Here is a 72,089-nt window from a genome sequence, read left to right as displayed (position 1 = left end):
GATACTTGAAATCCTTCCTTCATTATCTCTCTTCCAACATCACTCAGTTAAGGCAGAACTCAAAATTAAGTTTTCTTAGTAACTATAAATTGGAATCTATATTCTATAGAATCTTTGTAGTATCTTCCGTCAGTGTCACTAGTACAAATATAAAAATATATTCAGCTTCATGAGTTTGTATCTTACTTCCCTAAAGGAATTTTAGATATAAATCCCAGGAATATGGGTTCAATAAGAGAGAGGGTGGGGTGCATATTTTTCTCCCAGCTCAATGAGTTATGTATATATCCCTATTCCCTCACAGAATGTGTCCAAGTAAGGAAACATGTTTTAGGTTTTTACTTGTTTGAAATAATGGAATTTTTCAGACAACACAATTTAATAACATTATTACAGGAATAACAAAAGGATACTTCATCACACCTAAAGTGCAACTAATCAATGCTTGTCACAAGGTATCTGAACACGAATCACATTGCATCCTCAAGAACTATATAGGCAGGGACAGTTCAGTTTGTAACACACTGTGATTGCACTGAAACGTGTTGTTACCAGGCATCAATGGAACAGAATAGATAGCCCAGAAATTAATCCATATATAAAGAGCCAACCAATTTTTGACAAAAGTGTTCAGACCATACGAAGTGGAGTAAGGATAGTCTCTGCAACCAATGTGCTGGAAAACTGGATTTATGTATATAGGAATTAGATTCATACCTCTTACCATATACAAAAATCAACTCAAGATGGATCACAGATCAAAATATAAGACCTGAGACTATGAAATTGCTGGAAGAAAACATAGGCGAAACACTTCAAGACATTGATATAGGGGTTGATTTCTTGGACAAGACACCCAGAACACAGGCAACAAAAGCAAAACTAAAAAAGTGGGATTACGACAAACTCAGAAGCTTTTGTACAACAAAGAAAACAGTCAATAGAGTCAGGAGACAGACAACAGAATGGGAAAAATGTTTGCAAACCACCTGTCTGACCAAGGATCAATATCCTGAAAGTATCAACAACTTAAAAAACTCAACAATAATAAAGCAACCAATCCAGTGGAGGAATGGGTAAAAGCTTTAATAGATAATTCTTGAAAGAAGGAATACACATTGCCAACAAATATATGGAAAAAATGCCCAACATCACTATTCATCAGGGAAATTCAAATCAAAACTACAATTAGATGTGGCCTCACCCCTGTCACAAGGGTTAAAATCTAAAAAAGAGTAACAAATGCTAACAAGGATGTTGACAAAGGGGAACACTATACACTGTTGGTAGAAATGCAATATAGCGCAGCAAAATCTGGAAAACTGTGCGGAGATTTCTTTAAAATATACAATTAATAGTCTTACCATATGATCCAGCAATCCCACTACTGGTTATATTCCCAGAAGATTGAGCACAATGTATCAGAGATATCTACACCACTGTGTTTATAGCAGCACTTATCACAATAGCCACTTTGGACAACCAAATGAATGTATAAAGAAAATGTGATGTGTGTGCATAATGGTATTATTCATCTATAAAAAAAGAATGAAGTTCTATCATTTATAGCAAATTAGATGTAACTGAAGGGCATTATATTGGGTGTAATAAGCTGGACTTAGAAAGGGAAATATTGAATGTTATCTCTTATATGTGGGAGCAAAAATTTTAAAAAAAAGCAAAGCAAAAAGTATAAAGAAAAAAAGAAAAATGTCTGTGTGTTATCAATATTGCTTCAAATATAGTATTGTAAAAATTTGTTTTATACCTTCGTGAAACCAATGATTAAAAATGTGATAAAACTGTAGTTTAAAAGATCTATGATTACTTTAAAATTTACTGTTTCTGGATGAACTAGTCATTTTTCCAACTATTGTTTAAATTTGTGGCCAATATTCCCACTAAACTAGAGTCTTCCTATTTGATGAAATATTAAACCTTTTTACTATAATGTAAATTTAAAATGTTATCTCAAAAACTGAAAAAAAAAGATAAAGAAAGGGGAAGCCATAAAAATGGGAGAGAGGGATGGTGAGGAAAGGAGGGAAGATGGGAGGGAATATCATATTCTTAGATATTTGTATCTGCAAAGCATAACAAATCTGTTAAAATCTATGTATGTAACATTAAAATTAAAAATATCTTCTTGATTAGGCTAATAGTCCTATATTTTAAAATTTATTTAATAACTCCTTGCTGTTGCCTAAATCATTCACATTACTCTGTTGAAAAAGTCATATCATATGAAATTCTAAGCCTTCTTTCTTTATTCTGCTCATAATTAAGGAGCATTTTAAGACAGGTTATAAAGTGCTTTATTCAAGTATTTAATCCATGATAATCCACTTAATTCTGTATCACACTGATATCTCTTTTTTATTTTTTATTATTTATTTTTTGAAATTTATTTTTAAGAAATACAAATTTTATAAGTACAACTTTAAGAATATAGCTATTCTTTCCACCATACCTGTCCACCATACCTGTCCTCCCACCTACACTCCCACTCATCCTTCTCCTCTCTCTCCCCTGAAGTCCCATTCTCCATTAATATTCATTTTCAATTAGCGTTGTACACAGAAGACCAACTCTATACTAAGTAAAGATTTCGACAATTTGCACACACACTCATACACACACAACCTGTTTCAGTACTAGTTTTATAGTTAACTCTCATAATACAGCTCATTGAAAACACAAGTCCTGCATGGGGATTTAGCGCACAGTGACTCCTACTATTAATTTAACAAGTACCACTCTTATGTATGACATCAGTGACCACTAGAAGCTCTTGATATGAGATTCCCTGGCTATAGGAAGCCTTTTGACTCCACAAACTCCATCAGTATTTGAACAAGGCCATAAGAAAGTGGAAGCTCTCTCCTCCCTTTAGACAAGAGTATATTAAGGAATATGTTTGTAAATGATGAAAGATTACCCTAGATTGTTAGTAAGAAACAGTCTTAACAGGATGCTGCCACAGGATTTCATTTTGACTGCGTAAGTTCTGTTTATTATCCATAAATGCGAGAGTAAATCAAAAGTTTATGGAAAATGAAATGAAAAGATAAGTTGTATTGTGGAACTTTTTTTTGAAATTATGCATATGAGTATTATTCAAATCTATGAAAGCAGGTTTTGTTTATATTCTTCAAATCAACTGAGTTACATATGAAATTCCTGCTGTCAAATAAAACTTAACTTTTTTATATTTACTTCTTTGTGTTCAAATTTGCTCCTCCTTTCTAAATACTTCATTCTTGTTTACGCTATTTTCCAATGTCTTCAAGTCAGTCTCTTTAAGCTCAGCTGTGATTTATCTACTAAGTCTCATACTTATTTGACTTTCTATATAATGGGTGCTTCTTATATAAAGTAAAATCTTATATAGCATTTAGCTTGTAAAAACAATGAATATGGATTTAAAAATATCCAGTATAAAAGAAACAAAAATAAAAATTATTTTGCTTTTGTACAGTTTACTTAAGTACTGTCAAATGGCATGACTGCTATTTCTTTGCCTTTTTTACTCTTCATCCATAAATCTAGTTTAACCCAAATTATCAAAAACAATATTGCCACTTACATTCACATAATTCTATAATTAATCTACATATAATTTTTTATGTTTCTTTTCATGTCATCAACTATAATTATGGGCACATCAACTTTTTTTATAAGGTTGATTTTACTAAATAAAAGACGATATGACAATTTTACATTTTATGATTTCATTCTGATGAATTCTTAGGGATATTCTGTATTAAAAGATGAATATGTGGAAGCATCTTTAAGCTTCAAATTAAAATATGTTCAACACTGGAAATATAAAAAAGTTATATATAAGATATATATATATATATGTAATTGTACATTGAGAATTCCATTAGAGAACAAAATGACCAACTTCTACCTCCTCAGAATATTTTTCTATTTCTTCCTCTATGTCTCTTAGTCTTCTTTCCAAGTTATTTATGTTCTCATCAGACAAGGCTCACAGAATGTGTTGTTTATGAGACATTTTGTAACATAATTTTTCATCCTGTAAATATTTTGTAGATACTTACTTTATTTATTTGAAAGACAAAGTTACAGAGAGAGGTAGAGACAGGAGGAGAAGTCTTCCATCCACTGGGTCACTCCCCAAATGGCTAGTAGCTTCTTCTGGGTCTCCTACGTCAGTGCAGGGGTCCCAGGACTTGGACCATCCTCTGCTACTTTCACGTGCACATTAGTACGGAGCTGGATTTGAAGTGGGGCAGCCAGGACTCAAACCAGAACCCATATGGGGGGCTGGTGCTGCAGGTGGGGGGCTTTAACCCACTGAGTCACAGCCCCAGACCCCCATAGCTGACTATTAACACTTCCATATGAGGCTATTATTTCATATAATTAAGTTATAATTGTGTGACATTATATCAATATAGAAAATTTATCTACCTGTTAGAATAGTTCCAACTTAACATTGTGATTAATATGCTAATATACTGAACACTTTGTGACCAAATCCTGAAGACTTAATTAATATCTCTTTGCTGGTATAACCGCTCTAACAAAATTAGCGTTGTGGTTGTGGCTTTTCATTATTGATTCTCTGCGTGAATGTTAACAACATGTTTAAGTATCTTACTATATACTGCCAAAAGTTCTCTAAAAAAGAACTACCAATAATTCATGTTTCTATCTACAGACAATTGCCTTTCTTTATCAGAACACTGTGAGCATCAAACTTTTATGTCTGTGTAACATTAAGGTAAAATAATAGATAACTATTTTGATTTCCAGTATTTCACTATTTGCCTATTAGAAAGGTTGAGTTTTAATCTTTCATTTTTTCTGCATTTATTAATTTATCTTGTCAATGTCCAAAACAAAGAAGATGTCTTTCCCCAGATAGAAGCTTTTTAAGATAATATAACAAAGTGAGCCTGTACAAAACTATCAGCAATAGGTAAAGGAGGCTAGCAAGATAATTCAGCATATGTGGACTGGTAAAAATAGCAGAGCCATGGCTAACACAGGCCCAATATTATTATGAGAGCTGTCATCTGAAACCAGACATATGGAAATGAGTGCAGTGGACTACAAGAAAAAAAAAGTTAAACTATTACTGGATTAAATGACATGAAGAAGGTAGAAGAATGTTCACCTAAATTATTTTTTTAAGGTTTATTTATTTTATTTGAAATTCAGATTTACAGAGAAATAAAAGAAGAGGAAGATAAAGAGAGATCGTCCATCTGCTGGTTCACTTCACAAATGGCAGCTAGTACTCAAACTGGCACCCATATGGGATGCCAGTGCGACAGGTGGAGGTTGAATCTACGATATATCAGAAGGGCTGTTCTTTCAATATGAATGTTAAGATTTTTGTTAGTCTAATTGTCATCTCTCTCTTAGCAATCATGAATTTGTCTATCTTTAATTCCCATTATATTTTCACTGAATACATTGCCCTTTAAGTGTGTTTGCCTATTTATTTTAGCTTTCTGTTGTTAATTTTAAAATTGCATGTTTTAATTTTATTTCAGTTGTATTTATGCATTGAGAATTTCCAATAAGTTTCTATTTGAATGTGATTATTCATAATCTTTGTTCCTTCTCTACTTTCTTATCTAATAGGAGGAAATAATAAAAAGCTCTGGGATATTTTTAATTTTGTTTATTTGTCTATTTGAGATACAGAGAAACTGAGACTGGTAGAGATAAATAAAAAGGACTCCCATCTTGTTCTCTCCCCAAATTCCTGCAATGCCCAAAACTGGGGCAGGCCAATCCTGAGATCCTGGAACTCAATCCAGTTCTCCCATGGGGTGCTAGAAATTCAATTACTTGTTTTTACTGCTATCACTCAGGAGCTACATCAGAGGGAGTTGCCATCAGGAGCCATATGTAGGCATTTGACCAATAACTGGTTACAAAATGAGGGCATATTAACGGCTAGTTCAAACATCAGCATGTTCTTCTTTTTAATAATATTCTCAAAATCTCATATTTCCCAAACTTTCAATGAGTTGATTCGCTTAATCTATAATATGTTTTTGGAAGATCAAATATTAATTTCCATTTTACCTTTCCTCTTTTCAATTAGTCTAATGACAGCATTATTTCCAAGAGTTACCAATCCTGTTATCTTCAGATTAAGCTCAACACTAGTTCAAATTATGCTTCATGCCTGACATTCATCTTAACCACAGATGTTTTTTGCCTTCTCAATAAAAGTTATTCCTTAGACACAGCTCTTTATTAGATTTTTATGTATGCTTGTGTTTTTCTTTGAGGTATTATAAAGAATAGGTTTGGAATAATAATCTTTGTGTGATAATTTACCACATTCTCTGATAATCTTAAAAAAGTAAATACTACATAACAGAGGAATATATCCCCAACTCAATACTGAAAGTGCATGATCTTGGACACAAGTCTCAACTGAAACATACTGACTTTAGAATTTATTCATTTGAAATGTGTTATCTAGACAACATATCTTGCTAAACCTAAGAAGTTTGTAACTCCTTCTGATTTTGGAAGGAAAGTTGGAAGTAATGCTGAAAAGACATTATTTTATTATATAGAAATGAATATTTCAATGTTTTCATTCCTACTGAAAACTTCACCTACAATAATGTCCACAGAGAATACTGAGAATGGATTCCCAGAAATGGAAACTTGAAGACTATAGAGTGATATGAGATACTTCAAGTGCTTAAATAAAAATGGAAAAGTCTGTCTAGGATAATAAAACCACTGAAAATATCCGTCAAAAAGGAAGATATATGAATGTTGGACCATAAAAATAATGAAATAATTTATTGCCCAATTTTGCATTATAAAAATATTTCTGTCCTGTAGTCTGACAGAAATGATCTCATATGAAATCTGGAAATATAATAAGATAAAAATTTTAGGAAGGATCTAAATGACATAATATTATTGCTGTATAAGCTTTTTGTATAAAGAATGGAAAAGTTTTAAATAGTTGGACTGTTGTAAAGTTTTTGTTATGGTTTCCAAAGAAGCAAATAGCTAATTAATTCATTGTAGTTGCAATGAACCAAAGCTGCATAATGTAGTTTTTCATATAACCACTAAAATAATAAATAGAATTGTTAAGGTAGAGGAAAATATGGGATGAAACATTCCCAATTTAAAATAAGAAGGAAGAAAATAATTTTTGTCTCTTTTTCATATCATTTTGCTGCTGACATTTTTCTTATATAACTCCATCATTAATTTTAAAATGTTTTAAAATCAAAGAAGAAACAACAATATCAAAGCATGTGTACTAATTACAAGCATAATCAAATGATGACAAAAGTAATCAAGGCTGAAATATTTGCAAAAAATTTTATGTGTGGCACTTTCTCTAATGTATTAGAATATACTCAATCTACTGTAAAGAATTAAACATTTAAAATAAGTATCATATTTCCATAAATAGTCAAAGGATGCATATAACAACTTAATTCTTCAGTATTCTGTAAGTATACTTAATAAAAACACTTTGCAAATTTTTAGCTATTTAGTATAATGTATTTCTGCTTAACTGTATGTGGATGAAAAATTACATATTTAATTATCTACTTCTGTAATTGATGGAGAAGACAAATCATCTGGTAATAACCAAAATCAATATAATTGGAAATGAAAGCAAAACCCTGTATCTTTTGCTCTTTAATTCCCTGAGTTTTCTATCTATTTTTTAATACAGTAGTTCTTGATATATTGTGTTTCTTGGACACTTACTCATAACAAAAACATATGAGAAAAATTAAATATTGATGTTCACAGTAGGATAGTTGCAATATTTCATAGTCTTTTACCAAATAAGCAATATTTCTACTTGCCAGGACATTCTCTGTTGCTGAAAGATTATTTTTCTTCCTACTCAATAGGACGTCTCAAAAGTCATTTTAAGCTATATTTAGTTGTTATGGAACTATTTACTTCTTTTTTATCAGAAGGAAATAGGAAATGCAATAGAATGGCTGACAGATTTGACTTTTCCCTGTGACTAATCTGATGATCTCATTGTTTTAAAGCAAGCTGTGTTGCATCTTGGCCTGTATTCTATTGCAAATGTTGGAATATTTTAGGGTTGAAAAAATGCTTACATCATTTAGTAATGGATTTATCATTCCACTGTAGCACAGAATTCAAAATACCATTAGCAAGCCCTTAGTATTGAAATTGGCAATAAATCAGCAAATAGATAAGATATTATATGACCCAAAATATATTCACCTTCCTTATGAAGAATATTTTCACTTGTTTTAGAATTCTAGTTTGGAACATTTTTTCTGCAATTCTCTAAGTAGTTTTGCTCCAGTATAAATGTTAATGACTTACAAGTAATTCCAATAAATACTTCAGCTCTCTTCCTGTCTGCTGACTACATTGGAGGGTAATATGACTGATGGATGTACATTTATTTTGTCACAGGCACCACTTTATTTTTCTTGTTGGTTGATATAACATTCCCAGGAAATTCTCCAAAGACCAAAAAATGGGATTTAGAAGATAAAGTTAAAAACAAATGAGTAAATAAAAAATTTAAAAAGTTAGAATGAGGTAAAAAGTTTTGGAAGGAAATAAATTTTTGAAATTTTTCCAGATGTTGGGGGTTTACTCATAAACAAAAGCAAATATTAATAAATCTTTTTGGACAAAATTGAGTTCTGTTCTCTGAAAGTCAATGGATAGGGATCCCTATCATTCTTGACAACTTAGAGCTTCCTGACTTGAGGAGTGAAACACATACACATTTTAAAGGATAAAATATGAATGTTATTTTATATAATAAATAATTATACTGGAAACAAAAGAAGAAGGTTTAGAGAAGCCAACAAAATTTCCAAACTTAGTAAGGCAGGTACCATGAAACGGCTTTACTGATATAGTCCTTGAAAAATAAATGAAATTTCACTGAAAGGGGAAATGTGGAGGTAGGTAGTGAAATTAGATGTGTAACAATTACATTAATTAATACAGTGTTACAGATGCTACTGTAAACCCTTGGTGTTGATTACAATAGACATAATTATCTCATTTCTAAGGTATGTAAGCAAAGACTTAGAATTAAATTGACTGTCTTAAGTCATTAAACTAATAAGTGGTAGATACAAGAGTCTAAATCAGAATAACACCTGCATTTTCTTTCTTTTTTTAGATTTATTTATTTATTTGAGAGGCATAGTTACATACACAGAGAGACAGAGGGAGAGGGAGAGGGAGGGGAGAGAAGAGTGAGAGGGGGAGGGGGAGAGAGATCTTCCATCTACTGGTTCACTCCCCAAATGGCCCAACGGCCAGGGATGTGCCAGGCCAAGGTCAGGAGTTGGGAGCTTTTTCCTGGTCTCTCATGCAGGTACAAGGGCTCAAGCACTTGGGCCATCTTCCACTGATTTCCCAGTCCATAAACCAAGAGCTGTATCGGAGGTGGAGCAGCCAGGACTTGAACTGGTACCTATAAGGGATGCCAGAGTTCCAGGCAGAGTCTTAACCTACTATGCCAAAGTGCCAGCTCCTAAATTTTCTTGTCAATGACAATGCTCCATTTCATAGATACCGAATTAGGGAACAGAAAGACATCATAGTGTTAAAAGATAGGGAAAAGATACATTCTTTAACACTCACATGAAATAAGAACAGGAGAAAATAGCTAAAACATATTATTCATAGCCCAAGTTGTCAGGTAAAACAAGACACCAAATTCAAATTTGGATAGTTAGTTAATGACTGAGGTCTTCCTGTTAATGAATAAGAAATGAATGAAGAAAAATGTTCAGATATCCAAATGATTACTAATATGTGACTTATATTCATTCTTTTCATTTTTACAAGATTTATTTATTTATTTGAGATGCGGAGTTTTAGACAGAGAGGAGAGGCAGAAAGAGAGAAAGGTCTTTCAGCCACTGGTTCACTCCCCAAATGGACACCGTGGCCCGAGCTGTTCAAACCTTAAGCCAGGAGCTTCATGTCCCCTACATGGTTGCAGGGGCTCAAGCATTTGGAACATATTCCACTGATTTTGCAGGCCTTAATCAGAGAGTAGTTCTATCAGAGGAGAAGAAGCTAAGACATGAACTGGTGCTCATATATAATGCCAATGCCACAGGTGGAGGCTTAGCCTACTACTCCACAGCTCCAGCCCATATATTAATTTTTAAGTCCTTCACTCATTTAGTCGTGTATTTTTATTTTTACAGAATGCTTACTATATGCCTTACACTGTACTACACATAAAATCCTCCTAAAAACTAGAGACAGGGGCCAGTGCCGCGACTCACTAGGCTAATCCTCCGCCTAACGGCACCGGCACACCGGGTTCTAGTCCTGGTCGGGGCGCCGGATTCTATCTCGGTTGCCCCTCTTCCAGGCCAGCTCTCTGCTGTGGCCAGGGAGTGCAGTGGAGGATGGCTCAGGTGCTTGGGCCCTGCACCCCATGGGAGACCAGGAAAAGCACCTGGCTCCTGGCTCCTGCCATCGGATCAGTGTGGTGCTCCGGCCGCAGCATGCCTGCCGCAGCTGCCATTGGAGGGTGAACCAACGGCAAAGGAAAACCTTTCTCTCTGTCTCTCTCTCTCACTGTCCACTCTGCCTGTCAAGGACTTGTATGCCAGCAAACAGGGAAACCTATCAGAAATGGATAGATTCCTGGACACATGCAACCATACCTAAATTGAACCAGGAAGACATCGAAAACCTAAACAGACCCATAACTGAGACAGAAATTGAAACAGTAATAAAGGCCCTCCCAACAAAGAAAAGCCCAGGACCAGATGGATTCACTGCTGAATTCTACCAGACATTTAAAGAAGAACTAACTCCAATTCTTCTCAAACTATTCAGAACAATCGAAGAAGAGGGAATCCTCCCAAATTCTTTCTATGAAGCCAGCATCACCTTAATTCCTAAGCCGGAAAAAGATGCAGCACTGAAAGAGAACTACAGACCAATATCCCTGATAACATAGATGCAAAAATCCTCAATAAAATTCTCACCAATAGAATGCAACAACACATCAGAAAGATCATCCACCCAGACCAAGTGGGATTTATCCCTGGTATGCAGGGATGGTTCGGTGTTCACAAATCAATCAATGTGATACACCACATTAACAGACTGCAGAAGAAAAACCATATGCTTATCTCAATAGACGTAGAGAAAGCACTTGATAAAATACAACACCCTTTCATGATGAAAACTCTAAGCAAAGTGGGTTTGGAAGGAACCTTCTTCAATACAATCAAAGCAATCTATGAAAAACCCACAGCCAACATCCTATTGAATGGGGAAAAGTTGGAAGCATTTCCACTGAGATCTGGTACCAGACAGGGATGCCCACTCTCACCATTGCTATTCAATATAGTTCTGGAGGTTCTACCGAGAGCTATTAGGCAAGAAAAAGAAATTAAAGGGATACAAATTGGGAAGGAAGAACTCAAACTATCCCTCTTTGCAGATGACATGATTCTTTATTTAGGGGCCCAAAGAACTCTACTAAGAGACTATTGGAACTCATAGAAGAGTTTGGCAAAGTAGCAGGGTATAAAATCAATGCACAAAAATCAACAGCCTTTGTATACACAGACAATGCCATGGCTGAGGAAGAACTTCTAAGATCAATCCCATTCACAATAGCTACAAAAACAATCAAATACCTTGGAATAAACTTAACCAAGGACGTTAAAGATCTCTACGATGAAAATTACAAAACCTTAAAGAAAGAAATAGAAGAGGATACCAAGAAATGGAAAAATCTTCCATGCTCATGGATTGGAAGAATCAATATCATCAAAATGTCCATTCTCCCAAAAGCAATTTATAGATTCAATGCAATACCAATCAAGATACCGAAGACCTTCTTCTCAGATCTGGAAAAATTGGTGCTGAAATTTATATGGAGGCACAAGAGACCTCGAATAGCTAAAGCAATCTTGTACAACAAGATACAATCTTGTACACAATACCAGATTTCAGGACATACTACAGGGCAGTTGTAATCAAAACAGCATGGTACTGGTACAGAAACAGATGGATAGACCAATGGAACAGAATTGAAACACCAGAAATCAACCCAAACATCTACAGCCAACTTATATTTGATCAAGGATCTAAAACCAATTCCTGGAGCAAGGACATTCTATTCAATAAGTGGTGCTGGGAAAACTGGATTTCCACGTGCAGAATCATGAAGCAAGACCCCTACCTTACGCCTTACACAAAAATCCACTCAACATGGATTAAAGACCTAAATCTACGACCTGACACCATCAAGTTATTAGAGAATATTGGAGAAACACTTCAAGATATTGGCACAGGCAAAGAATTCCTGGAAAAGACTCAGGAGGCACAGGCAGTCAAAGCCAAAATTAACATTTGGGATTGCATCAAATTGAGAAGTTTCTATACTGCAAAAGAAACAGTCAGGAGAGTGAAGAGACAACCGACAGAATGGGAAAAAATATTTGCAAACTATGCAACAGATAAAGGGTTAATAACAAGAATCTACAAAGAGATCAAGAAACTCCACAAAAACAAAACCAACAACCCACTTAAGAGATGGGCCAAGGACCTCAATAGACATTTTTCAAAAGAGGAAATCCAAATGGCCAACAAGCACATGAAAAAATGTTCAAGGTCATTAGTAATCAGGGAAATGCAAATCAAAACCACAATGAGGTTTCACCTCACCCCGGTTAGAATGGCTCACATGCAGAAATCTACCAACAACAGATGCTGGCGAGGATGTGGGGAAAAAGGGACACTAACCCACTTTTGGTGGGAATGCAAACTGGTCAAGCCACTATCGAAGTCAGTCTGGAGATTCCTCAGAAACCTGAAGATAACCCTACCGTTCGACCCAGCCATCCCACTCCTTGGAATTTACCCAAAGGAATTTAAATTGGCAAACAAAAAAGCAGTCTGCAGCCTAATGTTTATGGCAGCTCAATTCACAATAGCTAAGACCTGGAACCGACCTAAATGCCCATCAACGGTAGATTGGATAAAGAAATTATGGGATATGTACTCTTTAGAATACTATACCGCAGCAAGAAACAACGAAATCCAGTCATTTGCAACAAAATGGAGGAATCTGGAACACATCATGCTGAGTGAAATAAGCCAGTCCCAAAGGGACAAATACCATATGTTCTCCCTGATTGGTGACAACTGACTGAACACCAAAAAGGAAACCTCCTGAAGTGAAATGGACACTATGAGAAATGGTGACTTGATCAGCATAGCCCTGACTGTTAATGAACAACTTAATACATTATCCCTCTTAGTAGTTCTGTTCTACTTAATATGACTGGTTTAATTCTGTAATTAATACACAGTTATTCTTAAGTGTTAAAAATTAACTGAAATGCGATCCCTGTTAAACATAAGAGTGGGAATAAGAGAGGGAAGAGATGTATAATTTGGGACATGCTCAAGCTGACTTGCCCCAAATGGTAGAGTTAGAAACATACCAGGGGATTCCAATTCAATCCCATCAAGGTGGCATGTACCAATGCCATCTCACTAGTCCAAGTGATCAATTTCAGTTCACAATTGATCATAATGAAAGGACTAAGAGTCAAAGGGAGCACATAAACAAGTCTAGTACCTGCTAACACTAACCGATGGAATAAATAAAGGGGAGAGTGATCCAACATGGGAAGTGAGATACTCAGCAGACTCATAGAATGGCAGATGTCCTAAATAGCACTCTGGCCTCAGAATCAGCCCTAAAGGCATTGGGATCTGGCTGAAAAGCCCATGAGAGTATTTCAGCCATGGAAAGCCAAGACACTCTGGCAAAAGATCTCTGCGAGTGAGATCCCAGTGGAAAGAACAGGTCTTCAAAGAAGGAGGTACCTTTCTCTAAGGGAGGAGAGAACCTCCACTTTGACTATGACCTTGTCTAAACAAGATAAGAATCAGAGAACTCAGAGGGCTTCCATAGCCTTGGAAACTCATGACCAGAGCATAGGGAGACTACTGATGCCATAGACAGGAGTGTCAATTGGTAAAGTCAACAACAGGAGTCATTGTGCACTTACTCCTCATGTAGGATCTCTCTCCTTGATGTGCTGTGTATTGAGATTTAATGCTATAATGAGTACTCAAACAATATATTTCACTTTGTGTTTCTATGTGGGTGCAAACTGTTGAAATCTTTACTTAATGTATACTAAACTGATCCTCTGTAAAAAAAAAAAAAAAAAAAAAAAAAAAAGAAATTATCAACTCCCAACTTGACTCTCACTGGGATTAAACATGACAATAGGTCTGATCTGATTTCATCATCATTTAAAAAAAATCATCTATTATTTCTCACTTTATGTTTCTGTGTGAGAGCAAACTGTTGAAATCCTTACTTAATGTGTACTAAGCTGATCTTCTGTATATTAAGATAACCGAAAATGAATCTTGATGTGAATGGAAGGGGAGAGGGAGTGGGAAAGGGGAGGGTAGTGGGTGGGAGGGACGGTATGTGGGGGAAGCCATTGTAATCCATAAATCGTACTTTGGAAATTTATATTCATTAAATAAAAGTTAAAAAAAAAACTAGAGACAGGATCTATTATAAGTAATTTCCAGAAAATTTTAAAAACAGGCAAAAATCAAAGTCAATATGAAAGTAAAACTTTTTGATAAGATGTACTGTGATTCTAACAACAGTTTCTGATGTGAAATTATTTATAGCTTATTAAGCAATAATACGTGTGTATTTATGATTACAAATAAACACACATATATAAATGTACAATGACATGTGTCTACGTATATTACATTTTTATAGTATATAATATCAGAAATATACATGCATATATATAATTTAAGAAAATAAATTGCGCAATTTATTACATGTATTGTCTTTTTATGTGACTACCCTCCTTAATCTGTCTTACTTTTATCATACTTTAATCCCCAAATCATTTTTTTTTGACAGGCAGAGTGGACAGTGAGAGAAAGAGAGAGACAGAGAGAAATGTCTTCCTTTGCCATTGGTTCACCCTCCAATGGCCACCGTGGCCAGCGCGCTGCGGCCAGTCCACCACACTGATCTGAATCCAGGAGCCAGGTGCTTCTCCTGGTCTCTCATGGGGTGCAGGGCCCAAGCACTTGGGCCATCCTCCACTGCACTCCCTGGCCACAGCAGAGAGCTGGCCTGGAAGAGGGGCAACCGCAACAGAATCCGGTGCCCCTACTGGGACTAGAACCTGGTGTGCCAGCGCCGCAAGGCGGAGGATTAGCCTATTGAGCCACGGCAAACCTTTCCCCAAATCTTTGATTCATTCAATAATAGACTTGTTCTTACAATAATGAATTTTTCATAATTATATATGCAATATAAACCTGTCAGCAATAGAGTGCAAAGTATGTCATAAGAATATACTGTGAAACACAAGGGTGAAGCCACAAAATTTGTTTTTCAAATTTCTGAAAGCTGTGAATCACAGATCAAAATGTGCAAAGATTTAGTTTCTTCTGAGCCTGTTTTTCTAATGTGTCCTCTCACGGCCATTTCTTTTCTCTCTCTCTCTTTTTTTTTTTTTTTTTTTTGACAGGCAGAGTGGACAGTGAGAGAGAGAGACAGAGAGAAAGGTCTTCCTTTTGCCATTGGTTCACCCTCCAATGGCCGCCACGGCAGGCGCACTGCAGCCGGCGCACTGCGCTGATCTGAAGGCAGGAGCCAGGTGCTTCTCCTGGTCTCCCATGGGGTGCAGGGCCCAAGCACTTGGGCCATCCTCCACTGCCTTCCCGGGCCACAGCAGAGAGCTGGCCTGGAAGAGGGGCAACCGGGACAGAATATGGCACCCCGACTGGGACTAGAACCCAGTGTGCCAGTGCTGCTAGGCAGAGGATTAGCCTAGTGAGCCGCGGCGCCGGCTTCTCTATCTTTTTTAAAAAAGATTTATTTATTTATTTGAAAGGCAGAGTTATAGAGAGGCAGAAGCAGAGGCAGAGAGAGAGAGAGAGAGAGAGAGAGAGAGAAAGGTCTTCCATCTGCTGGTTCACTCCCCAAATGACCACAATGTCCAGAGCTGTGCCCATCGAAAGCCAGAAACCAGGAGCTTCTTCCAGGTCTCCCACGTGGGTTCAGGGTCCCAAGGATTTGGGCCACATTCTACTGGTTTCCCAAGCCATAGCAGAGAGGTGGATCAGAAGTGGAGCAGCCGGGTTTGAACAGGTACCTATATGGGATGCCAGGCACCAGAAGTGGCGACTTTAACTGCTACACCACAGCACAAGCCTCCTGGCCATTTCTGTACATAGAACTCTGGCAGTATTTCTTCTTATTATTAGTGCACCACTCATATTGGATTAGGGCTATTATACCCTTACAAGTGTGTTTAATCTTAATTTTTCTCTTTAAAAATAATATTTCTAAATATAGTGAAGTTTGGGATAGGGCTTTGACATATTAATTTAGGAGGAATGCAGTTCAATGCATAACATATATAAGCATATTTACCTATTGAAATGTAGATCATCAATTATCTTTTAAATCAAATACAACATATTATATCATGCTTTTTTTTCCCCCAAAATGCTTTGTATCACATAAGAGTCAATTGACATTGATACAGTTACTCTTTTGCAATGAGTATTTAATATTTTACTTTATGGATAATCTACAATTTAGTCAATCTTCTCCCTAGGGATGGAGTACATTATGTTGGTCATTTTTATGCCATCATAGCTTTCCTTCTCTGTGTGCCTTTGCTCATAAAATTTATGCGAACACTATAGACACTTCATAACAAATTCTCAAAAATAGAGTTGCAGAATACAGGTTTTAGAAAAAGTTCTCAATTTCAAAAGACAGTAAGTTGGCATTTTCACTAAATATCCAATAATAATTCTTTTATTTTGAATCCATAGAAACAGGATATTCAGGACTTTACTTATTTTTCAAATCATTCTTACAGCCTTGTTACTTCACTACAACTTTAATGTTTTTCTCAATACTATATGAATTTGAGCAATTGTTATAGATTTTTCATTAGCATATATGGAAATAGAAATATGTATCTTTTGTTTGCATATTATGTCCTTTTCTTGTCAATTTTTAATAATATTTGAAGATTGTACATAATTCTTAATTGAATCCTAAATATACTCCTAAAATTTTTACCTGGAAGCTATTCCCATAGATTAGCTGAAAATGCCAGCTTATAATTTGGTGGATATTCTTTGATGCAAGAGGATATCTTGTTAGAGTTTGGCACAGGTGACGTCCATTGATGAGAAAACAGAAAGCTGTAAAACAATTACTATTTGTGTAAGGATGGAATGATTGAGAGATTGAGAGACCTCTATGTCATGACTTCTTTTTTTTAACCCTGAAAGCCATTTTCTAAATTATATTACATGGGAAACTAAAGAGTTGGGCTGTAAAGTTTTGTCATTCTGACTCTTAGTAAACAAAATCTTGGCAGCAACAGAAAGCATAACAAATTAACCAATAGACCAAAAAGGAAAGTCCTGGAGATAGTGATAAATAATTGGCAAAGATTCAAAGCTGCTTTTTACCTGGGAAATACTCAGTTCAGTTAAAGAATGCAAATATTCTCAACCCTGCTACAAATGATAGAGAGACTAGTGGCACACATGTTGAACTTGACATAGAAATTTAGAAGCTTGTAAACATCAAGACAAGGAAAATCTCACCATCCAGGCATTTAGTATATTTTAAAATATTATGGAATGAAAAGCAAGAGAGTTAAGTGGAAATAATTTGGTGTAGAGAACTAAAAATTTTGGACCATATTAGGAAATACAAACAAATTTTTGCCATCTTCCAAATAAAAAATCTAGAAGTAATCAGTAATAGAAGAGTGCCATTCAAACCATAAGATGATTGAATTTTCCAAATCTGCAATCCAGTCATCCCCTTGAATGACTACTGAGTGATTTATTTGATGATTAATCCTCCCTCACCCATATCTATAAGCATAAGTATAGCCCAATGTATGCTCAAATGGAAGTACAGCACAATAAGATTACATAATTTAAAGGGTTTAGTGGTCTGTCTTTACACAATGCTGGCACAAATAAGTTGCTAGAAATTTGAAGACTCATAAAATATGAACAATAAATGTAAGATAGTAGAAGATTCATGGTAAATCATGAGTTAAAGTGAGTAAAATCTAACTTTGGAATAACTTCAGAATAACTGAATTATTTTTGAGAAAATGGAGGCATTTGGAAATATATATCTCTATATCATTGCATATATATGCATATATATTTATATATTTATTTTATTAATTAATTAATTTATATATACATATAATACATATATTATTTATATAAATATATATTATATAAATATTACTATAATATATAATACTATACAATATATAATATAATATTACTATAAAATAGTAATAGAATAAATAGTAATAGAATAGTAATAGAATAAATATATATATATATTTATATATATAAATATATTATATATATATATATAGAGAGAGAGAGAGAAAGCAATGAATAAGTGAGACAAAAACTGGCAAGTATAAAAACAGATGGAGATTCCAGATTTTAAATATATAATATTTGACTTTAGTAATAAAACTAATTTAATTTATGGATCGACTGATAGGTAGATTTGTAAAACTATTCATTGTGTAGATTACCTCTTGATTCTGTTGATTACTTCCTTTGCTATATAGATACTTCTCTATTAAATACAATACCATTTTTTATTTTCTTCCTTGTGCTTTGGGGGACTTTTCTGAAATAAGTTGGTCTTAATGTCTTAAACTGCTTCCTATGTTTTCTCCATATCATTTCATATTTGAGATATAGAGAGATATCTCATTCTTTAGTTCTAACTGCAGAAACTCCTGTACTTGCCCAGTACATCATCAGTGTATGGGATTTTCTCTATAATATATCATACATTAGGCCATAAGGGAAGTCAGCATATTAAAAGCAAAAAAAAATTGAAATCATACCATGCATATTTTCTGACCACGTGGAACCAAACAGGAAATCAATAACTAAAGAATCTCTAGAATGTATATAAACACATGTAGACTAAACAATATGCTCCTGAATGAAAATGTGTCATATAAGAAATCAAAACATAAATCAAAAAAACTTTCTGGAAACAAATGAAGATGAAAATACACCATATCAAAACTTATGGGATCCAACAAAAGCAGCACGAAGAGAGATGTTTATAACAATTCATGCCTGCTTGAATAAATTGGAAAGGCATCAAATACATAAACTATAAATACATATCAAGGACTTAGAAAAATAACAACAGAGCCGGCGCCATGGCTCAATAGGCTAATCCTCCACCTTGCGGCGCCGGCACACCGGGTTCTAGTCCCGGTTGGGGCGCCGGATTCTGTCCCGGTTGCCCCTCTTCCAGGCCAGCTCTCTGCTATGGCCAGGGAGTGCAGTGGAGGATGGCCCAGGTGCTTGGGCCCTGCACCCCATGGGAGACCAGGAAAAGCACCTGGCTCCTGGCTCCTGCCAGGATCAGCGCGGTGCGCCGGCTGCAGCGGCGGCCATTGGAGGGTGAACCAGCGGCAAAGGAAGACCTTTCTCTCTCTGTCTCTCTCTCTCACTGTCCACTCTGCCTGTCAAAAAAAAAAAAAAAAAAAAAAAAAAAAAAAAAAAAAGAAAAATAACAACAAATGAAAACCTAAAATTAGTAGAAGGATAGAAATAATTAAACTTGGAGAAAAAATTAATAAAATTGAAACCAATAAAAAGAAGAAAAAAAAAGCAATACAGAAGATCAGAAAAATGAAGAGCTGTTTTTTGAAAAAATAAACAATATTGATACACTATTAGACCAATTAAGCAAAAAAAAAAAAAAAAAGAGGGTGAAGGCACAAGCCAATAAAATCAGAGGTGAAAAAGGAAATATACTAATGGATACCACGTAAATAAAAAATAATCATCAATAATTACTATAAAGAGATGTATGTGAACAAATTCAGAAACCAAAAAGAAATGGATAGACTCCTGGATACATAAAATCTAGCAAAATTAAATCATGAACACGTAGAAAACATAGACAAATAACCAACAGGAGTCTGAATAGGTAATAAAGGTCCTTCTAACAAAGCAAAGCTCAGGACTGGATAACTTCACTGTTGAATTGTAAAAGATATTTAAAGAAGAATTAATTACAATTCTTTTCAAGCTATTCAAAACAATTGAAATGAAGGCATCTTCCAAACTCGTTCTATGAAGCTAACATCACTTTAATTCTAAACCAGAAAAATATACAATAGAAAAAGAGAACAATAAACCAATATCCCTGATGAACATAAATGCAAAAGTCATCAAAAAATACTACCTGATTGAATCCAGCAACACATCAGAAAGATCATTCATCAGGATTAAGTTGGAATTATTCCTGGTATGCCAGGATAGCTCAACATTGACAAATCAATAAATGTGATACATCAAGTTCACAAACTGAAGAACAAAATCCATATTACTATCTCAATAGATACAGAGAAGGCATTTGATAAAAAGCAGAATCTTTCATGATGAAAACCTTAAGTAAACTGGGTATAGAAGGAACTCCTCAGCACAATCAAAGCAAGGTATGAGAAAAACACAGCCATAAACTTATTGATTATGGAAAAGTTGGAAACTTTCCCACTAAGACCAAGAACCAGACATTAATGCCCACTGTCACCATTGCTAGTCAATCTATTCAATGTAGCCTTGCAAATTTTAGCCAGAGACATTAGGCAAGAAAAAGGAATAGGAATCAGAGGGCTAGAAATTGGGAAGAGGAAGTCAAACTATCCCTATTTGTAGAAGAAATGATTCTATATATAGTGGGTCCAAAAGACTCCACTAAGTGATTATTTTAACTCATAAGAGTTTGGTAAAGTGGCAAGATATAAAATTCACATACAAAAATTGATGGCTTTTGTATACACAGACACTGCCAAGGCAAAGAACGAAATTTTAAGATCAACCCTATTCATAACAGCTATAAAAAATAAAGTACTTGGGAATAAGTTTAATCAGGAAGGTCAAATATCTCTATGATTAAAATTACAACATTTAAAGGAAGAAATAGAAGAAGATACAAAACAATGAAAAATTTTCCATGTTCATTAATTGGAAGAATAGATATCATCAAGATGTCCACACTACCATACAGATTATACATACCATTACAGATTCTATGTGATTGCAATCAAAATACCAATAGTGTGCTTCTGAGATCTAGAAAAAAAGATGGAAAAATTCTTATGGAACCACAAAAGACTCTGAAGTGCTATCGCAATCTTATACAACAAAAAGAAAGCCAGTGATATCATATAACCAGTTTTCATGACATACTGAAATGCATCTATAATCAAAACAGGATGGTATTGGTACAAAAGCAGCCATGTAGACCAATTAAACAGAATAGAAACTCCAGAAATCAATTCATGCATCTACAACCAACTTATCTTTGACAAAGGAGCTAAAATTAATCCTTGGAGCAAGGACAATCTCTTCAACAAATGGTGCAAGGAAAACTGGATCCCTGCATGCAGAAGTGTGAAACAAAACCCCTACCTTATACCTTGTACAAAAATCCACTCAGAATGGATGCAAGACATAAATCTACAACCTGATACCATCAAATTACTAGAGAATATTGGAGAAACTCTGCAAGACATCAGCATAGGAAAAGAACTCTGGAAAGACCCCAGAAGCACAGAAAACAAAACCAAAATCAATAAATGGGAATACAGTAAAAAAGGGAGTGCAGATAATTTCCTGAGATTCTGATTTCAAGTTTGTTTTGTTTCTTTATAACCAGAATTAAAACTTATAGGTCATATAATCATTCCATGCTTATTTTTCGGAACCAATTCCAAAATATTTACTATAAAGGGTACATCATCTACATCCCCACTAACAGTGTACAAAGCTTCCAATTTCTCCATGTTCTGACAATTGCTGTTTTTTTCCTCAGAATGAGCATCCTAACATATATGACTTTAATACTTCTTTACTAATAAATTTTAAAAAGAACAGAACAAAAATTTAGAAAATATATAAAAATTTGAACAAGACCCAAAATTACTGAGCTGGCATATTTAAAATAAGTAACAAAACACAAAAAATAATTAACAATATGTCCAAGTACTCATAAAAAATTTACCATGCCAACCATATTTTGACCAGTAAAGAATTTATCAATAATTTTCTTTTTGTAAAGCTTTATTTTATTTATTGGACAGGCAGAGTTAAAGAGAGAGGTAGAGACAGAGAGAGAAGTCTTCCATCCTGTGGCTCATTCCCTAGATGACTGCAATGGCCAGAGCTGTCCATTCCGAAGCCAGAAGCAAGGAGATTCTTCTGGGTCTCCCATGCAGGTGCAGGGGCCAAGGACTTGAGCCATTTTCTACTGCTTTCCCAGACAATAGCAGAGAGCTGGACTGGAAGAGGAGCAGCTGGGACTAGAACTGGCGCCCAAATGGGATACCAATGCTTCAGGCCAGGGCTTTAACCAGCTGCATCACAGTGCTGGCCCTATCAATAATTTTCAAGGATTAAAATTACTGTGTTTTATTATTCCAATAAATTCACTTGATAATAGATAAGCAATCATCCAGAAAATCCCCAATGGCACCAATATAACAATAATAACCCAATGTCAAAGAACATGAAAACGAAAATTATAAAATATTTGCAATTTTTTTTCTTTTTTTTTTAAGACAGAGAGATTATTTCTTTTTTGACAGGCAGAGTTAGACAGTGAGAGAGAGAGAGACAGAGAGAAAGGTCTACTTTTTCCATTGGCTCACCCCCCAGATGGCCACTATGACCTGTGTGCTGTGCCGATCCAAAGTCAGGAGCCAGGTGCTTCCTCCTGGTCTCCCATGCGGGTGCAGGGCCCAAGGACCTGGGCCATCCTCCACTGCACTCCTGGGACACAGCAGAGAGCTGGACTGGAAGAGGAGCAACTGGGACAGAATCCGGCACCCCAAATGGGACTAGAACCTGGGGTGACGGTGCCGCAAGCAGAGGATTAGCCAAGTGAGCCGCAATTGTTTTCTAAGTATTCATTATATCAAATGCTATGGAATATAGAGTAATCAGCATTTAATGGTGTATATGGATTAGAAAAAAGAATATTAAAATTTACTTACATGTGTTCATATATCAAGTAACTGAAATAATACAGCAAGTTGAAAATAAGATATAGAAAAAATATAGAGTAGCTACAAAATACAATAAATTGTAAGAAAGTAGAATCAAAAAAAGCGAGTGAAAGATTTGTGTTTTGTTTTCAGTTTAAAATAAATACACATAGGTGCAATAAGTTTTGTGGCTTAGCTGGTGAAGTGACTACCTATGACACCAGCATCCCATATGGGCGCCAGTACATATAATGGTTGCTCAACTTATGAACCACCTGCAAAAGAAAAGCAGTGGATGATGGCGAAAGTATCTGGGCCCCTTCCTCCAATGTGGGAGACCTGGAAGAGACTCTTTGCTCCTAGCTTCAGCCTGGCTCATTCCTGGCCACTGCAGCCACCTGGGGTGTGAACCAGCAGATAGAAGATTTCTCTCTCTCTCTCTCTCTCTCTCTCTCTCTCTCCATCTCTGTCTCTCCCTGTCTCTCTGTAACTCAGACTTTCACATAAGTAAAATAATTCTTTTAAAAATGCACATTAAAATCAAAGCGGAAAAATTTTCAATGTCAAAAAGGTAATCATAATGACTAATATTAGGCATGAAAAATAGATATCATTATTAAGTATTATAAACTTAACAAATAAATGTTGCTTTTTAAAGCCATTTACCAATAAGTGATTTGTTGAAATGTAATTCCATTTATAAAACTCAGTACATTTAGCAATGTTAGAAACTTAAAAATAATAATATCATTTTCTTCAAATTTGTATTCTTAATCACAACCTTCCCACATAGAAAACACCATTCTTGAATAGATTCACTTTAAATTATTCATATTAATGAGAAGACTTTTTAAACATTTATTTATTTATTTGTTATATTTGAAGACAGAGGAACAGAGACAGACAGAGAGCAAAATTGAGACAGACAGACATTTCTCATCTGCTGGTTTATTCCCCAAATACTTGGAAGCACTACATCTGGGCAAGAGCATGTTCTGGAGCTGAGAATTCAATCTGGGTCTCCCACATGTCTGGCAGAGACCCAACTACTTTAGCTTATCAGGAGCAGAGTCAAGACTTGAATCCAAACACTCCAATATGGGTTGGTGGTATCCTAAGTAACATATTAAACATTTTTACACTTGTTGATAAAGCTTTTGAGTAAAAAGTAACATTACTTTTCACTAAATTTTCCAGAAATTTGAAAAATAGGCATAACACTTTCTAACATTTTATATTATGTTAGAATAATATGGATATTGATGTAAATTCTTAAATAAAATATTAATTAAATTAAGTTTTGTACATAAATATAGGAATGTGTCTAAGATAGTGTGCTTTATTAAAAGACCAGAAGAATGGTTTTATAATAAAAATTATGTCAATTTATTTTGTCTCTTTCATATGAAAAAGGAGAAAATTACAGAGTTTTCCTGATATTTGACAAAGTAAATATTAGGCACGATTCTGTCAAACATTTTTTAAAATATTTATTTATTTACTCTCAAGGCAGAGTTACACAGAGAGAGAAGGAGAGGCAGAGAGAGAAAGAGGTCTCGCATCAGCTGATTCACTCCCCAGTTGGCAGCAAGGGCCAGAGCTGCGCTGATCCAATGCCAGGAGCATCCTCTGAGTATGCTACGTGGGTACAGGGGCCCAAGGACATGAGCCATCTTCTACTGAACTCCCAGGCCTTAGCAGAGAGCTTGATCAGGAGTGGAACAGCCTGGGCTCAAACTGGTGTCCATATGGAATGTCAGCACTGTGGCTGGAAGCTTCACCCACTTTACCACAGTGCCGGTCTGTTATCATTCTTGATTAAAACAAAAAACTATCAGTCGAAACTATAGATTAAAAATTTAATGAAAAATATTCCATTAATCTTAATTTGATATATGCTATCACAAATTAATCTATCATGAAAATCAAATGTATGACAATGTCTGCCCTGACATTAGTATTTTTTCATTAAATATTTAAATTTATATTAGGTGAATAAATTGCATATATTTCATATACACAGATTTAGTAGACTAGTGATACATTACTTTTAAAAACTGGAGCTCCTAGAAAAGAAGATCTGAAAGGGAAAATTTTTGAGGTTGAAATAAATATTTTTAGATCAATTATTGGGAAAGCTAGGACAACCAATGGAAAATCTCCAAAAACACAAGTGAATTGGAAGAAAGTTCAATACAAAATTCATTTATATTCTATACATACCAATAAATTAAAAATTGATATCATTCAGGAGGTAGAAATATAAACATTAATGCTCCTAAGTCAAGGTACAGAAAATTAAGACACAAAGCACCACACAATTTAGCAAAACTAACTTCATAAAAGCGTCTAACATAGTGCTAAATTCAAGTGTGGCCTATCATGAAATTATACAACCCACGGGTTCTGTAGTCTCAAGCTGAGTTTGTATCAATTTCCAGGCTATTGTTATGGGATTTTCTTCCAAGCACTCACGAAAGAGAGCAAGGTGACTTACTAATGGAAGTATTCCTCATTAGTCCTGGCCTATAAAAGATAAGCAGGCCTATAAGAAAGAGCAGCTCCACTGGGAACCGGTGCTCCTATAGAAAAAAAAAACTTCAGTCAACTGTGGAGAGGGCAGACAATTTTACCAAAGTTTGGAGGTCACAGATTCACTGTAGCTGGGAAAAAATAAAATCTCTGCCCCAACATATAAAGGGCAGAAATTGATTTTGAACCCTATTAATTACAGCTCACTTAAGATTGTGGTAGGAGCACTAGAAAGTTACACACATGGGACATCTCTAAGAGTAAAACTGAATCAATGCAACTTGGAAATCCACTATTTGTCAGGATAAATGTTGCATTCTCCAAGTAACCACCAACAGCAATTTAGTTTTGGCAGAAGGGGAGATGAGAGAATGGAGAGTGAATGGTACTTTTGAGGCGCAGAAACAAAATAAATATCAATAAAAGCTCATAGTGGAACATGGAGAAAAATTCTGTGGGTTGGAAGGAAAATGGATGGTGAACAGTCTTCCTTGAAAGGACACTAATTCCAAAACTCTAATCCCAAAAGGGACAGTAGAAAAATGTGAAGATTGTTGTTTTAAAAACAAAACACTTATTAATCTTAATTCCTTCCTAAATTGATTCAAACACACCTACTCATGGCCTACAGAAAACACTTGTCCACTTTTTAATCGAAAGTGCTGTATTTTTGTCATTTCTAGAATTCTATTCATACTGTCTAGCATATAAACACACATTACAAGACACACACAAAAAATGCAAGTACAAAATAAAATAATCCAATCTGAAGAGTCAGATTGCCAATACAGAAAGATGATCCAGATATTGGAATTCTCTGAAGGGAATTTAAAATAAGCAGCATTGGGCTAAATGCTTGTCCTAGCAGCTTTGACACCCATATCTGAAATGGGGGATGCTGGTTTTCATACTGACCTCTAGCTCCTTACTCCAGCTTGCTGGTAATTTAGACCCTGAGAGACTATTGACTTAAGTTATTGGATTCCTGACTCCCACATGGAAGACCAGCATTTAGTTTGCAGCTCCCAGCTTTTGTCCCAGGACTATCCCACAGCTTTTGCAGGTATTTTGAGAGTGACCCAGTAAATGAGACTTTTACTCCCTTCCTCTTTCTTTCTTTTCTCCTGGCTTCTCAAATAAACAAATAAAAATTAAAAGACTTCATAAATAACATAAGTGTTTATTAATATGTTCAAGTTTTTGGTGACAAAAACTTGTTTGAATTTTTCTTCAGACAAAAAAGCAAACTATATTCAACAAAATTAAATACATTGAAATAAGTAATCTGCTTGTGAGGTTCATTAATAGGCTCAATAAGACCAAGTGAGATAATCAATAAACTGAAAAATTGGGTAGCAGAAATTATACCAAGTAAGGGAGGCTCAAGAGGAAAACAAACAAACAAACAAACAAACAAAAAACTGTGTCTGGCTTTGTGCAGTAGCAGGCTAAGACTCCATCTGCAACTTTGGCATCCTGTATGGGTGCTGGTTCAAAACTCCACTGCTCCATTTCTGATCCAGCTCCCTGCTAATGCACCTGGGAAAGCATTGGAAGATGGACAAAGTTCTTGGTCCTCTGTACCCATGTGGGAGATCTGGAAGAAGCTCTTTGCTCCTGGCTTTGAACTGGCCCAGCCCCAGTAGTTGCTCTTCGGGGAGTGATGAACCAGTAGATGGAAGATCATCCCTCTCTTTCTCTCCCTCTCTCTCTCTCTCTCTCCCTCTCCCCCATTTCTCCTCCTCTCTATAATTCTATGTTCCAAATAAAAAACAGCAAATGCAAAAAATATCACAGCCACAAAAAACACACCAATTTTGAGTGACTATTATCTGGTCCCACATAGGCACATTTGGTATTTAAGTAGAAAAAAGAAGAGAGAAAAAGAAATAGGAATTATTTGAGGAAATAATAATGAAAATTTGTAAAGAAATGAAAACACTTAACTGCACATCCTGCATTATAAAAAGCATTCTAAATTAGATGAAATATGATTAAAATAAAATTAAAACATTCATCATATTCTAAATACTTTAAAATATGATCTTGAAACATACAGAGAAAGAAAAAAGTTTTCTTGGACTTTTCATCACGCAAATACAATCATTCAAAATATATATAAATATGCATGTTAAATATCTATATATTTTTGGAAATGTATGAATTCAACTGATGTGTCCAAATTTATTTTATCTCAATTGGATTTTTTATTTTCTTACCATGACCCATTCTCTATTTCAGGCTTATTTTTACAGTGAGAACCCTGGTGTCTAATAATTCCATCACATTTATTTATTTCCACATTATATTTTTTCTTTTTTCATATTGAAATTAAAATGCATATGAAGTAGTTATAGAGTTTTATTTATACCAGTACAATAATAAATTTATAAGAACTATAAGAGAGAGAGAGAAAGACAGAGTGTCCCATCTGCTGCTCAATGGCCAAGGCTGAACCATGGCACATGGTAAAAGCCAAGAAATGGGGACCAAACTGAGATCTCCTAGGTAGAATTCAAATATTTGAGTCATCACCACTTCTTCATGGGTTCCACATTAACAGGAATTTAGAGTTAGGAGTTGGAGCTGGTTATCAACAGAAACAACAATGATGGTCTTAACTTTTTTTTTTTTTTATTTAACTTGAAAGACACAGAGAGAGAGAAAGAAAGAGGGACACAGAGAGAGTTAAAGAACTTCCATCTGCTGGTTCACCCCTCAAATGGCCTCAATGGCTGGCAATGGGCCAGGCCAAAGCCAGGAGCCCTGAACTCCATCCAGATCTCCCACATGAGTGGCAATTGTGGGGAGCAGCCCGGACTGGACTGAATTACTGGAATTAAGACTTATTCTATGCATCTGCTCTCCCACAATATGGCGCTGGGAGAGAAGTAAACAGCTTCCACACAGCTGCCTCCAGTTCAACCAATAAACTGTAGGACTTGCTCCTGATTGGAGAGCAGCGTACTCGGCGTGTGGGCAGCCGAGTTAGGATTGGCGGAGGAGGACTATAAAGGAGGAGAGAGACGGCATGCACCAGGGAACATCTAAGGGGAACATCTGAAGGAACACCTGTGCAGCCCCCGAGAGAGCCGGCGGGTGGTGTGCCGCTCCCCTGCGGAAGTGGGGAAAGTGGCCAGGGGGAACCGCCCTTCCACGGAGGTGGAAGGGACAGTAGCCAACCCGGGAAGAACCAGCAGCAAACCCGGGGAGGGCCGAGCAGACGAAAGAACAGCGCAGGGTCCTGTGTCGTTCCTCCACGAAGAAGGGGAGCGACATAGTGGTGCCGTGACTCGGATAGGAAACCTAGGAGGGAAAGACCGGGAAGAAGTGGGAAATTACCGGAGAGAGAGACTAGCAAAGAGCCTAGGGGAAAGCCGGACGAGAAAGGTGCCGGAAGAAGCTATTGAAAGCCTAGGCATAGACTCGGATATGGACTGTGGGAAAGAAGTTAGGATTTAAAGTGAAAGTAAGAAGAAACTTAGACTCAGATATGGACTGCAGGTTGAAAGTGAAAGTGAAACCTATAAGAAACTTAGACTCGGACGCAGACTGTGGGGAGAGGCCAGGAGAAATGAGAGGAATATTGTTGGAAGAAAACTTAAGGAAACATACCGGGTAGAGAAAAATGTTAGGGAGGATGAAGCCGCGAGTGCAGGCCGAGGCGGAGATATAAGCCACCTTGGAATTCTTCAAGTCACCCCGGGGAGCAAGAGGCGAAGATCTGGAACCAGAGGCAGAGACGTGGGCCGCCAGGTTGGAATTCGCCAGGTTAGTCCGGGGAACTTGGACTGAATGCCGGTGGTGGCGGAAACATTCGCGGAAGCCGCTGCGTGCAGAGAGAGCACGGGGCGTGAATAGATAGGGAACGCGGGGCTGGCGCGAGGCCGTGGTACGGGCGCGAAGTGCGTGGAGACCTCGGAGCGTGCGCGCGAAGCCGAGCCGTGCAGAGCCGGGAACCCGCCGGCGGGGCGAGGCGCCGGGAAGCCGCACAGAGCCGTGAAGCTGCCGCGGGGCGAGGTGCCGAGAAGCAGCCTCGGGGCGGGCGCCGCCGGGAAGCCGCAGGGATAAGAGAAACAGAAGTTTAGAAGCAGAAATGAGAGAAATAGGAATGCTGGAAGATAGAAGTAAAATGGGAGAAATAGGAATGCCCGGAGATAGAGAAATAGAGAAATAGAAAGGCCTCCCTACAATACTGCAATGAGAGAGCTTGGATTCGGTCTGCCTGATTAAGTGAGGCGATGAGCACCTGCGGGCGGCTAGCAGCTTATGCGCCGCAGGTCACCGAAGACAGGCATGAATTAACATCAATAAGGCCTCCCCACAACACAGCAATGAGAGAGCTTGGATTCGGTCTGCCTGATTAAGGCGGTAAGCACCAGCAAGCAGCTCGACCAGAGTATGAGCTGCAGGTCACCGAAGATAGGCACGAACCAACACTAATAAGTCTCCCCCACAATACGGCAATGAGAAAGCTTGGATTCGGTCTGCCTGATTAAGGCAGTAAGCGCCAGCAGGCGGCTCGACCAGAGTATGAGCCGCAGGTCACCGAACACAGGCACGCATCAGTGCCTAAAAACCTCCTCACAACATGGCGAAGAGAGGACCCGGATTCGGTTTGCCTGATTGATAGGACTTGTAAGAACCTGTGGCAACTCTAGCAAGTAGAGCAGAGTGTGTGCCACGGGACACCAAAGACAGGCGCGTATCAACGCCAAAAAATAAAAAGAAAGGGGGATCTGTGGGGAGCAGCCCGGACTGGACTGAATTACTGGAATTAAGACTTATTCTATGCATCTGCTCTCCCACAATATGGCGCTGGGAGAGAAGTAAACAGCTTCCACACAGCTGCCTCCAGTTCAACCAATAAACTGTAGGACTTGCTCCTGATTGGAGAGCAGCGTACTCGGCGTGTGGGCAGCCGAGTTAGGATTGGCGGAGGAGGACTATAAAGGAGGAGAGAGACGGCATGCACCAGGGAACATCTAAGGGGAACATCTGAAGGAACACCTGTGCAGCCCCCGAGAGAGCCGGCGGGTGGTGTGCCGCTCCCCTGCGGAAGTGGGGAAAGTGGCCAGGGGGAACCGCCCTTCCACGGAGGTGGAAGGGACAGTAGCCAACCCGGGAAGAACCAGCAGCAAACCCGGGGAGGGCCGAGCAGACGAAAGAACAGCGCAGGGTCCTGTGTCGTTCCTCCACGAAGAAGGGGAGCGACAGCAATGGTCAAAGCACTTGGGTCATCATCTGCTGCTTTCCCAAGCACATTAACAGGGAGCTGGATTGACAGTGGAGCAGATAGGAAACAAACTGTGCCCATACAAGATGCCAGTGTTGCAGGTTCAACTTTACTGGCTATGTTTAAACACTAGCCCCAACTATCTTAACAAGAGTCTCAAGCACGAGGATCAATGTTATACCCAATTTTAATATTTTTGATAATATGAAACATTAACATAATTTTAGTTGTCAAAAGTTACATTTAGAAAAAAAAAAACCTTCTTATATTTTTCTCAACACATTTTGCCCAGTTCTTACAGATAAATAAATTCATTGTTTTCCATTAACACCTTCCAGTGCTGCTATCAGAAACTGTGAGCTTTCTTATTTTCTTAGTTAAAGAAAAAGAATTTGGGGGTTGGAATTAAGTCACCTGAATCCTACATCAGGTGCCTGAATTTGATCCCTAGCTCTATGTCAGGGTCTCAAGCCCAGTGCTAGCCCCTGACCATCAGTGGCAGCACAAGCACTCCCCAACAAGGCGAACAGGAAGGGTAAGGTCGACGGGTCAAGAACAAACCACAAGCACCTTTGAGTTCCGTCAAAGCAGGAACTGCTTCATTGAAGAAGTGTGCAGGCTTATAAAGCTTACGAATGACATGTGCAGTAGGGGAACGAATCAGCGAAAAGGTCACGCAGGCATGGGTGGACCATGCACAGTGGCACCTTAAGCAAAGTATAGGGATCACGCACTGTCCACTTGTCTGGAACTGAAGTGGCCCTATCCCTGCCTGTGGTCTGATCTTAGGTAACTTAACCACAGCAGCTGCAGACACACCTCTGGAACATCCTCCAGGGCCATATTGTAATGGAGATTTTAGGCAATGCCCCCTTTTTGTTTTATATTAAAGAGAGGAAGAGGAACTGAGTGGAGTGTGCCTGACTTAGGTTGTCCCCTCTGACTGGGATCAGCCCTTTAGAGAGCATGTCTTTCTTAGGTTGTCCCCCTCTGGGGATCTTACCCATCTTTGACTACTACTCCAGCTGTTAGGGGCTACCCCAGGGGATCTTACCTGTCATTGGCTACCACCTCAGTAACTCAGGGTATGATGTATTATATCTCTACATCTTGGCAGTGGCCGTGGGTGGATGTACAGGGTTCCCAATCTGGTGCTTGAAGAGTGGCATAACCCGGTTCTTGAAGAGTGGCATATTGTTTTCAGACCACCATTAACTGGACTGCTGCTATGCGATCTTAGACAAATTTACAAGGGTGATGGAGACCAAAGCGTCCACAAGGGGGAAGGGATAAGGAAGCCATTCCCCAAGGCCTGACCACAGGTAACTAGAGCTTCTTGGAGGGTCTTGACCTTGTCCTGGATGATGCCGGAGCAATTAGCATAAAAGCAGCACTCCTGATGTACCATGAGGATCCAGTCACAATAAGGCAGAAAGTCCAATATGGTCTTTTCATCTCTGTAAGTGAAAATAAAAATCACTTCTCAGGAGGGGGTCCTCCTGGGTGACATTCTTTGGCAAAGGGGAGATATTTAAGGTTTCTCGCAGGTACCCATATGGGATTGGAATTCCCCTGAGGGAAGACACATCCACATCGTCTACCAGCGCTTATCAGTGAGTCTGGTCCTTGCCAGAATCCCGTTAGTGGGTCCTTCTATTTTACCCTAACCAAAAGGTAAGGTAATTGGAGGGACCAATGTTTGTGAAAGGCTGACAAGGGTTGATACTTTGGAAAATTTAAAATATTTAAGGTGAGCATGGCCATTTGTAGCTGGTCTTGTGGCAGTATGATTCTCCCTGTTTGTTTTATAAGTTGGTCTTTTAAAATCTTATTTTGTCTTTTGATAATTGTTTGTCCTTGTGGGTTGTGAGGATTTCCAGTGGAGTGTTGAATATGCCATCTGTTGAAGAATTCTTGTGTTGTTTTACTAATGAAACAGGGGTCATTATCGGTCTTGACTTTTACTGGTAGCCCCAAAATAGCAAAACACTGTAGAAAATGACTAACGGCATGTTTGGCCTTTTCACAGGAGTGAGCAGTGGCCCAACAGGCATGGGAGTAGTTGTCAACGGACATAAAGATGTATTTAAGCTTGCCAAATGGTGCATAGTGTGTAACATCAGTTTGCCATAGTATGTTGGGCTTTAGTGCTCTAGGATTTACTCCAGGTATTTGGAGAGGTGGGACTTGCAATAGAGGAGAAATGATTTGCAGATTTTTATAATCCATTAAAGGTCTTTAATGGGAACAGAAGGAAATCTATGATGTAACCCTCTCCAATTCAGATGTGTAAGGTCATGAAGAACTTGGGTGAGCTGTAAGTCAGGAATGGTTTGAATTGGGGCTGTCAAGACCCCACACATAGCCAGTTGATCTGCCATTTTATTGCCATGTGACAAGAAACCTGGCAAATTTTGATGTCCTCTCAAATGTTGTACAAAGAGAGGTCGACTTCTTTGTTTCAACAAGGACCTTACCTGGATCATTAATGGGGGGATAGGATTGTTATCTAACCTAATATGGGACAAAATTAGAGTGGGCAAGAGATTGACCACATAGAGACTGTCTGAGAATAGATTTAGTGGCTCTCTAATATGGGACATGCCCATGGCTACAGCAAACAATTTCTTAAATTGGGCATATCCCTCAACAGACTCAAAATATAATTGAGGCTACTTTTTTAGGGCACTTGATGTAGGAGGGTAACTACCACTGCAGAACCAGCCTGTCCCCCATCTGTAAACACATTGACAGCCTCCTTTAGGGTCCTGGTAGAGAAGAGGGTAGGAGGTATCCATGGCAGGTGGGAAAAGGAATTCACCTACCTAGTTGGACCATAATGGCAGTCAATTTTTCCTAGAAAACCCTCTAGAGCTAAAGACACCCTAGGGTTGTTTCTCTGTATCCATTTAAAGTCTTAGGAGCGGTAGTGGACAACAAGCATCTCAAAATCTTTGCCATAATGTCTAACAGAGGTTTGTCAATTGGTCAAGATGTGAATACACTCTAGGGGTTCCTCCAATGGAGGTGTGCATCCATTGGAGAGGATTTCCTTTTTGGGTGATTACAGCCATGAGCAGTTCAGCTCCTGAAAGGATCCAAAGGCTCAAGGGACACTGAGGGTTGTATTTAGCTATTTGGACATTATGAAGGGCCGATTGGACCTCTTGTAGTATTTTGAGGTATGTTGCATTTAGACTGATAGTCTCAGTAGGGTCCTTGTCTTTTAATAAATCAAAGAGAGGGAGTATATCCTCAGTAGAAATATGGAGCCAGGGCCTCAGCCAATTTAGCTCCCTCAGCAGTTTTTGGAGATCCACAAATGAATATTTGGGCTATATTGATAGCTGAGGCTTAAGGGGGGAGACAGAGTCCATATGGAGATTTGTCCCCAAGATTTTGAATGGGGGGACAGTCTGGACCTTATTGCTGGAAATATGGAGACCAGTTTGAGCTAGGAGTTTTTGTAACTGTCCAAAAGTGGACCCTAATTGTTCAAGATTAGTAGATCCAATAATAATGTCATCCACATATATATAAACTATAATCCCTTCCTGTTGTAAGCGGTGCAAAACCAGGGAAACAAAATGTTGGCAAAAGGCAGGACTATTGGCCATCTCTTGGGGAAGGACCACCCATTCGTATCTTTCTTCTGGACCCTGAAAGTTTGTGGAGGGTATGGAGAAGGCAAATTTTTCACAATCATTAGGATTTAAGGGGATAGAAAAGAAACAATCTTTGATGTCTACTACTGTAAGTGTTAAATTAGAGGGTATAGAAGGGATCCAAGGCAGCCCTCAGGGGGGAGTTACCATCTAGGTTATGCGGTCATTGATCTTTCTAGGGTCTTGTAGCATTCTCAATTTTCCAGAATCCTTTTGAGTAACAAAAACAGGGCTATTCCATGGACTCATGGAGGGCCTAATATGCCCCAGTTGTAATTGTTCTGATATGATTTCTTTTAAATCAGCAGCCACTGTTCCACCCATATAGGTGGCCCCAGGAGCCATTGAATTGCAAGGACCAATGGAACAGTGGCCTCTAGGATTGGGAGTGAGGCCTGACCCAGGGGGCTGGAACACCAGTACTAGAAGCCTCGAGGAGTAGGTTACCTGTGTAGTTGCTTAGGGAGCCTGGTAACTTAAATTGCTGTTCATGTTCTTCCTCCTCTAGGAGATCCTCATAGAATGCCTTATGATCTGTAGTAATATATACTTCAGCTTCTCCCAGTATATCTTGTCCCAACAGGTTAGCAGATAGACCAGTGGCCACAAGGGGGTGCACTACCCCCTGGCTACCATCCACATCCTCCCATTTTAGGAAATCTTTAGTTTTCTTTTGATCTGATATATGCCCCAATCCCCACCAGATGAGGCCCTGGGACTAGTTTCCACTGTTGGGGAACTTATTCTTTTCTCAAAACCATGCAATTGGCCCCAGTGTCGATCAGACAGCGGAATTTCTTTCCAGCTATGAAAATATCATCTTGGGCCTGATTCCTGGAATAAGGGGGGCAGTCCAATGGGCACAGGGGGGACCTTTGGGAGTAAGCCTAGACCTATTACCCTCTGTGGCTGGTGAGGTCAAGTTAAAGCCTAAAGGGGTACCTCCTTCATGTGACGGGGATGGAGGGTTCCCCATGTCTAGTTTAAAGGTTTCCATTCAATATCAAATTTTGATTTACAATCCTTTAGCCAATGGAAACCTTTGTGACAGCAGGGACATAGAGTTTTAGGTTTAGTGCCTCCTTTTCCTCCAGAGGGCAGACAATGAGGTGGTGCTTGAGCAGCAGGGCGGCTATTGGGACATTCCCTCTTAAAGTGACCCAATTGACGACATCCAAAGTAAGTTCCCCCTTTTTCCCAGTGGCCAGAGGGAGGGCATTAGCAAAGGCCTCAGACAATAAGGTTGTCTGGGTTGTTAAGGCAGCCGCCAAGGACTGAGATTGATGGGCTTGTGTTCCCACATCCTTGGTGTCCACAACCCATCTACCCATTGACCTGTCTTTCATGCCTGCACAAGCAAGTTTATGATCTGCAGTCGTGCCCTCCCATACTAACATCTTAACAAATTTATCTCTCAGGGGCCCTGGGGGGAACTTCCTCTAGAGGCTCATTTCAACCCACTCTATAAAGGTGGCCAGGTCCTCAGATGACCTTTGAATGATCCCAGCTACGGGTGGTTCAGAGGGGCCTTCCTCCAGCTTTTTCCAGGCAGCCAGTCCTATGGCCCTTACTTGCTCCTGGTAAGGAGTGGGAATGGCAGCCTGTTGCAGGCCAGTAGCATATTGCTCACTAGATCCAGAAAGCATCCCGAAAGTTACTGGTATAGGAGGATTAGCAGCCTGGTTTCTTTCCGCCTGTGTATGACTCTCATCATTAAAAAAGGTGCACCACTTTATGTATAGAGGACCAGGGAGTACAGTTTTAGCCAAATTTTTCTAGTCTTGGGTATTACATTGTTGATGAGCGAGACCCTGGAGAATAGTCTTGTCCCATGGAGAATTTGACCTATCTTCAGAAATAGCCTTTTTTAAATCTTTTAGCTCGTGGGCTTCCCAGGGATACCACGGTGCAGGCCGGTTGCCTCCCGCATTGACATTTACTGGAAAAAACCATGCAGGGTGAGGGTGAGACTCCACCTGGTCCATAAAATGGCGGCTGTAAGCCATTTTGGTCAGAAGGACAAGATGGTGGCGGGCGATCCAAGGGGTGGCCACATGGGTGGCACTAGGCCGGACGTCCCCTCTGTAATTAGAAGCGTGGTGGATTGAGGCCATGCTGTGCGTTTGGGGGTTACTGCCACACCCGAAGGCTCTACCTGAGTTTCAACTGCCTCTGGGGATTTAGGAGCCTCCTGACCTTCCTCATCAAAGGCCACACAGCCCATCTGTTTCCTATCAACCGGCTTAGGTGTGCAAGATTTTTTGTGTAGCGTTAAGCCTTGAGTCTTTAGTATGTATCTCAGCACCTTTGGCACTGGGTCCTCAAACTTAGCACAAGATTGCCTCATCCTTTTGGGGATACCTTACCTCGAGAGCCTCGCTTAGCCACATCCACCAGTACTTTCACTTAGGCCGTAGTCAGTCCTTCTCTCGGACCAGAGTCAGTCCTTCTTTTGGACTCATTCGAGTCCGTTGTGCCCCACGTTGGGCACCACTTGTCTGGGTCTCAAGCCCAGTGCTAGCCCCTGACCATCAGTGGCAGCACAAGCACTCCCCAACAAGGCGAATGGGAAGGGTAAGGTCGACGGGTCAAGAACAAACCTCAAGCACCCGTGAGTTCTGTCGAAGCAGGAACCGCTTTATTGAAGAAGTGTGCAGGCTTATAAAGCTTACAAAAGACATGTGCAGTAGGGGAGCCAATCAGCAAAAAGGTCATGCAGACATGGGTGGACCACGCACAGGGGCACCTTAAGCAAAGTATAGGGATCACGCACTGTCCATGTGTCTGATCTTATGTAGCTTAACCCCAGCAGCCGCAGACACACCCCTGGAACATCTCCCAGGTGCCATATTGTAATGGAGATTTTAGGCAATGCCCAACAGCTCTAGCTCCTGATTACTGGCATCCGTTACTGTAACCATAGGAAACAATGGTGGCAGCTGAAGAAACTGGGTTGCTATCACTCACATGGGAGGCATGGATTGAGTTCCTGGCTCCTAGGCTTGACAGCACAAGCATTCTGGACATTCAGGAAGTGAACTAGTGGATGGGAGATCTCTCTCTCTCTCTCTCTCTCTCTGTCTCTCTCTCTCTCCATCTCAAATAAACAAATAATCTTAAAGAGGATTTTTTCTAAAGACATCAACACTTCAAATTACTACATGAAGTCACTGATTCATGTTCTAGCACAGCAGGCTGAGCTACCACCTGCAGTGCCTACATCCCGTATCAGATCCTGACTCTTCTACCAGTGATCCAACTTCTGACTAATGCATCCTGGGAGACAACAGAGGAGAGCTCAAGTGCTTGGGCTGCAGCATCCATGTGAAATTCTGACTCCTGGCGTTAGCTTGGCTCAGATGTTGCTGTTGTAAGCATTTGGGGAGTGAACCAGCAGACAAAAATCTCCCTATCTCTGTTTCTGTGTCTCTCTGCCTGTCAAAGAGATGGAAATAAATTCAAAGCTAACACTTAAAACATCGATCCTTGCTATACACCTGAATTTTTAATCCCAATATTTGGTAATAGCAGAAGTTAGATTTCATATATCAGAGTTACTAGGTAAAAATCAGACTCTTCAGTTATTTCCTTAGGAATGAATGATAGATTTTAGAAAATAATATAATTATTATGAATAAAACAGTTGCCTAACTATCTTATATCTTGTGAAAAGTATTAATTGTAGTTATGAAAGCTATAATTTATTCTTCAATCATAATAAATCAAATTAGATCTTAAATCAAGGAGTTTTTAAATTGTTACAGCACTCCAATGCTCTCTTAACCAAATTGTTTTGCAACCACATTGGAATATAGAAAGAAAGTCTCTTAACTTCACATCATTATTCTCTAGATTTTACTGAACATCCAGTAGATTGGCTCAGTAATTATTCTTTTATAATTGTGTAAGACTGGTTTCACAAGTTCCATGTTTAAAAGCTTAAATTGACCAGATGTTAACATGTTAAGTAAAAATAATGTCCACTTTTAAAAGATGCTGGAATTAAGTGTCATGTTTTTATAGCTTTTGGTATATTTACATCCATTAGCTCATAGTACTTTCAAAAAACTGATCTTCGAAGTACGAACAGACATATTTTTACCCTTTCCTGCATTAGTATAAAGGCACACTGCCCTCTTTTGGTTATTGTGGTTCATTCTTGGGTGTGATGTAGGTGAATTGATTTCTACAGAACAAAGTTTCAGCACAGAATGACATATAAGCCAGATGTTAAACAAACTTCTTGCAAATGTTAAGTAAATACATGTTTGCTGTAACTGATTTTTTTTTCTCTCTCAATGCCAATTGTTCCTTGTCTAGTTTGTTTGATGAATTTTAACTTTCATAATGGATTTCTCTGACTTACTCAAACAGCAATTGTGCTCCTTTAAAACAATTTCATCTGCATACATGTAAAAGAATGTTTTAGTATCTCTAAGAGAGGTTGAAAAATGAATTTATTTTGTTTATTTAAAATAAATATTTTTATTTATTTACTTATTTTAAAGGGAGAGAGAAAGATGAAAAAGTGAGAGGATGAGAAAGAGAGATCATTCATCTTCTGGTTTACTCCCCCAAAGTACCTTAACAATCAGGGATGGGTTAGATAGTAGCTAGGAGCCAGAAATTCAATCCAAGTCTCTCACAAAGGTGACAGGCATCCAAGTATTTATGATATTTTCTTCTTCTGTCTCCCAGATGCATTAATGCTCACCCTAAAAATGGTTTTCTTGAGCAAGCATTTGGTAGAGTGGTTAAGCTGACACTTGGGAAACCCAAAATCCCGTATTAGAGTGTTTGGTTACAGTTCCAGCTACTCTGATCTGACCCACTTTCCTACAAATGGGTACTGGGAAGAATCCATTGCTGACTCAAGTGCTTGTGAACCTGCCCTCCATGTGAGAGAACCAGGTTGGAGTCTAGATTCCCAGATTTGCCTTGGCTCAGCCTTGGCTGTTGCTGGCATTTGAGAATTGAGAAGTGAATCAGTGGATACAAGATCTTTCTCTTTCTCTCTCTCGCTCTCGCTCTCATCTTCCTCTCATTCAAATACAATGAAAATGAACAAACACATAAAATGAATACATAAATAAATAAAATAGTTTTCTTTATAAAGATATCATAAAATACTTCCTGAAGCCTTTTTATATGTCAAAATGTGTTATTATTATTCCATTCATGAATGATTTTCTCTGTAACATGTAACCATAGTTTTTTATTTAACTATTTTTATTTTTAAAGATTAATTTATTTATTTGAGAGTTATTGAGAGAAAGGGAGAGACAGAGGGAGAGAGAAACAGAGATCTTCTATTTGCTGATTCAACACCCAGAGGGCCAAAATGGGCAGGACTGAGCCAAGTTGAAGCCAGGAGAGCTAGGCACTCCATCAGGGTCTCCTGCATGGGTGGCAGGGGTCCAAGTACTGGGGCCATCTTCCACTATTTTTCTCAGGCAGGGAGATGGATTATAAGTGGAGTTTTTGAGACTTTGTAACACCTATGGGATGTCAGCATTGCAGGCAGTGGCTTTCCCTACTTCATCACAACGCCAGCTTCTCATAACCACAATTTTGAAGGCAAAGTCTGTTATATACCTGAGGGTTTGAATCTAAGTCTGTCAGATGAGATTTATGTAAGAGAAATGTAAAATGACTTTCTCAAACATTAAAACTAATACACACATTACAATAATACTTATTTCAGGTCCATTATTTTCAAAGAAAATCCATTGGATTTCCTATTAAGATTGCTTTTTTCATGCACAGTCATCAAATCTTATCCTCTTAATTTAGAGAATTGCACTATTCTGGGAAGAGATGGAAGAAGAATTGTTTTCTGTCCCATGTCATTTTGACCTTTTCAGTAGCAAAGAACCAATGGTGATATGATATAATCCTTATCACAGCCAAAAGAGAACTATTCATAACATAATCAAGTAAAATGATCTGGAGTTAGAATGTAATGATTTGGAGTAATATTGTGGGGAAAGACAAATCTCCATTGCTTTTCAATAGAGGGTATGGAAGAGAGGATAGTGGAGAGGTTTAGCAGTAGGTAGAGAGTTCTACAAAAACCTGGAAATGAAAAAAGATAGGCATGTCTGCTTACATGAAACAAGATGGAAAGTCAACAGATTAGCAATGAACACAGTAGAATGTAGTTTAATACTAGGAGTTTGGAGAAGTTCAGTGTTCAAGGGATTAAAGATTTAACTTCAGCAGGAGTGGAAAATGATCTCTTCCACTCCATCTCTCTTCTGTACTCTCAAATCAGAATTGATTCAGTTCATATTCTCACCATACCTCATAAATAGCATGAGGTAAAACACTAGTGGTTGCTACCCAAAGGAGGTGTGCCATGAAGGTATATAAAGTTTTATTTCAATGTGGATTGGGATTTATCAGAGTTCAGCTCTCTGAATTTTGTCTTTAGCTGATAGTGGTCTGACAGTTGATTCTCTTTTAGGTCAAACCAAAGGAATTTTATTGATGAAAGAATATTTGGTCAAAAAAGGACAACGCATGCACCCCAAATTGTGAAAAGAAACAATAGATTGATAATAGTGATATGTGTGTGTATTTAACAGAAGATAAACAAGCAAAATACAAATCGTGAAGGAATGTCTATGTAAAGAACAGATGACCTCAATGGAAACACAGAAAACTTTCTGTAAAGAAAAAAAAAAGTTAATTAGCCATCAAAATAAGAACACAATTATCACACAACACACAAAGCCATGATTTACTGGACATGCCTCAGACACACAAAATGATCACTTTATTAAATCTATCATTTGTCATATAAGAGATTCTGTCTTATCATTAGTATGCATATTAGAGTATCACACGGCCATTTCAATACCCTATGAATTTGCAATCTTTTTTTTCTTTGATAATAATCATGGACCACCAGGTTGTTGTTACAAAAATTTAGCAGTTCTGCACTGTAATTTGATCAAACTTGAATTACGTTTCAAATGAGATGATTCTATGAAACTTAACAAGTTTTAAAATCAAATGTATATCTCAACCATTATTTTGGTATTCTGTATGTATTAAAGGACGTTATTTAGAATTTTATTAGGACCAATTTCTCTCTATAAAGAAATAGATTGAATTATATGTGCTTTTCTGAGACAAACACATATTTTAAATTTCTCATTGATTATTTTTTCATTGAATATTTTATTGATTATTATTCCTAAAGAATTCATAATCTATAACTCTGAAACCTTTCTTAAGTAGTCCAGAGAATTCGACAGTTTTGCATTCTTCAAGGAAGTGTCATCTCTAGTCTTTAGTCATAATTTTTTCTGAAAACTTCTTTAACAGTATACTTCATCATTCATTATTCAGACAATAACTGCCTTTGGTTCATAATTTTGACAAAATTTGTTATTTTATGTTTATAAAATAGTAGGAATAATTTACAAAAACATGGACTATTGCTGTGGAATTTATATACAATTCCATGAAGCTAATTCCAAGAACCATTAAGAAAAAGATTTAAGTATAGCCAAGTACCATATTTACCTATGCAAATAAGTGTGAATTATTATGGTTTCATTGTGAAAACATTGCAGGAATCTATTGTGTTTTATATTCAAGTAGCTCAGCAGTATTGGAGTGCTCTCTTTCCGTTAGATTACAAAAGAACTTACGCCTTCTCTCACTATTCAGATTCATTTCTATAGGCCTCATTGAAAAAAAGTTTTTCCTATGATTGGTTTCCTAATTTTATTCACAATACTTTTTAACATTAAAGATTAAAGCTGCATGAGAATTATTCTCAGCATAATGAACATTAAAAGTGGTAATTCAGAAATGCAAAATGATCTCCCTTGTCTAATGACATTACGGTTTATGGTGCATAATACATCTATTTTATGTATAAGGATGATGCAAATACTCCTATTCCCAACCAAGTCTGTCATTCTAATCCAAATGTTCATTTATCTGTACAAATACCAATGTATCATTAGAGCTCAGAACAAAATACCTCCAAGTTTGGCACTATTTTAAACCTGAACAGTGGAAAAGATGCATAAGTAAAATCTTCTGACTTCTTGTCTACATATCGCCTACCACACTTTCTCATCCAAAGAAAGTAATAGAAACTAGAATTCATTTTTCCCAACACAAGTCATGAAAACTAGAATGTTTTCCCAAAAGCAAGCCATTAAATCTGGAAAGGCCTCTCTGTCCCTTCTCCCTTGATTACCCTTACTCTATGGACACCGGCCCCGTTCCTGGAACGAAGAAAGATACATAAAGAAGCCAAAAGTAATCTGAGTAAAAAGCCCTTGATAGGTTACTTCTATTCAATCTTTTATATATGATGATACCCTTTAATCCAATCATGTTTTTCATCTCTATCCATTTTTCGTTGAACTTAAGCTTACAAATAGACTGTGTCCCTGGGCTTCTCAGTCCTCACTTCTAAAGGTTTCTGTGTTACATAAAACTTTGATTAATAGAACCATTCTTTTTTTCTCTGTCAGCTTTGATCCATACAATGGGTGAGGAAAGGTATTGCCCCTCTCCACTTCTACAATGTTGGCATGTGAAAATAATTTGCTACCAAAATTGGATTATTTTGTGATGATTCTTTCATTTGCTAACCTTTTATCCATCAGAACTTTTGTAAATCATCATTGTTAAATAGAGCCTGATTTAATTAATAACACAAAACCTAGATAATCTGACATGTTGGATTATATTCACTGTGTACATAGTTTTTTTTTTTTTTTTTTTTTTTTTTTTTTTTTTTTTTTTTTTTTTTTTTTTTTGTCCATGTGAGAGAGAAACCCAGAAAAAACGAGAAATACAAAAAAGAAAAATACATTTGGAAAAGACTTGGAAGTACAATTTGTTGTATCACTAGAATTTTATGCTTAACTAATGTTATTACATCTTCTGCTGTCAATTTGATTTTGATGGTGCAACAAAGACACAGACCTAAAATAAATTCTTAGGGACTGGAATGTAATGTGGATCTCCCAGGTAGGTGGCAGGAACTGATTCACATAAGCTATTACCAATGCTTCCAGGATCTGCACTGGCTCAAAGCTGGATTCAGGAGCTGGAGTTGAGAACCCCATTATTATCTTAATTTACCTTTCAGCACTTTAAATGTTTCCTTTGCTTTTAACACCCCATGATTTCGAAAAGTGTATATTGATTTGTTTTTAAATTTTTGCATCTTTGTATGCAGCATGCCATTTTCTCTGTCCAGGAGCTTCCCTTCTTGTCAGTTTTTTGTTTTCCCTTCAGTAGTTTCAAAAAAGATCTGTCTAGGTGCTGGCTTGTTACTGTGTGCTGTTTTTTGGTTTGTCTTACTTGATGTTCTATGAGACTTGGAATTGTGAGGTTGGGTATCATTAATTTTGGAGAAACCCGGATCACTATTTCTTTAAGTATTAATCCTTCCTTGTTAACTTTCCTCTTTTTGAAATTCTAATGATATATATATTAGAACACTTGATACTGCCAGATACTACTAAAATGATCTTATCCTTTTCTCATGTTTAAGTTTTATTAATTTCTATACTTTCATCTTCAAATAATTATTTTCTCAGTTGTTATGGACCTATTAATCAAATCATCAAAGGCATTCTTCACTTTTGTTACTGTTTTATTTTCTAGTATTTCTAATTGTTTCTGATACTTTCTGTGTTATCTCTCTAATGAAATTGCCCAAATAATCTTCCATGTGCAACTTCTCCACTAGGACCTATTACACACAACACACCATTATTTTAAATTCCTTGTCAGGAAGTTTCTGCATATGTACCACATCTGTTCTGTCTGTAATGATTGCCTTGCCTCTTGGCAAAATTTTTCTCCTTGCTTTTTCGTATGGGTCCAAACTTCATCTTGAAAATCAGATATGATGTGTATTTCAATAAAAGCTGAAACAAATCTTGGAGACAAGCACTTTTTTCTTATACTCCACTTCTTTTGAAGTTCTTTAAGTTAAACTATTAGGAGTTGGGTTCAATTTAAAGTCTATTGCTGCATAGTTACTGACATTATACCACAAATTTCAAATTCATCTATTTTAGTACTTATGAACCTTGGCATCATTTACAATTTTATTTTTATTTATTTACTTATTTATTTTGCTTTCAAACTTTTATTTAATGAATATACATTTCCAAAGTACAGCTTATGGATTACAATTTTTAAACAATTTTTATTTATTTAAATTATTTTATTTATTTGAGAAAATTAAAGACAGAGTGACAGAGAGAAAGAGAGAGAGAATCTTCCATCCACGTGGTTTTCTGTCTAAATGACTGCGATAGCTGGACCTAGCAGAAGTTCCAGGTCTCTGATATGGATGGCAGAGACCAAAAACTTGAGCCCTCACTAGCATCCCCCAGAATATGCATTAGCAGGAACTTAAAATCGAGAGCAGAGTCAGAACTGGAAGTCAGACACTCCAATGTGGTTACAAGTGACCCAAATAACATCATAACTGCTGCATTAGATGGTAGCTGCTATTTACATTTTGGATTAGGCAATTTTTATGGGAGATTTCTTTCACATTATAAGATATTTAGGAGTAGTACACTTTTCAATATGTTACACACTAGCAATGCAATTAAGAAGTTACTTCTCATTTGGGAAAGCATGCTTAGAAAACCTAAAGCTCGAAGTTGATAAATAGATACTTTAATTTGATTGGACACTTGAAAAGTCTGTGATGATTATGATTGTTTGCCATATTTTATGACAAGAAAATCATCTTATTGAGCAGGGCATTATGTTCTCAGCACTAGGATATGTCTATTAATTGTATAGTTAAAAGGAATAATGAAAATGCATCAAGAGAAGACAATACTGTATAACCAAGTTTGGTACTGAGGACCTTGCTCTCTTAGGTATTCATGACAGACGTTTTCAGCAAGAACTTCATGGAAAGACTAAAGGTTCTATCAGTCCTACTCATTTATATTTATCTTGGTTCTTGAAAAAAATTCAAAAATAAAAAAGGAAGAGTAAACATGTAAAAGAGCCAAATGTATGGCCAGCGCCATGGCTCACTTGGTTAATCCTCTGCCTGAGGAGCCGGCATCCCATATGGGCACCGGGTTCTAGTCCTGGTTGCTCCTCTTCCAGTCCAGCTCTCTGTGGTGACCCAGGAGGGCAGTAGAGGATGGACCAAGTACTTGGATCCCTGCACCCACATGGGAGACCAGAAGGAAGTACCTGGCTCCTGGCTTCGGATCTGTGCAGCACCGGCCGAAGTGGCCACTTGGGAAGTGAACCAACAGAAGGAAGACCTTTCTCTCTGTCTCACTCACTGTCTATAACTCTACCTGTCAAATAAATAAAAAAAAGAGCCAAATGTTTGTAGTTCTGTATATCCAAATCAAAATGAAACTGAAGTAAGTGCACATGCAAAAATTAAACATAACATACAGTGGAGTGCTGAATATTCCAGAAAAGATGATTCCTGGAAGAATTCCATTCTGTGAAACTATTAGAGGAAAAGATAATAAATACACTTCGAAGAATTGACATAAGCATTGACATTTTTGGATAAGGCAGAAGCATGGGCATGATCCAATACAACAATACAAGGGGAGAGAGAGGTAAAGAAGGAAGGAGGGAGAGAAGGAGAGATGGAGACAGGGAGATAGAGAAAAAGAGAAAGAGAGAGAGAGAGACACACTACCAAAATAAAAATTCGGACTTCAACATACCACTTTCATTAATAGGCAGCTCATTCAATCAAATCAGCACAGGAACATAAGAGTTAACTATGATATAGAGACATGATAGTAACAGATTTCATCCAATAACTGAAGTACATGTTAATTTCATCATCATGTAGAACACTCACAAGAAGAGGCCATAAATTAGGCCTCAGAACAAGTGTCAACATGAATGAACACTGAAAATTCAAAATGCAAATAAATTCATACAAACAAAATTATAAACACAGCATATTAAAACTTATGGGATACAAAAAATACTGAGCAAAATAAAGCAACAAGTACGTACATTAAGATAGATATCAAATGAATAAATTAATGATAAATCAGTAGAAACTGGAAAAGTTAAGAACAGAGAACAAACCAAAATTATGTTATTAGAAGAAAATAAACCAGAATTCAGGACATACTACAGGGCAGTTGTTATCAAAACAGCATGGTACTGGTACAGAAACAGATGAATAGACCAACGGAACAGAATAGAAACACCAGAAATCAATCCAAACATCTACAGCCAACTTATATTTGATCAAGGATCCAAAACCCAAAGGAACAAATATCATATGTTCTCCCTGATCGGCGACAACTAACTGAGCACCAAAGGGGAAACCTGTTAAACTGAAATGGATACTATAAGAAACAGTGACTTGATCAGCCCTTGGCCTGACTGTTGATGTACAATGTAATACTTTATCCATTTTAGTATTTTTTTTTGTTCTAGTGCTATTTGTTCAACTCTGTAAGTAACACACAATTATTCTTAGGTGCTTAAATTTTAACTGAAAGTGATCCCTGTTAGGAATTTGGAAAACATTATGCTGAGTGAAATAAGCCAGTCCCAAAGGGACAAATATCATATGTTCTCCCTGATTGGTGACACCTAACTGAGCACCAAAAAGGAAACCTGTTAAAATGAAATGAACACTATGAGAAATGGTGACTTGATCAGCCCTCGCCCTGACTGTTGATGAACAACTTAATACATTATCCCTCTTAGTATTTTTTTGTTTGTTCTACTTAATACTTTCGGTTGAATACTGTAATCAATACACAGTTATGCTTAAGTGTTGAAACTTAACTGAAAAGTGATTGCTGTTAAATATAAGAGTGGGAATAAGAGAGGGAAGAGATGTGCAATTCGGGACATGCTCAAGCTGACTTGCGCCAAACGGTAGAGTTAGAAACATACCAGGAGATTCCAATTCAATCCCATCAAGGTGGCATGTACCAAATGCCATCTCACTAGTCCCAGTGATCAATTTCTGTTCACAATTGATCATAATGATAGGACTAAGAGCCAAAGGGATCACATAAAGACTAGTGTTTGCAAATACTAACTGATATAATAAAAAAGGGAGAGAACAATCCATCATGAGAAGTGGGATACACAGCAGACTCTAGAATGGCAGATGTCCAAAACAGCACTCTGGCCTCAGAATTAGCCCTTAAGGCATGTGGATCCAGCTGAAGAGCCCATGAGAGTATTTTAGGCATGGAAAGCCAAGACACTCTGGCCAAAAAAAAAAAAAAAAAAAAAAAATGACTTAAATGAAAGATCTACACGAGTGAGATTCCAGTGGAAAGAACTGGTCATCAAAGAAAGAGGTACCTTTCTCTAAGGGAGGAGAGAACTTCCACTCTGACTACGACCTTATCTAAATATGATCAGAGTCGGTGAACTCAAAAGGCTTCGATAGCCTTGGGAGCTCATGACAAGAGCCTAGGGTGATTACTGATGCCATAAACAAGAGTGTCAATTTGTTAAGTCAACAACAGGAGTCACTGTGCACTTACTCCTCATGTAGGATCTCTCCTTAATGTGCTGTACATTGTGATTTAATGCTTTAACTAGTACTCAAACAGTATTTTTCACTTTGTGTTTCTATGGGGGTGCAAAGTGTTGAAACCTTTACTTAATATATGCTAAACTGATCTTCTGTATATAAAGAGAATTGAAAATGAATGTTGATGTGAATGGAAGGGGAGAGGGAGCGGGGAAGGGGAAGGTTGTGGGTGGAGGAAGTTATGGGGGGGAAAGCCATTGTAATCCATAAGCTGTACTTTGGAAATTTATATTCATGAAATAAATTTAATAAATAAATAAATACATGTCTCAAAAAAAAAAAAAAAGAAAAGAAAAGAAAGAAGAGTGGTGCCAGTGCCATTGAGTGGTGTGGACAGTGCAGACACCCAGCAGCGAGCAGGGACAACACTCAGGACTCTCGGCAGCCTGGGGCTGGAGGAGACCCCAGCTTCTGAGAAAGAGTACCTTCCTCTGGATTTCCACTGAAAGAGCAGACACTCCACCAAACTCCAGAGGCATGTTTTAAAGATACTCCTCATCAGAAAAGAAAACCAAGAAGTATTTTCACGACTGGCTAAAATTAATGCAGAAATAGAAAAAAAATGAACAAGGAAGACAGAATGACTACACAAAAGGTACCCAGCAACACGTCAATATTGGAATGCAAATATAAAGAGATGGATGAAATGTATGAAAATGCATTTAAAAGAATGATCATAAGATCATTCAGAAACACAGAGAAAGAAATTCATGATATAAAATTTCATATACATTATGGATGAAAACTTTCCTGAGAGATTAAAATATAGAAGACAAAGCAAACAGAAATATTGGAAATGAAGATTGCAATATCAAATAGAGGAAATTCGAATGGCCAACAGACACTTGAAAAAATGCTCTGGATCTTTAGCCATCAGGGAAATGCAAATGAAAACCACAATGATGTTTCACCTCACTCCAGTTAGAATGGCTCACATATAGAAATATGCAAACAGCAAATGTTGGCAAGGATGTGGGGGAAAGGTACCCTAATACACTATTTGTGGAAATGTAAACTGATGCAGCCAATTTGGAAGACAATGTGGATATTCTTCAGAAATTTAAATACAGATCTACCATATGATCCAACCATCCCATTCCTGGGAAGTTACCTAAATCCAAAGAAACCAGCATATGAAAGAGTAATCTGTACCTCATGTTAATTGCAAATTGAGTCATGGAGAAATAGAAAGCCTAAACAGACCAATACCATGACAGAGATTGAATCAGTAATAAAGACCCTCCCAACAAAGAAAACCCCATGACCAGTTGGCTTCACTGCTGATTTCCACCAGACTTAAAGAACTAATTCCAATTCTTCTCAAACTCTTTAGAACAATTGAAAGAGAGTTAATTCTCCCAAATTTCTTTTATGAGGCCAGCATCACCTTAGTTACAAAACAATAAAAAGATACAAAAAGGATGAGAATATGGACCAATATCATTAATGAACATAGCTGCAAAAATCCTCAAAAAATACTAGCTAATTGAATCTGACAACATATCAAAAACATAATTCATCATTTGCAACAAGTTGGATTTATCTCTGCTATACTTGGATAGTTCAATGTGCATAAATCAATACATGTGAAATATCACATTAATAAATTGAAGAACAAAATTTCTATGATTATTTCAATAGAGGCAAAAAAACATTTGAAAAATATAGCATCCTTTCATTATAAAATCTTTAAGCAAATTGGGTATAGAAGGAACATTAGTCAACACAATCAAGGAGATATATATGACAAATCCACAGTAAATATCCTATTGAATGGGGAAAAGTTGGAAGCATTTCTATGAAGCATGTATACTTTCTCCATTGCTATTCAATATAGTTCTGGAAGTTTTAGCAAGAGGCATTAGGCAAGAAGTAATCAAAGAGATACAAATTGGAAAGTAGGAAGTCAAATTATCCTTGTTTGCAGATGACATGATTCTATAGATAAGTGAACCAAAGATTCCACTAAGAGCCACCTACTGGAATTCATGATTGTTTGTTAAAGTTTCAGGAAATAAAATCAACACAATAGCTTATGTATACATAGACAACGCCATGGCTGAGAAACAACTTGTGAGATCAATCTTATTCACAATACCTATAAAAATTTTAAATACCTTGGAATAAATTTAACCAAGGAAGTGAAAGACCTCTGTGATGAAAATTGCAAGACATTAAGGAAAGAAATAGAAGAAGATATAAGAATTGGAAAAATCTTCCATGTGCCCAGATTGGAAGCATTTACCATCACAATGCCCTTACTCCCCAAAGCAATATACAGATTCAGAGTGATGCCAAACAAAATACCAAGGAATTATCTCAGATCTAGAAATACCCATACTAAAATTCATATGGAAATAGATGACATAGCTAAATAATCTTAAACAAGCCAAACCCATAGATCACAATATCAGATTTCTTTTTTTAAAGAATTATCTGTTTGAAAGACAGAGTTACACTAAGAGAGAGGAAGACACACACACACACACACACACAGAAACAGAAAGAGAATTTTTTCTGACAGTTCACTCCCCAAATGGTTGCAAGCACCTGAGCTGGGCCGAACTGAAGCCAGGAGCCAAGCGCCTCTATTGTTGATCGGGACTAACGAGGTCTGGAGCCCTTCTCCAGTACTTCCCCAGACTTACTAACAGGGAGCTTTATTGGATGTGGAGCCACTGGGGCTGGAACTGATCCCATATGGGATTCTGGCATCGCAGGTGGTGGAAACTACAATGCAGGTCCCAATAGCAGATTTCAAGACACACTATAGGGAAGTTATATTGTAGTAGCACAAAAATAGACATGTAGACCAATGGAACAGACCAGAAACCCCAGAAATCAATCCACACATCTACAACCAAGTAATCTTTGACAAAGGAGTTGAAATCAATCCCTGCAAAAAAGGACAGTTTCTTCAACAAATGAGAAAATTGGATCTCTGCACACAGAAATATGAAACTAGACTCTTACCTTAAACCTTATACAAAAATCAACTCAAAATATCCATTTTTTAGATCCATGGATCTAAATCTATAAACGAATATCATCAAATTACTAGAAGAGAACACTGGATAAAATTTTTGCAAACTCTATCAAATGAAAATTCAATGTCCATAATATTTAAGGAATGCAAAATTAAATAAAAAAACAAATAATTTGATTTAAATGGAGAAATTATATTAATAGAAATTTGTTAAAGAAGAAATTGCAATGGTCAACAAATTTATGAAGAAATGTTTGATATCATTAGCCATACAGGATGTGCAAATGAAAATCACAAGTGCAGTGAAGTCTCATCTCACCCCATTTAGAATGTGTGTTATCAAACAAAAAAAAGAATAAAATGAAAATACTGGTGAAGATGTGGTGAAAACGGAACTCTTCTCCACCGTTAGTGGGACTATAATTAGCACATCCTTTGTGGAGGATAGTATTCAGATTATCCACAGACTAAAAATAGATCTAGTATATGGTACAGCTCTCACATTTCTAGTCCTATCTCCAAAGTCAATGAAAATAGCAAAGGGAAGAGATGTCTGTTTTCTGATGTATGGGTTTGAAATATGTACAATATGTGGATTAATTCAACCTAGATGCCCAGAAATAGAAAAACCATATTAAGAAAATGTGTTAGATATTGGGACAGGTGTTTGGCCTAGCAGCTAAGATGGGACTTAAGATGCCTGCATCCCTCATTAAATACACTGGGGTTCAGTTCCTGTATCTGGCATGCATTCCCACACCTTATTGCCAATGTAGACTCTGAGATGCAGCAATTATTGCTCAGAAAACTGGGTTCTTGCCTTCAAAATGGAAAATCTGGATTAAGTTCCCAGCTCTCTCAGTATTTGTCAAACCAGCCCTAACTGTTCCTCTCTCTCCCCTTCTTCCTCTCTATCTCTCCCTCTCTCCTGCTACTTCGGCTTTATCTAGCTAAGGAAAATACATAAATTATCAAATAAAGTAGGAAATTACAGTATTTATATTCAATTATTAAGAATTATTAGAATGGTAAGCACAAAAATTAATTAAATCCTATATTTTGCAGTGAAATGGATGAGACTAGAGGCTGTAATGTTAACTGAAGTAAGTCAGACTCAGAAAGATACCACATATTCTCTCTCAAATGTGGAAGCTAAAAGCAATTGATCTGGATGTAGAAGTCCTTGTGCACCTGCAATCTTGTGGGAGATCCGGAAGGAGCCTCTGACTCCTGGCTGCTGCCTTTATCAATCCTGGCCATTGTGGTGATTTGGGGAGTGAGCCAGCAGATGAATAATCTCTCCTCTCTCTCTCTCTCTCTCTCTCTCTCTCTCTTTTTTTCTCTCTCTCTGTAACTTTGCCTTTCAAAAGACTAAATAAAGCTTTATAAAAGAAAAGAGTAGTGATTATAAGTGGTTGGGAAAGGGAGAGGCAAGATAAGGGAAGTTTGTGTCACGGTTATCAAAAAAGAGAATGAAAGAGTCCTAACATAATAATCTATTATATATTTCAAGAAAAAAACAGAATTCAGTTACTCAGAGCCTCCAAACAGAAAATAATGACAAGGAGAGAAAATGTTAATTATTTTGCTTTGTTCAATACATATTGTATACATGCATTGAAATAACACACTCTAACATACAAATATGCAAAATTATTTTTAATAAAAATGTTTTTAAAATGTTTGAGGAAAAATGCTAAATAAACAGATGTAATCACTACACAACAAATACCTCTATCAAATTATCATAGTGTATGTCGTAAGTGTGTACAAGTAAAATAATAAAAAAAATCTGTCCTCGGCAAGCCCACAGCCAATGCAGTCATTATAACTCAAGAATAAACCAAAAGCTAATGTATAATTATGAAGGGTAGAAAAAAAATGTGTGGCATCCTCTTTATAGAGGAGTTAATGAAAGTTAGCTTAAATTTTACTTAAATTCTAAAACTATATTGTTTTACACGTGTGTGGAATTGACTCATTATTTCTTTATTCTGAGAAAAATTAACTTAATACAGAACCACTCTTAATTCATTAAATAATAATTGCTTTTTCATAGTTCTTTTGAAAATGTTCACAGTTTTTTCCTTTTATTTTAAAAAGAGATCAAATATTCTTATCTGAAAAGTTCTATATATAACTTCTCAATTCATGAGTTTGTAGTTAAAGAGTTTGAAGAATGATTGATATTCATTCCACTAGTGTCTTCTTTTATATGAGACTAATTTCAATTTGAAAACTACAAACTAAAAATAATTTGCACATTCACAAGCAATGTTTATGGCATTATGATAGGATATTCCCCCTGCAATAATTCATTATCTTTACTATAAAACATAATTAATATGATGTATAAACTATGAAAGGAAATAATTTTATGGTTTTAAAATAAGAATATTAGGTAAATTAGTACAATCCCAAGTTAAATCTCATTATTACTGAAGACATATTACCAATTAGGCGTTTTTGGTCATCTAAAGAAATCATTTTTTTCTAATCCAGATATATATATATATATATATATATATATATATAGTGTTTATTGTATTTAGAAAATGAGCTTTCCTCCTATTGTGCTTCTTAATGAATTGGTTCTACTATAGTGTTTTCACTGTAACTCCTGTAATCTTTTACCAATGTTGTGATTGTACAACTCAAGCCAGCAGATTAAGGAAGTTCATGTTACAGGGTTATGATCTTTTGACAGCAATAAATGTTTTGGCACTAGCAATATGGTTAGTCTTCATGTGGTATCTCAGAATTTGATGAGATTTAGAGAAGCAATATTTTTAGAATAATGATGTATTTATTTGTGTTTATAGTTTTCCTGGCTTTACACATTCATGGAGAATTAAAGCTTTGATGTTGATGTGATAAACTTAAACTAATTCTATAATATCTTTCTCTTTGTCTTGGGATATCTCTTGGTAACATAAAAATTTTCTGTTAAATATAGGGAGAATGTCATCTTGCTGGGGTTAAAATGCCACTTGGGACACATGCATGCTGAGCACGAGCCAAGCCAAAGCCATGAGCCAAGAACAATATCTTCGTTTCCCACATCTGTAGCAGGGACACACAGACTTGAACAATCATCTGTCACTTTCATAGGTAGGTTAGAAAGAAACTCAATCAGAAGTTGCATAACCAGGATTTGACCCCACATTCTGATACCCAATGTGGGTGAACCATGCAGTGACTTACCTGCTGTGAATCAGTGCCCACCTTAAGACTAAACAGTTTTGAAGGCTGGGCCATCCAAGAGCAATCAACCTGTCAGCACTGGAGGTCTGGTGAGGGCAGAGAGCAAGGAGAAAAATGAGATGAATTTCCTTTAGCAAGCCCTTTTCTAAGGGCCCTTAATCCTACTCATGAGATAGGAACACAGATGGTCTAATTGTCTGCTCAGAGGTCCACCACTTAATGCTATGACATTGGCAGTATGTGAATTTTGGAGTGGACATGGGCCCAGCACTGAAGCATAGCAGGTAAAGCTGCCACCTGCAGTGCTGTCATAGGATACGGGTGCCACTTTGAAACCCGGCTGTTCCACTTCCAATCTAGCTCTCTGCGATGGCCTGGGAAAGCAGTAGAAGATGGCCCAAGTCCTTGGGCCCCTCCACCTGCGTGGGAGACCCAGAAGAAGCTCCTGACACCTAGCTTCAGATAGGCCCAGCCACAGCCCTTGCAGTCATCTGGGGAGTGAACCAGTGGATGGAAGACTTCTCCCTCTCTCTGCCTCTCCTTCTCTCTCTGTGTAACTCTTTCAAATAAATAAATAAATCTTTAAAAAATAGAGTGGACATAGATATTAAAATAAAATATAGACATGATATGTGCTCCCTCTTACATGAATTTTTTACCATGAAAATTTCTCCTGATTAACTTATAACTTATTTATCCTTTATTAATCCTCAATTTTGTGACTTCATAATTTTTAGTGTTTTGCCTCAAATATTTACTTTGCATATCTATTGAACTCATCCATGTGAATACTCCACCAAAGTTTACACATCAACCTTTGGATTTTTTGGGTCACATACATTCTAGTTACAACTGAATTTTACTGACATAGCCCACAAATATGTTTACAAAGGTTAAGAGCTTGGATTCTGGACTGAAATAAATTGATCTCATAGTTACACTTTTTTTTTTTTGAAGATTTGTTTATTTATTTGAAAGAGTTACAGAGAAAGAGGGAGAGATCGAGAGAAAGAGAGCTTCCATCTGCTGGTTCACACCCCAGTTGTCATAATAGCTGGGGCTGGGCCAGGCTGAAGCCAGGTGCCAGGGGCTTTTTCCAGGTCTCCCATGTTTGCGGCGGGGGGCCAGGTACTTGGGCCATCATCCATTGCTTTCCCAGGCCTTTAGCAGGGAACTGGAAGTGCAGCAGCAGGGACAAACCAGTGCACATATAGGATGCGTTCATCACAGGCAGCAGCTTTAAGCAATTATGTCATTATAAAAAAACACAAAAGACTGATGTTGTGAGAATCAAATGCAATTTTCAATATAGTTCGCAGTAATGGTCATGGATCATTACATATTGGATATCTTTCTCTATAGATGCATGATGAGAATTTAAGTGGTGTGACCATTATGTGTAAATAGTAGACCTTATGAAATATTCTTTTCTGTGTTTTAAAAGCACCATAGCAAACCCTTTATTACAGCAAAACCAGAATAACAAAAGCAAGCCTACCTGGGAGTGGAACAGGGCAAGGCTAGTTCCTCAAACCTAAGCACTAAATTTTAAGGACCATGGGGACAACTTGCAGAAGTGAGTTAGAAATCCATCTAGAAAATTGTTTTTGGATGGTTTCTCTGTAAAATGTTTTGCAGATAATTGTGTTTATTTGTGCTGAAATATTCGATCCCACTGTGATGGGATTCACGTCTTTATTATTTATAGGCTTTAATTAAATCATTCTCATTTGGAGTTAGCTATTCACTTGATCCTAATTGATTGCCCATCTCCAGATTTCTATGATGTTTAGTTCATATCACAATGTAAATCTTTACATATAAAATTATATATAATACTTATTTTTCATTATTAACGTCACAGTGTTTTTTAATTTCAGAAAGAATCTGCATGCTGCTTCTGACATTGTCGATTTAGATTCAATTCTTTATACCATTTGGCATGAGGATAAATTTATTGTAAATATGATAAATGGCATTAATTTAAGTCATTATTTTAAGCTCAATGATACTCATCATTTCACTTACAAATTGTGAGGTGGTTTATTCTACCTTTAGCTTACCTGTTACATAAGTTTAGAGATAAATGTTAAGACACATCAATTATAGCAGGAGTGTCTGAGATTCTAAGTCCAGTTGAAAAGCAAATCCTATCTTAAAGATCTAGCTTAGAAAGCAAATGTAAAGGAAGATGTAAAATGTGAATTATCTGAAGTAAAAAAAAGTCTTATGCTTAGTGTTCTTGATATCTATTCTTAAGACTGCTGAGTAGATATTTATTAATTCACTTTTGCATTAAGTCTATTTATTAATGCTTCTTTTCTGTGCTTTGAAATATAATCACGTATATCCATATTAATATCACCAATTGCATGTGTACCTATTTTGTGATTATATATTGTTTCCCTTTTTTAGTCATCTAAGTGAACATTGAAATAAATAGCTTATATTCTTGTTTTTATAAGTTATTTTAATGCATTCACACGAATAATACTTTATCAAAACTTTTTCACTAATCAATTATGAAGTTAAGTTTTAAAAGAGCTAATATGTGTGGAAATTTAATTTATGCTTTGGAAAGTGTTCAAATATTATTTTGAATTTGTAGTATAAAACTTACTAATAAAAATAATAAAGGTTCCATGGCTGCATTTTCTAAGTAATGGAGCCTTAGGGAAATATTTTGTTTGAGTTTTAAAGTATTAACTGTGAACTGATTAGAACTTCTTGACATCAAAAAAAGTTAAAATATCTCATTAACAGTAAAATTTTTGTCATCAAATACATTTTTCATTTAAAATATAAAGACATATAAACTCTAAAACAATACTCTTCAACTTCTTCCAGCTTTAACCATGTTAAAAATATTACAAGCAAAAAATTAAATGAACCAATTATGACCTATAATTTTAGTTTTAAGTTTATGAAATTTAATTAGATATTTATAAGGCCCTATTAAATATACATTAGTTAATTCATCTGAAATACAGTGCATCAGAGAGAATGGGAGAGATAGAAAGAGAGAGAGAAAAAAAGACTCTTTTTTATTATTTAGTAAATATAAATTTACAAAGTACAGTTTATGGATTACAATGGCTTCCCCCCCCTTAATTTCCCTCCCACTTGCACCTCTCCCATCTCCTGATCCCTCTCCCATTCCATTCACATCAAGATTCATTTTCAATTATCTTTATGTACAGAAGATCAATTCAGTATATATTATGTAAAGATTTTATCAGTTTGCACCCACACAGAAACACAAAGTGTAAAATACTGTTTCAGTACTAGTTATAGCATTACTTCACATTGGACAACACATTAAGGACAGATCCCACATGAGAAGTAAGTACACAGTGACTCCTGCTGTTGACTTAACAATTTGACACACTTGCTTATGGCGTCAGTAATCTCCCTAGGCTCTAGTCATGAGTTGCCAAGGCTATGGAAGCCTTTTGAGTTTGCGGACTTCGATCTTATTCAGACAGGGTCCTAGTCAAAGTGGACGTTCTCTCCTCCCTTCAAAGAAAGGCACCTCCTTCTTTGATGGCCCGTTCTTTCCACTGGGATCTCACTCGCAGAGATCTTTCATTTAGGTCTTCTTTTTCCAGAGTGTCTTGGCTTTCCATGCCTAAAATACTCTCATGAGCTCTTCAGCCAGATCCAAATGCCTTAAGGGCTGATTCTGAGGCCAGAGTGTTATTTAGAACATCTGCCATTCTATGAGTCTGCTGTGTATCTCACTTCCCATGTTGGATTGTCTCTCCCTTTTTGATTCTATCAGCTAGTATTAGCAGACACTAGTCTTGTTTGTGTGATCCCTTTAACTCTTAGACCTATCAGTGTGATCAACTGTGAACTGAAATTGATCACTGGGACTAGTGAGATGTCATTGATACATACCACCTTGATGGGATTGTATTGGAATCCCCTGGAGACTCTTTCATACACTAGTTGACTCCTCAAATGGCTGCAACAGGCAGGCTAGTACCCCTTTGAAGCCAGGAGCCCAGGAATTCCATCCAAATCTTCCATGTGAGGCAGTGGTTGAAGAACTTGAGCCATCATCCTCTGCATTTCAAAGTACATTAGCAGAAAGCAGGATCAGAAGCAGATCAGCCAAGACTGGAACTGGCATTTGATATGGGATTCTGGCATCACCAAGATGCCTTACTACCTGCACCACAATGCTAGTGCCTCTAGTTATTTCAATGCCAAATAATGTCTCATATAATGAAAAAAACTTCCAGGCTTCAAACATAACATTAATTGTAACCCCATCCAGGTCTGCCATGTGTGTGGCAGGTACCCAAGCACTTGGGCCATCCTATGTTGCCCTCCTAGGCACATAAGGAGTGAGCATGAAGAAATTGAGCAGATGGCACTAGAACAGGCACCTATATGGGAGGTCAGCTTTTCAGGTGGCATCTTAACTAACTGTGCAGCACGGTTCTTAACATATACTCATACATATGACCTGTAGTACACTTGGCTTCATTTCTTTTTTTTTTCTTTTCAACTCTTATTTAATAAATATAAATTTCCAACATACAACTTTTGAATTATAGCAGCTTTTCCCCCCATAACCTCTCTCCCACCAGCAACCATCCCATCTCCCACTCCCTCTCCCATCCCATTCTTCAGCATGATTCATTTTCATTTATCTTTATATATAGAAGATCAACTTGGTATATACTAAGATTTAAACAGCCCACCCACACAACACACAAAGTATAGAGTACTGTTTGAGTAGTAGTTTTACCATTAATTCTCATAGTACAACACATTAAGGGCAGAGGTCCTACATGGGGAGCAGGTGCACAGTGACTCCCATTGTTGATTTAACAATTGACCCTCTTATTTATGACGTCAGTAATCACTCAAGATGAGTTGATCTTGAACTTGTCAATGCAAGAGTTTTGAAGACTTTGTGGTCTTCCAACTGAATATTTTATTACTTTTAAATTTCCATATTTGATATACCTTGGCAATGGTTAGTATATTTGAAATAGTTTATTTTTATTTTTAACTTCAATAATGCCTTACATAAACATTTCACCTCTTGGGCTTGGCATTGTAGCATAGTGGGTTCAGTTGCTGCCTATGGCACCACATCGCATATGAGCACCTGTTAGTGTCTGAGCTGTTCCATTTCTGATTAGGCACCCTGTTAACGTGCTTGGGAAAGCAACAGGAGCTTCTGACTCCTGGCTTTGGCTTGACCCAGCCCTGCTGTTATAGCCATTTTGGGGAGTGAACCAGCAGATAGAAGATCTCTCTCTGTGTCTTTCCCTCTGTCTATAATTCTGTCTTTCAACTAAGTAAGTAAATAAACCTTTAAATTATTTCACTATTTTACTTCTTACTCCATAACAGATAAGCTAACATTAAGAAGTTGTAATTTAAAGCAGAAACTTTTATTAATATTGTTCAGTGGAAGAACAGTAGCAAGGATGCTAACAGTTTTTATGATTTTATACTGACTCTGACATAAATTAGGTTTGCTGTTTCAAATGAGTCTATTGTTGTACTATGGAGGCAGTGTGGCCATTAAATGAACAGGATGAACTTGAATATTTTCATATTTTAAAAGCATAAATATAGAAAGAACAATTCATTCTTTTTCTCAAATATACTAGAAATTGTATAAAGTAACTAATTGAAGCTATTAAGTTCCTACACAGTTCTATGAAATTAGGCAAATATATTTAGTTGGAAAATGTCAAATTCTGAATCACTATCTTATTTGCATATAATTTCTACACTCAAGTATTTTAAATGGATTATGTTATTATTTCTACATTATGGGCAATTTATAAAAAACATATTGTTCTGGAAATTAGCAAAAAGTATAATAGACACCCATTAACTTATGGAAGAAATAATTGAATACACATATCTGATTATAATAGGTAAGATAATGGAGAAATTAAGTTATATTTTCAAAGGACAATATGACAATTTATTGTTTAGAAAGATTCTAAGTGCTTAGGATAGGAATATATGTCTCTCTAGGATTTCTCTTCCAGGTAGAAAGACTATCTGGTCCTTTAGTCAGACTCAGAAAGCACACTTGGAAGAGGTCAAAGGCAAGGTTGTCGAGCAGCCAGTTAAGCCACCAGCTGGGATGCCTGCCTCCTATTTCAGAGGCCAGTTTAAGTGCCTGCTGTTCCGCTTCTGACCCAGGTTCCCACTAATGCATTTGAGAGGCAGCACATGATAATTCAATTGCCTGGGCCCCTTCCACCCATGTGGGAGATTCAAATGTAGTTCCAGATTTCTGGCTGTAGCCTGTTCCCAGCCCTGGCTTTTGTGAGAATTTAGGGGAGTGAATCAGCAAATGAAGAAATGAAAAATCTCCCTTTCTCTGTCTCTCTTCATGTTCTCTGTTCCTTATAAGCAGATTAGAACAAACAAACAAAAATGGTGAAAAATATATCCTGTTCCATTTGATCTTGATGTCCACACTTATTCCATGGAAGAATCAGTTACATGAAATGTTTACTCTAAATGATCATTTTTTTGCAACAGCAGCTGGAAGATTGTGAAGACACTGTATCTTAAAATTTTAAAGTTTCTGGTTCAATTAGTGAAATGTTAGGAATGTTCAGCTGGTAGGGTCAAAGAGATGGCACAAACTAGACTGTAGGAACTCCCGGGCAGGTATTAATATGCTCTGCATTTTAATCAGAAATGGACCTGGGGGAGTGATGTCCCTTTGCTGGCTCAATATTACTTGTGACCTGATGTTGAGTAGCAGTTACAATAAGTAAGTGCCTAAAAAATAACAAAGCCAAGGAAAGAGAATGGATAAAGCCAAAGTAATATGTTGCTTTCCCCCTTCTCAAACAGTTTGCGTTCCTGAAACCTACATTTCCTGGTATTACAAAGTGAATTATACATTGAGGAAGAGCAAAAGCCCTTCCCTGAAGCATTACGGCAAACCTAAAACAATTTTAGGTCTGACATTTCCCGCAGCTGAATGTGATGAGAAACAGATCAAAGTCAAGGTGAATGTGTTTCCTCACTTCCCCCTGAGAAAGGGAGTTAAATCGTGTAGCAACTGGTACAAAAACTCACTGCTAGCCAGAGTACAAAGAAATCTTCCAAGGGGATCTAAGTTTATAGAAAAAGAATAAACATCATTACCTTTTCTTTTTAATTTTAGCTTCACCACTGTGGAAGTTTCTTTCTTTCTGGTGAAGAAATTATATGGCACTAGATAATTGCATTGTTCATACACATTTGGTCTTCTGTAAAAATGATTTCGTATCTGTAGAATCAATTGAAACAGATTGAAAGCTTTTGGGGAAAAATGACATCTGTGTTTATCATGTACATTTTTCCTTGTATTATTCCCTAGACAGAATAGTATGGCAATTATTTGCATAATATTTACATTTTATTATTTATTATACATAAAATTGTGGTGGTTTAAAGTGTAAGAGAAGTACATAGCCTATTTGTAAATATTACACCATCCTATATAAATAACTTAAATATTTTCAGTTTGGTATTGATGGCATTCCTAGAACTAACCCTCCTTGGATACCAAGTGTTCATTATATTCAGTTGTAGGAAATTTCTAATTTATTTAATTCCTTCTTCTTCCATGAGAAAACTATATTTTAGTGGATGGATACATATTTCCCTTTGATAATATGGATTCTTAGGAATAGGAGTGTAATATAAGAAATAGAAAGGTTATCAGAAGCAGTAAGCTTTTATGATGAATTATTAAACATAAAACTCTTTCTGAATGGTAAGCTAGAGGTTCTTAAATTTTAACTAGAATTATTCCATATTATGAAACTTACAATGTATCTTTCAAACCTTACATTTTCAGATTCAAATTTCTTATTTCTAATTGGGAATCTGCATTTTTGTAAAAAGTTATTTATTTGAAAGTAAGAGTTACACAAAGAAAGGAAGAAACAGAGACATAGAAAGAGAGAGAAATCTTCTACACACTGGTTCAATCCTCAAATGGCTACAACAGCTGGGACTGGGCCAAGACAAAGCCAGGAGTTAGGAGCTTCCTCTTACCATCCAGCCACATGGGTGCAGGGGCCAAGAGCTTGGGCCACTTTCTTCTGCTTCCAGAGGTACACTAGCAGGGAGCTGAATAGGAAGTGGAGCATCCAGATCTTGAACTGGCACCCAAATGGGCTGCCAGTGTCACAGACCACTGCCTTACCTGCTAAACCACAATGCTGGCCCCAGGAAATCTGCATTTTAAGATAACCAAAAAAAGGAAAACTCCTGAAGTGAAATGGACACTATGAGAAACAGTGACTTGATCAGCATGGCCCTGACTGTTGGTGAGCAACTTGGTACGTTGTCCCTCTTGGTAGTTTTTTTGTCTGTTCTGCTTGGTATGACTGGTTTAATTCTGTAGTTAATACACAGTTATTCTTAAGTGTTGAAAATTAACTGAAATGTGATCCCTGTTAAACATAAGAGTGAGAATAAGAGAGGGAAGAGATGTATAATTTGGGACATGCTCAAGCTGACTTGCCCCAAATGGTAGAGTTAGAAACATACCAGGGGATTCCAATTCAATCCCATCAAGGTGGCATGTACCAATGCCATCTCACCAGTCCAAGTGATCAATTTCAGTTCACAATTGATCATAATGAAAGGACTAAGAGTCAAAGGGAGCACATAAGCAAGTCTAATACCTGCTAACACTAACCGATAGAATAAATAAAGGGGAGAGCGATCCAACATGGGAATTGAGATACTCAGCAGACTCATAGAATGGCAGATGTCCTAAATAACACTCTGGCCTCAGAATCAGCCCTAAAGGCATTCCTATATGGCTGAAAAGCCCATGAGAGTATTTCAGGCATGGAAAGCCAAGACGCTCTGGCAAAAGATCTCTGTGAGTGAGATCCCAGTGGAAAGAACAGGTCATCAAAGAATGAGGTACCTTTCTCTGAAGGGAGGAGAGAATCTCCACTTTGACTATGACCTTGTCTAAACAAGATAAGAGTTGGAGAACTCAGAGGGCTTCCATAGCCTTGGAAACTCATGACTGGAGCATAGGGAGATTACTGATGCCATAGACAGGAGTGTCAATTGGTAAAGTTAACAACAGGAGTCACTGTGCACTTACTCCTCATGTAGGATCTCTGTCCTTAATGTGCTGTGCATTGAGATTTAATGCTATAACGAGTACTCAAACAATATAATTCACTTTGTGTTTCTATGTGGGTGCAAACTGTTGAAATCTTTACTTAATGCATACTAAACTGATCTTCTGTAAAAAAAAAAAAAAGAAATTATCAATTCCCAACTTGACTCTCACTGGGATTAAACATGACAATAGGTCTGCTCTGATTTCATCATCGTTTAAAAAAATCATCCATTATTTTTCACTTTATGTTTCTGTGTGGGAGCAAACTGTTGAAATCCTTACTTAATGTATACTAAGCTGATCTTCTGTATATTAAGATAATTGAAATTGAATCTTGATGTGAATGGAAGGGGATAGGGAGTGGGAAAGGGGAGGGTTGTGGGTGGGAGGGACGGTATGGGGGGGAAGCCATTGTAATCCATAAGTCGTACTTTGGAAATTTATATTCATTAAATAAAAGTTTAAAATATATATATATATATATATATATATATATATAACTATAAAAAAAAGATAACCTGAACAGTGATTTCTGGTGAGGGTAGCATCTTAATTATTGCACAAAACACCCAGTCCTATATTTGTATGTTTTAAAAGAAATATTTTATTGTCTCTGATTTCCTTATTGGAACTCTCAAGTATTTATTCTGATATTATATTGAAATAAGAGTGGTCTAATTTGATCACTTCTGGCTTTGCTTTGAATTTCACTATTTAATATTACATCATCTATAACTTATTTTCATTCTTCTATAAGTCCACATTTTTAACTTATCACCATCTATCACTTAGTCATATATCATTTCTTTTTTTAACATTTATTTAATGAATATAGATTTCCAAAGTACAGCTTATAGATTACATTGGTTCCCCCCCATGACTTCCCTCCCACCTGCAACCCTCCCCTTTCCCACTCTCTCTCCCCTTCCATTCACATCAACATTCATTTTCAATTCTCTTTATATACAGATCAGTTTAGTATACATTAAGTAAAGATTTCAACAGTTTGCACCCACATAGAAACACAAAGTGAACAATAGTGTTTGGCACTCGTTATAGCATTAAATCTCAATGTACAACACATTAAGGACTCCTACATGAGGAGTAAGTGCACAGTGACTCCTGTTGTTGACTTTACAAATTGACACTCCTGTTTATGGCATCAGTAATCTCCCTATGCTCCAGTCATGAGTTTCCAAGGCTATGGAAGCCTTTTGAGTTCTCCGACTCTTATCTTGTTTAGACAAGGTCATAGTCAAAGTGGAGGTTCTCTCTTCCCTTAGAGAAAGGAACCTCCTTCTTTGAAGACCTGTTCTTTCCACTGGGATCTCACTCACAGAGATCTTTCATTTAGGTTTTTTTTTTCTTTTTTTTCTTTATTTTTTCTTTTTTTTTCCCCCCAGAGTGTCTTGGCTTTCCATGCCTGAAATAATCTCATGGGCTGAATGCCTTTAGCGCTCATTCTGAGGCCAGAGTACGGTTTAGGACATCCACCATTCTATGGGTCTGCTGTGTATCTCACTTCCCATGTTGGATCGCTCTCCCCTTTATTTATTCTATCGGTTAGTATTAGCAGGCACTAGACTTGTTTATGTGATCCCTTTGACTCTTAGTCCTTTCATTATGATCAATTGTGAACAGAAATTGATCACTGGGACTAGTGAGATGGCATTGGTACATGCCACCTTGATGGGATTGAATTGGAATCCCCTGGTATGTTTCTAACTCTGCCATTTGGGGAAAGTCAGCTTGAGCATGTCCCAAATTGTACATCTCTTCCCTCTATTATTCCCACTCTTATATTTAACAGGGATCACATTTCAGTTAAATTTCAACACTTAAGAATAACTGTGTATTAATTACAGAATTAAACCAGTTGTATTAAGTAGAACAGACAAAAAAAATATTAAGAGGGATAACATATTAAGTTGTTCATTTACAGTCAGGGCTATGCTGATCAAGTCACCATTTCTCATAGTGTCCATTTCACTTCAACAGGTTTCCTTTTTGGTGTTCAGTCAGTTGTCACCAATCAGGGAGAACATATGGTATTTGTCCCTTTGGGTCTGGCTTATTTCACTCAGCATGATGTGTTCCAGATTCCTCCATTTTGTTGCAAATGAGCGTATTTCATTGTTTTTTACTGTGGTATAGTATTCTAAAGAGTACATATCCCATAATTTCTTTATCCAGTCTACCGTTGATGGGCATTTAGGTTGGTTCCAGGTCTTAGCTATTGTGAATTGAGCTGCCATAAACATTAGGCTGCAGACTGCTTTTTTGTTTGCCAATTTAAATTCCTTTGGGTAAATTCCAAGGAGTGGGATGGCTGGGCTGAACGGTAGGGTTATATTCAGGTTTCTGAGGAATCTCCAGACTGACTTCCATAGTGGATTGACCAGATTGCATTCCCACCAACAGTGGATTAGTGTCACTTTTTCCCCACATCCTTGCCAGCATCTGTTATTAGTAGATTTCTGAATGTGAGCCATTCTAACCTAGGTGAGGTGAAACCTCATTGTGGTTTTGATTTGCATTTCCCTGATTGCTAGTGATCTTGACCATTTGTTCATGTGCCTGTTGGCTATTTGTATTTCCTCTTTGAAAAATGTCTATTGAGGTCTTTGACTCATCTCTTACATGGGTTGTTTGTTTTGTTTTTCTGGAGTTTCTTGATCTCTGTGTAGATTCTGGTTATTAACCCCTATCTGTTGCATAGTTTGCAAATATTTTTTTCCCATTCTGTCGGTTGTCTCTTCACTCTCCTGACTGTTTCTTTTGCAGTACAGAAACTTCTCAATTTGATACAATCCCAATAGTTGAGTTTGGTTTTGACTGCCTGTGCCTCCCGGTTCTTTTCCAGAAACTCTTTGCCTGTGCCAATATCTTGAAGAGTTTCTCCAATATTCTCTAATAATTTGATGGTGCCGGGTCATAGATTTAGGTCTTTAATCCATGTTGAGTTGATTATTGTGTAAAGTGTAAGGTAGGGGTCTTGTTTCATGCTTCTGCACATGGAAATCCAGTTTTCCCAGCACCATTTATTGAATAGACTGTCCTTGCTCCAGGAATTAGTTTTAGATCCTTGATCAAATATAAGTTGGCTGTAGCTGTTTGGGTTGATTTCTGGTGTTTCAATTCTGTTCCATTGGTCTATCCATCTGTTTCTGTACCAGTACCATGCTGTTTTGATTACAACTGCCCTGTAGTATGTCCTGAAATCTGGTATTGTGATGCCTCCATTCAAGGTTTCTTGTACCTCCATATGAATTTCAGCATCATTTTTTCTAGATCTGAGATGAAGGTCTTTGGTATCCTGATTGGGATTGCATTGAATCTACAAATTGCTTTTGGGTGGGACATTTTAATGATGTTGATTCTCCCAATCCATGAGCATGGAAGATTTTTCCATCTTTTGGTATCCTCTTCTATTTCTCTCTTTAAGATTCTGTAATTTTCATCTAGAGATCTTTAACGTCCTTGGTTAAGTTTAAGGTATTTGATTATTTTTGTAGCTATTGTGAATGGGATTGTTCTTAGCAGTTCTTTCTCAGCCATGTCATTGCTTGTGTATACAAAGGCTGTTGATTTCTGTGAATTGATTTTATATCCTGCCACTTTTCCAAACTCCTCTATGAGTTCCAATAGTCTCTTAGTGGAGTTCTTGGATCGTCTAAGTAAAGAATCATATCGTCTGCAAAGAGGGATAGTTTGACTTCTTCCTTGCCTATTTGTATCCCTTTAATTTATTTTTCTTGCCTAATAGCTCTGGCTAAAACTTCCAGAACTATGTTAAATAGCCGTTGTGAGAGTGGGCATCACTATCTGGTGCCAGATCTCAGAGGAAATGCTTCCAACTTTTCCCCATTCAGTAGGATGCTGGCTGTGGGTTTTTCATAAATTGCTTTGATTATATTGAGAAATGTTCCTTCTATACCCAATTTGCTTAGAGTTTTCATCATGAAAGGCTGTTGAATTTTACCAAATGCTTTCTCTGCATCTATTGAGATAATCAAACGGTTTTTCTTCTGCAGTCTGTTAATGTGGTGAATCACAATGATTGATTTGCGAATGTTGAACCATCCCTGCATACCAGGGATAAATCCCACTTGGTCTGTGTGGATAATTTTTCTGATGTGTTGTTGCATTCTATTGGTGAGAATTTTATTGAGGATTTCTGCGTCTATGTTCATCGAGGATATCGGTTTGTAATTCTCTTTCAATGCTGCATCATTCTCTGGCTTAGGGATTAAGGTGATGCTGGCTTCATAGATAAATTTGGGAGGATTCCATCTTTTTCGATTGTTCTGAATAGTTTGAGAAGAAATGGAATTAGTTCTTTAAATGTCTGGTAGAATTCAGCAGTGAATCCATCTGGTCCTGGGCTTTTCTTTGTTGGGAGGGCCTTTATTACTGTTTCAATTTCTGTCTCAGTTATGGGTCTGTTTAGGTTTTCTATGTCTTCATGGTTCAATTTATGTAGGTTGTACATATCCAGGAATCTATTCATTTCTGATAGATTTTCTTGTTTGCTGGCACACAAGTCCTTGTAGTAATTTCTGGTGATTATTCTTTTTATTTCTGTGGTGTCTGTTGTTATGTTTCCTTTTTCATCTCTGATTTTATTGATTTGGGTCTTTTCTCTTCTTTTTTTAGTTAGTTTGGCCAAAGGTGTGTCAATTTTGTTTATTTTGTCAAAAAACCAGCTCTTCGCTTGGCTGATTTTTTGTAATGTTCTTTTTTTTTTTTGATTCAATCCTGTTAATTTCTTCTCTGATTTTAATTATTTCTCTTCTCCTACTAGATTTGGGTCTAGTTTGCTGCAGTTTTTCTAGGTCCTTGAGATGCGCTGAAAGCTCATTTATTTGGTATCTTTCCAATTTCTTGATGTATGCACCTATTGCTATAAACTTGCCTCTCAACTGCTTTTCCTGTATCCCATAAGTTTTGATATGTTGTGTTGTTATCCTCATTTACTGCCAGAAAGTTTTTGATTTCTCTTTTGATTTCTTGAATGACCCAGTGTTCATTCAGGAGCATGTTGTTCAGTCTCCATGTGTTTGCATATTTTCTAGGATTTCCTGAGTTGCTAATTTCCAGCTTCATTCCGCTATTGCACTCCCGGCCCACAGCAGAGAACTGGCCTGGAAGAGGGGCAACTGGGACAGAATCCAGTGCCCGGACTGAGACTAGAACCCGGTGTGCCGGCGCCACAGGTGGAGGATTAGCCTATTGAGCCATGGCAATGGCACAGAAATCAATTTCAATTGTTACCATTCCAGGTGGTGCTAAGTTTGCATAATTAAGGTGTATAACCAAGTTTCAGTTTTGTCTATAAGCTCTAACTTGTCAAAATGTAGAAATTCACTTGTAGCACTTTCAGGTAAATTAACTCCATTTTAATGAATTGGATTTTAGAAATGCCCCTTTCTCCTATCCCAGGAGATGCAGTCACATCCACTTTTGACCCCTGTCAGGAAGTTCACTATTTCTTTTTCTGTTTCTTTTCTACAGGGTCATTTGCCTCCACTGGTTGCATCTTACAGCACCCCTGCCTTCAGCTCAGTTACTTTAATATCTATTTCTGGAGTCCTCCATTCCTTTTGGAGTCAAGGAAAATTTTAAGTGCTATCTCCTGATTCCTCTCATCCCTACTGCACTTCACATCTGGTTCACATCACACATACTTGTGGTCCTAGACCTGTCTGCATGTGTGTGGCTTTAATATTCAGATGGTAAGTGAGAGTGCCAATCTTCTCCAGGCTGCCTCTAAGCAGCAAGATCTTCCTTCTGCCATGGAATTCATTCAAGGCACCCAGAATATTTAAGATCCAATTCTTTGTCTCCCTTCTTCTGAAGAGTATTCTGGGAGTACGCGAGGGAGATGAGGAGTAGGGACTGGTGGGAAAATACATCACATTACCAGAATTAAGTACCAGGGGAGCATTAATAAATGACCTTGGATATAAATTGCACAACCTAACAGAATACAAATTTCCACGCCAAATGATGCATAATCCCTAGAGAGCAAAGGAAACTCTTCATTTTAACATGTATGAAATTATTCTCAGTGTCGAGCACAAGGGACACACAATGTTCGGTGTTTATGTATCTTGTACTTTAGCATAAAATTACAGAAAATAGAAGAATGCAACTCAGAAGAGGAATGGACATCTTTTATAAGTATAGCATGAATTGTCTCTGCAAAATATAAACAGATGTTTAAACTCTGTTGTCTTAATGTTAATAGTTGATGAGTTAAGTGTGGAGTTTTCACCTACTTAGGGCACCTAGGATGAGGCACCCTTAGAAGTTTGCATTTTAGGGAGGAGGTGGTTAGGATGGCAGTTAAGACCTCAGTGACCCCAAGTCAGGGTGCCTGGGTTTGATTCCCAGCTTCAGACCCCGACTGCATTTCCTGGCCAAAGCAAACTTTTGGGGGCTGATGGCTGAAGCAATTATGTTCCTGCCTACCTTGTGGGAAATCTAGATTGCATTTCTGGCTCTTGGTTCCATCCTCTAACCAGTCTTAGTCATTGTGGCCATTTGTGGGAGAAAAATAGTAGAATGCTCTTTCTCTCTCTCTCTCTGTTTATATCTCAAACAAATAAATTAATTTTAATTAAAACATGAAATTTTCATTGTATCAGTTTATTGGATTATATTTTAAAATGTTGTGGGGACATATTGTTCAAATTCCTTTGCATATAGATTTATGTATTTTTTCTCACTTATGGTGAAGTTAGAATAAAAAATAATCCTCTGCACTAATTCTTTTTTTTTTTTCCTAGACACAGCCAATTATTGTCTATATTTTTAGTTTAGTTTTCCTTCATATTATTTTTGCTTCTTTTGGGGTTTAATTGTGTGTTTAACTCAATCCATGTTATTTAAAACTTACTTTGTATCAATGTTTTTATACTATTAAATATTATGCATTTGAAAGCATTGTCTCAATCATGCTCTCTTATTACCATATTTGCTGCACCTGTTTTTAATCATGGATGGTCTGATAACAAATATTTATTTTGCCTGATTTTTTCAATTTGATTTTCATATTTTAGGAGAAAATGCTTTTCAAAAATAGATTAAGGAAACAATTTTCTCTATTTTTCCTTTGTACATTTGTATAATAGTTAATGTTTTGCCCCAAAGGAAGAATTTAACCATTTTGAATGTGTCTATACATAAACATCAGAACTAAGTGGAGCCACAGGGAAAAGATTTCAAATGCACACCTAGTCATGCACCTACTCACGTCCTCTGCATTGATCATCACCAGACACAGGAATCTGCATGTGGCATAACTGAAACCAGAAACAGAAAAGATTGCAACAGGGGTTGGCTTTATGATACAGCAGGTGAAGCCACTCCTGGTGACACTGGAGTCCTGGCCTCTCTGCTTTTGATCCAACATCTTGCTAACAGTATGTCCCTGGGAAAGCACTGCTTCTGATTCAACACCTTGGTAAAAATATGTACCTGGGAAAGCAGCTGACTACGGTCCAGGTACTTGGGCTCCTGCTACTCACATGGGAGACCTAGATGGAGTTCCTGACTCCTGGTTAAACGTGGTCCAGCCCATGCACTTGCTGCTGTTTAGGATGTGAAACAATGGATGGAATGTTTCTCTTGCTGTCTCTTTCACTCTGCCTTTAAATAACTAAAATAAATCTTAAAAAAACTTGAGTCAGTGTTATCCTCTGTACAATATGCAGCCCATGATAAAACATCTCTGTTTTGATTTGTTTTATTGCTTGTGCTTTTCTTAAGAAACATTTGCCAAACAAACAAACATGAATATAACTGTTTTTAAGAAATATGTTTGTTTATTTTGGATGAGTGCACCAGTTTAAGACCTAAAGGAGAAGCAAATAAATGAAGGTGCAGGGCCATATTCACCTTAATGTTAATATTTAATATATATATTTACATATATATGTTTGCAATCACTACGTGCTTATGTCTCCTATGAAGATACTCTGATACATTGTAGGAGAATTAAATTAAAAGATGTCTATCTTGGTGTAAAAATTTTATTATACACATGTTGTTTATTTTCTATAGCATGCATTTCTCATGAACTTTTTAAAGACCTTTTTTATGCATGGTTTTCAATTTTCAGAATTTTTATTAATAATTGTACATACTGTGGATTGCAATGAATTATCTCAATACATGCATACAATCATACTGATTTGATCGAAACTTTTTTAACCAAGATAAGCTTTTATCTTGATCCAAACTTTTCACAAAACGTTTGAAATCACTTTCATATATTATACCAGTATTTTGGTTATACAAAATAAACACATCTTGAATTAAAACAGGCACTTAACAACTCTTTCTTAAGTGTAACTTTCTATGGAACCATACATAATGATCTACTATATTTGTCATTTATGTTTGTGTATATATGCAATAGCTAAGCTCATTACAATACCATAAGGATTTTTGTGGTCTCCAATTTTTTGGGGAAAAAAGCCAAAACTCCTCCAAAAATTTTGAGTGTTCCATATGTCCAAAGTCACAGACATATTAAATGATGATAGTGAACCAGAAACTTTTTATTTTGTCTTAAATTTTAGTTTCTTTCTCACTTATGTGAACTATAGGAAATATTAACTGTCT

Source organism: Oryctolagus cuniculus, chromosome 4 (assembly GCF_051225735.1).
Source record: "Oryctolagus cuniculus isolate XC-2025 breed Fujian yellow rabbit chromosome 4, ASM5122573v1, whole genome shotgun sequence".
Classification (NCBI taxonomy): Eukaryota; Metazoa; Chordata; class Mammalia; order Lagomorpha; family Leporidae; genus Oryctolagus; species Oryctolagus cuniculus.
Note: the sequence above shows the minus strand (reverse complement) of the source record.